Here is a 71289-nt window from a genome sequence, read left to right as displayed (position 1 = left end):
AGTGCTTTCCGGGTTATAATATGCAGGCACACGGAAGCTTGGGCAAAGACTTAGGCCCCCGCAGTCAACACAAATTATGGCACGGTGGTGGTTCGGAGTGGTGTTTTTTTAATTCCAGACAAACAGCGCCTTATCGTGGCATGTATACTTGCAACATAAGTAATGTGGTGGTCTTGGTTCTGTTACTTTATAGGAATACATTTTACCTCTTAGCCGGGAGAGAACTTCTATCAGGATTGGCCCCTTGTTTTAGTTTCGCCAAAAATTGTTTTTTTTACTGTTTTGAGCCCATAGGGAAAGAAAACCGACGCGTTTAACGAAACAGGTATTTCCTGAACAAATGTGACTTTGTTTCTGGAACGGAACGAAACATCCCCTGCCAAAGTACAGCAGTATTCCCCATCCTTCCTAAATCTAGAATCTAATGCAAACATTCACGTCCATCGCATCAAAAAAAAAAAAGAAAAAAAAAAATCGTGCCAATCCACCCCGTGAATGTGGTTGGAAAGCAAAGCTGTAAACGGCACCCATAACTATTGCCCATGCGACGTGACTTAAATTCACTCACATCGCTTTAGAAATAGTAAAACCTGAGAGAAGTAAAATGCACTTACCCACACCATAAATACTTCGAAGAGATATTCTTGGTAAGGTTAAATCAATGCATGATGCATGAACGGTGTTTGGTTGAGTTGTATTGGTGTAGCACAAGAGTGGAAACTTCTTTTATAAAATTAACGTAAGCTCCAATCCGGTGTTAGACGATCTGACTTCTCCGTCTCTGCGCCGCGGACGGAGGCGACGAGATTTGCGGCAGAGGAGGACGAGGAGGAAGGAATACTTCTGTTCAGACTTCTGAACGGCCCAGAGTGCAGCACTGGGGAGTGATTCCTTCTTCTGTGGGGCCCATATACAGTCCGCGCGGCCTGTATTCTGTCCACCCGCTAAAGCTGGGTAGGTAGAGAGGGCCTGAACAGCAGCACCTCCTATTGCTCTTGTTGGGTACTTGACGGAAAGAGAGGAGAGTGATAGGGGCTAAAGTCGCACACCCCGATTACGGGGCGGAGTGTTCTTACTTATGAGCAAAATTTACATTCAGTGTCGTAGCGATTCGTATGCATTAAGTGAACACGGGTAGGCTGTGGGAAGGAGCCCGGATTGTATGAGCCGTGGTGTAGTTTGTTGTTCTCTGGAAAGGTCAGGGTAAGGCGAAGGTACGGTCTGTTTCAGAAGGCGATAATGCTGAGTTATCTCCCTGAACGTGACAAGCGGGTGACTGTCCTCGTGCAGCTCCATAGCCCGGGAGTTAAAAGCACAGGCTTGTTGGGTGGGCGTATTTGTTGCCCTCCATTGAAGCGTGAGGGGGTGTCCAGATGAGCTAAATGAAACCGTTTGGGGAGTGGTTTTTAGCACGCGCAGTGCAGGTCAGGACACCCAACCCGACTGGTAATTTCAGTAGGCTTGCTGGGAATCGGTGACTACCCTCTGAACCCCTGGTTGAGGGAGAGCCATGGTGATGGAGGCCTGTTCTGCTGCCGTCATTTCTTGGGTCCTAAGCGAGGTACACGCAAGGAGGTTGGTTCTGGAGGTAGCCACGATGATGGCGTATTGATGCCCTCGATGTTTGGAGGCGTCTGTGTAGATAACTGCATGATCCCCACCGAGGGTGGTGTTTTAGCGTCCGAGACCGTGCTTTTCGGTCACCCTCGTCGTCTGAGGGGCTCATATTTCTAAACAAAGGGAGCATCTTTAATTTTAGTCGCCAAGAGTTTGGGAGTATGTCAAGCGGAGTGACATTCTGGGTTGCCCAGCCAATCTGGTGAAGCATGCGGTTACCCACCGCAGTTATGAGTCGGACCTTCTGGTTAGAAAGATGACCTTCTATCAGCTCTTCCACGGTGCTGTGGAGCCCCGTGCTAAGCAGCTTCTGTCTGGACGCAGTCATGAGAAGACCAATTTCCTGCTCGACCGCCTTGGTTGGTTGGTTGGATCCGGAACGAGAATGGCGCGTACCCACTCTGGGGGATTGGCCAAGTCTTATTGTGATTTCACTGCTAAAGAAGCTTAGTAATTAGTTTCAAACGAAGGGAAAATAGGGTACAGTGATGCTAACAATTTAGGAACCAAAAGAAATTCAATACTACTGTACCAACAGGTATTTCAATAAACGATTAAAAATGGGTTGAAGCTATTGATTAACAAGGCAAGCGACCTGTTTCGGCAATAAATGAGTGAAGAGCGCGAAAAACATCCCCGTTGCACCGACCAAGCCCGACTGCCCCAAATGACAATAAATTAGGCACCGACAAGGCGAGACCCAGGCGCCGGAGGGGAGCCTCCAGGTAACGATTTCGGAGGGAAGAGAACCGCCGGCAAGACAACAGGAAGTGGTCAAGTGTTTCCTCCTCTTGACAGAAGCTGCAGGTGGCCGATGGCGCTATGCGTGCACGGTGCAGGTAAAAATTCAAATTAGGTGTTCGACATCGCAAGCAAGTCAGTGTGACCTCGCACAGCCGAGACTGCGCAAAGTCACACTTCCAAGAGTACCGGAGATGCTCAATGTCTGGGCAGCCAGCGATGCTGTCTGGTGGGAAGCTGTCCAGTGAACTGTACCTTCGAAACCTAGTTCCAACAACATAGGCTACCGGGGGCACAGCATCAACGAGAGGACCATTCAGTGCTACTCCTGCCAGGTAATCAGCAGTTTCGTTAAGTTCAACTCCTCTGTGCCCTGGGACCCAGACCAGCCGGATTTCCCTGACATGTACTGGTATAAGCATCGACAGCGATCGGCGAAGTGGAGAAACTGTTGGGGAAGATAAAGCGGAGCAAACCGAAAAAGAATCTGTCACAATGATCACCTGGGAATGCTCTTCGCTGAGCTTTCGAAGAGCGAGCGCGATTCCCAAAAATTCTGCCAAATATATTGACGTGAAATTCGGAAGACGAAGAGGAAATGCCCAGTCAAGCGCAGGTGAAAAGATACCTACACCAGCTTTTTTGTCTCGGACAGAAGCATCTGTGGCTATAACCACATGTGTCGGGAACTCTTCTAGGTAGTTTTCTAAAAGGCCAGATATCGTTCTCTCCGGCAAGCATTTGGCATTGGAGGGAAAAATGTTGACGAAGTCAATGTCCACACTCGCAGTGCGATATTCAAACGTAGGTACAGATAATATGTTGATATTTAAAGGGGCGAGCAAAGACTGGACGAACACTACCTGTGGACGCTTGTACATGGGCCATGATTGGGCAAAAAAGGACGCTGGGGAGTGTACAAAAACCATTTGCGATCGTGATATAGGCAATTCCATTGCACGAAGGTATGCTTCTACTGTCAACACCTTGAAACGAGATATCAGAGGAAGGATTCGAGCCTCCCAGTACAATACCCGAATGGGGACGTACCTTGGCAATCCCAAACACAATCGCAAAGCTTGCCTTTCTAATGTAATCAATGGTCGGAGCTTGTAGAACGGATAACTAGAAAAAAGGATACAGCCGAATTCCAGAATAGGGCGCACGTACATGCGATAGAGCATAAGGAGGACGTCTCTGCGCATACCCGATTTTTTATTACAATATCTCTTCAACACGGAAACCGCTCTCCCCCCTTTCACCGCAATGAAGTCAATGTGAGGACGCCAATTCAGAGTGCTCTCATACAACACTCCTAGATATTTCAGAGAGGTAACCTGCGGTATTGATTTCTGTCTGTATGTCAGATCAATCGAAATTGGGTCTTTCACTGGGAATGCCAAGAGTGCACACTTGTCGACATTTAGGGATAGGTAGAGGCCATCCAGCCATGACTCTAAGGTCGACATATAAAGCTGCAGTGACTGAAACAAGACATGTACATTGCTTGAAGAGCTAAAAAACGCCAGGTCGTCAGCATACAAGTACGACTGTACGCCCGCAATAACGGGAACCTCGCTGAGTAAGACATTAAATAAAACCGGAGAAAGAACGGATCCTTGAGGTAAGCCTCGCGTTTGATTGTAATGTGAGGAGGTAACGCCGCTCTGAGCAATAAAGAATTTGCGACCGGTTAAAAACATCCTAACCCACGAAGTAATATATTCGGGAAAACATAATCGATGCATCTTTTCTAAAAGTATGCCATGTTCCACGCAATCATAAGCTTTGGCCACATCCAATGTCACAAGCGCTGCGGCCTCTTTGGAACGACGAGCCAGATGAAGGCGGCTCTCTAGGTCTATGTGCGCCGACCATATCGAGCAGCCTGGCCTGAAGCCCACCTGTCGAGGACTCAAAATGTTAGCACTATTTAAAAACTTTTCGATTCTGGCCAATAAAACCCTCTCAACAATTTTTACAAGATTAGACGTTAAGCTTATCGGCCTAATGTTATCCAATGAAAGACCTAACCCAGGTTTTTTAGGCAAGGGAACAACTTTCGACAGACGCCAATCGAGAGGCACCCAGGAAGCGCGCAGAGAGTGGTTCACAATATGCAGGAGGTCTTCAGGCGACTCCGTAAACACCATCTTTATCATTGGGACAGTAATACCATCTGGGCCTGGTGCTGCATCGGATACACGCTGTAACACATCGTATAACTCTCCCTTCGTAACCTCTTCAAAGTTAAGAGGAGCCGGGCCCAGGACAGGGGGGCCATGAGCCGGTGGGGCCAGTACCGGGTAGCGGGAAGTGAAACGAGCCTGCAGTCCTACAGCCAACTGATCAAGAAGAATTTTTAAGGCTGTTGGCGTGTGCATGAAGGAATCAAGGTTTGGTGAGCTGTGGCCGTTTTTTCTAATCCGCAAGAACGAGAAGAGCGCACGCCTATTACTAGTTTTCGAGAGGAAAGAGAAGCGGCTTGTGTTATATATCTCTTTTGCCCGTGCAACAGTACGTTTGAACACAGCGCGAAAATACTTAAAATTGCTCCAATTTTCGGGACACTGGTTATACTGTAACTTTTTCCACGCTGCTTGTCTTCGACGGAAATCCCTCGTACATTCCTCATTCCACCAAGGACTGCTTGGCTTCCCTTTAACCGTAGAAATCGTAAATTTAGATCGAGTGGCCGAGTCCTGAATTACTGATATAAGCTCCTTGGCACGAGCGTCAATTTCTTGAGTTGGTAACGAAGGTAATGCTGAACGCATTAGATTTTCATACCGATTCATATTCACAAAGGAGTGCTTCGTACGGGTAACGTGTTTCCTTGCGCGAATATCAAAAACCACGGGGATGTGGTCACTAGATGTAGCACAGTCTGCCGTAGACCACGCAGCAACAAGACCCGGCTTCGCAAAAGTCAAGTCCAATACCGACTTACTCTGGCCGCGCAGGCATGTAGCCGCTTTTGAGTTCTCACAGGAGAGAGAGTGGTCGCTAATCCACCCCCATAAACGCCTCCCGCAAGCATCGGTGCGATATCCCCAGTCCACATGATGAGAATTGAAATCCCCTGCTAATATGACATGATTTTTACAAGCCGCCAAAGCTGCATCCAGTGAACCAGTCGATGTCACCCCATATGGAAAGTATGCATTTACAAGGGAGAATGAAACATTTCCTGGTAATTCAAAGTCAACTGCAAGAATTTCACTCTCAGATGAGAGAGAAACAAATGACATGTGTGCACTATGGCAGAATTTTTGCGATACTAAAATCAATAACCCTCCACCTCTACCTTGCCTGTCCAAACGAAACGAGCGGAAATTTGGAATAAAAAATGATTTCTGGGGAGAAAGCCAAGTTTCTTGAAGTAGGATAACGTCAGGGTGGTATTGAGACACAAGCCAATTAAGATCAGGAGAAGCAGAGAAAACAGAGCGGCAATTCCATTGGAGTACTCGTATACTTGTCATTGATTGCCAAGCTGCGCCGATGATATAGCCTGTTGTAGTATGTCGTGCGGCTGATTGGGAGACTGCACGGAACTTTTTGGATTTTTGGTATTCTTTGGTTTGGAATCTTTGCTTACCTCCCCATCAGTGGGGGAGAGCCTGCGCTTTTGGGCCAGTGGGGAGGACTGGCCTACCTCCATCTCATCCGAGTCCTCAAAACAGGCGGACGACATTTCTTGGGACACAGGAAATTGTCCTAGATCAGTGAATGCTGCATTATCATCAGAAGTGGATGGCATGTTTACAAGAGGAGTAGGCGGGGAGACCCGAGTGCCGCCCGGCAGCGATGCCGACCGCCTTTCTAATCATTATAAAAAGCATCTTTATGTCTTCCTTGTCGAGAAGAAGACAGGGGGTTGACGTAAGAGACTTTGGAAAGGTCAAAAGCTTCAATTAATGGAAAGGTACCGGCTTCCTTTAGGCCTCGCTTCTTGGTTGCAACTCGCCTGATCGAGGCGCTGCAAGGAGACGTCACTCGTCGTGTTAGCCTCGAGATGTAGGCCCAGGATTTTGATACTGGGGCTTGGAGTGATGGCCTGGCCATCAAGGAGTATCTGAATGTATTCCCTGATTTGGCTAGAGTGCGGACGACAAGGAGCTGTGATTTTTTTAAAAACGTGAACACTGGAGGCCACAGGCTTTATTTAGCTCATTGGCGTACTAGATGCGATGCATTGGTGTGAGCTTCCTTTAATTTTTGTAACTCTTAGCACATGAGCAAGGTGCGCACAGGGCTGCTAGACGGGCGTGAGTGGTCGCGTGACGCTTTCACGTGACATTCAGCGAGAACGCAGGGGGTAAACCCGTAGATGTGCTTGGTGAGTACACCACCTGTGTTCCCCGTCTTCGCGTGGGTTCGTAGCTAAATCGGTAAGACAACGGGCTGTCGCTTTGTCGGTCTATTAGTTCCAAGTTCGATTCCCGGTGGTGCCAGTTAATTCTTTTATTTGTTCGCTGGAGTTTTCTGGTGGCACCAACGGTCGCGAAAGAACCCTTGGGGGGTAGAGGTAAAAAGCTTTGCTTTAAAAACGCATTGCAGCTGTTTACAAAGTATCTAACGTAGTGTAGTATATTCTCTGTCATCAAGCACAGCCACCTCGGCTGTCGCTTCCGTATGTTATCAAGCATCCCGGCATGGCATTATTCTGCTTAGGAAATCGGCATGATAATGTATGCCTCGTTTGGCGTTCGTGCATACTTTTTGAACACGAAAATTGTACAAATAAGTGCTATCAACCACAACAGCAACACGTATCATTCACAAGGAAACACGGCGAAAAGAGCATGGCTGAGGCGGCCGATCCGGCAGGAAGTCCAGGTATGACGTTTTTCAGCCGGTTTTCGCCCACGCTCTTCGGTCTTCCGGCATCGCGCGGCGAGATGGGGGCGCGGCATCGCGCCACTTTTGCTTGCGCATTGCGCCGTTTCTATTGCATGTATTGCGAAAATATTTCGTACACGGGAACTATTCAATGTGTACTTGCTGCTAGTCAACTTTTCTTTTAATTCTAAAACCGCTTCACCTTCCCTTTAAAGATATTTTGACAAAAAACTATCATCATCATCACTCCTGAAGGTGCCACTTGCGAAGCTCGCGTAAATATATTGTCCACAGAGTTAGACCTAAGCATCTTTGGTTGCGTGCGGCAGCCATTCGTTCTTGAGGTTTTAGATGGCATGGAAAGCAAAAAAAATATTGTTAGCATATATATATATATATATCTTACCCTACCCCCTTACCCGCCGTAGTGGCTGCAGTGAGTAAAGCGTTGTGCTTCTGAACCCAAGGACGCGGGTTCGATTCCCAGCCGCGGTGGCCGCTTTTCTGATGGAGGCCAAAAGAAAAAACGCCCTTGTGTTCGAGATTTCGGCGCACATTAAAGACCCACAGGTGGTTTCAAATTAATCCGTAGCCCTCATCGCCTGTGGAGCATTGGCGGGTTAAACATCATAATCAATCAATCAAAACCCCACACCCTCCAAATCGCCTAATAGATTACGTTTTCTTAGCTCTTTATTCAGTAAGACCACAGTGAGCACGCATAAGAAAAAAAAACGTTTCTGATTTTTGGACTAATTTCGGTGTTTAGGTTCTGGATGACTCGCTTGGGAACATTCGCCTTCACTCAGTGTTTCAATATTTTTAAAACACTTGCTCTCGCCGCCACCATGGCTACAAGTATTTAGTGTAGTTCCAACGTCGCGTACAAAATATTTGCATTTACTGCTGAGGGTCACTATACATCCAGGCATAAACTTTTTACCTGCTTCACCATCTGTTCTTATTGTCCCTTCTTTTCTGCCTTGTAGCCCAAACCCCGGAGGGAATTCTGGAGTTACGCCAAGACTTGCGAAAAGGATCTGCCACCCGATTCCGTTACAGAATAAAGGATGCAGCTTTACTCCAGAATGAGACCAGTACTGTTCGATTTGATCATAAATTGCTATTAAATTTTATATGTACTAAGCACCACCCTCATAGCCTGATGGACGTGACCATGCTGAAATTTCACCTTCGCAGAACATGCCCAAAATCAAATGTTATTGTGTCCAACCAACTGCAGCTAAATTTCGCATGAAGGCCACCCGGGCTCACCACATTTTTCCAGCTCTGGGCAATCTGGGCAATCGCTTATCCAGGGTTGTCGTTCTGCCAGCTTTGTAGAATACCGGTCCATTTGGGTGCGATAACAATTTAAAGGGACCCTGCAACACTTTTTTAACTTTTTTTGAAACCTTAAATGCTTGCAGAACGTTGTCACCCAGCAGACCCAGTGCTTAGATTAGGGGGTCGCAAAGTACCTCAGCCAAAAATTACTGCTCTATGCCCATCACATAACTTGTAAACTCGCTCAAAAGATTTTTCTCTCTTTCCCCGTCTTGACGTTCTCCGACGGCCCGAATTACGTCACTGAGGCCATGTAGCGGCTGTTGGCCGGTTTTCATTCAGTTGCAGCAATGAACGCTTTTCGATAGCAAGTTTAATAATAAAGCCACAAAAACAAAACAGAAACGGAAGGCGTGTCTGGTGTGACGAGCAAATCACGCAGGGTCGCTCCGTACTGGCGATGACGGTAGCTTTCGCAGTGCTTCCAGACGCGAAGGGAAGAGTAAAAACGCTTATCAAAAGTGTTGCACGGTCCCTTTGATATTCCTGTCGGAAGATGAACTGCTGTATAGTGAATGTAATGTCACAACGGGAAGAAGCGGTTGCTTGCTCAAGCATATTCTCAAGCTGAACGATTCCGCTTGGCCAACGTAAACATATGCCATGGCGGTCGCCTTTCACAACGGCTCCGCGTTGGCTGAAGCAGCGAGCGCTTAAAGCAGTGTGAAGTAATCTATTCTCGTCGGCTAGGACAGAACGAGCGCTCGAGGCGGCGTCACATCAGCGTGTCACGTGAACTGAGTTACACCACACTCACGGGACTCCTCTGCGGGTGTCACTTCTTGCTCAACATTGAGATGAGGATAGCCTTTTGTGATTGAACGGCATTTACAAGCACGGCTGTCTGATATCAAGTTGGCCAGCCGGAAAGCGTTTTTGCAAGAGATAACGTAGTGCCACTCAGAACGTCGTTACATCGCTGCGGTAACTTATCTTTTGCAGAAAACTCTTGTCTTGTCGGGATTTAGCGAGGCGACAGCTTTGTAGCCGCCCTCGGGTGCTTTGGGGCGACTCGCGTTTGTCGTTGTTTTTCCTTGTCTGAGTTACCCTCTGCTATGACCCCTGCGTAGTACTATGGAGCACACTAGGTTGCCTTAGAGTGCCCCGACTGACGCTGGGAATTCATTTCGAGACTGTTTCGTGCGCCTACAGCGTTCCTTCGCTAATACCTCGAAAGCATGTTTGCAGTTGCGAATCTAACGGAACTGTTACAAGCCCCCGGCATCCTGGCACGCTAATACGCCGGCGTGTTTGGAAGAAGGCATGCTGCGACGAAGGCACGGGTGGGTGGGAATGCTCGCGAAAGCGATATCCCCTCGTATTTGCGGCTGTCGCCACAAAAAGACGGGAAGTTGCTATTCTCTCGCGTTTCTATTATTGAGAATCAGCCTTGTACGTCACTAGTATCCTCTCAATTGATTCGTCTTCAATTTGTACCGACTGCTCGCAAGCCACAATGCTGCTCTCCACAAGAGAAAATAATGTCCCATCACTTCGTTTATATACACTGCTGCCTCCCTCATCCTCTTGAAGAGACGACGATATTGATGCGCACACCCCACCCACAACACGCAGCGACGGGCCCTGCGGCTCAAGACATGCATATCTATGAAAGCAGGGCGGCGAATCAAAACTGAATACAAAACAGAAACTTTTTCCCCGAACGGAGCCTGAATCTGGACCCATATGATGGCGAAGCTTTCTTGGCTTGTCCGTGCGGTTTTCCGGCGGCGGCTGCTGCGGCAGCCTGGCAGGGCACCCGCTCGCTTTTATCTGACGCCGGATAACGCTGGGCTCCGCGTATCGGGCCCGCGGGGCCGGGAAACGTGAGGCAGCCGAAAGCCTTGGGAAGCCCCAGCCCTTGTGTGTATCGCGTGCTCTTCGCTACAGAGCGCGATCCGTCTAAACAGCGTGCTGGCTATAGGAGCGTCTTTGCTGTGCTCAGTGGCTACGGCGTTTGCTGCTGAGCCAAAGGACGCGGGCGTGGCACCGGCCGCAGTGGTTGATTTTCTGATGGATGCAAAAAGCAAAAACGCCGGTATGTAGAGATTTCGGCGCACGTTAAAGATCCCCGGGTGGTCAAAATTATTCCGGAGCCTTCCATTACGGCGCGCCTCATAGCCCAGGTGTGGCTCGGCGCAGTAAACCCCACAACCAATCAATCGATTGTTCTCTGACCAAGTCATGGCACAGCGAAGTTGTGGAAAAGAAAATTCATTATAAACCACACATCAGGGTGCAGCGGCTAGTGGTAACAGCGCTGCCCTAAAAACAGAAAATTGCTGAATCAGTTTCTAATTTACGCGGAAATTCTACAAACTACAAAACAATTCCCTGGGGGGGGAGGGGGACAAGCTACTACAAATTCACAGGAAGGTGTTAGTTGTTATTCATAGAAAGTTGTTAGTGGAAGTTAATTGTAGCAAAAATGCTTTTATGCATGCCGGCGCTTATATCAAACTGGAATCATAGCCTGCGGCTTCGGACGTTAACACGTGAATAAATTATGGGGCGGCATAACATGCACACGGCAAGCTGCATAAACGCCACACTGAGTGATTAGCTAGTCTATTACTGCGGTTTTTATTTCACGACATGGAGTTAGCAACGCATTCTTGCATTGCTGCCCAACAGCGATTTAAAGTGTAACCGCATGTTTTGAATATCCAGTGACGTGTTAGGAAATGCTGAGGCCAGGGGCCGAGGCTTAGGGCTGCGTATCTATCTGGCATCGTGCCGTTACGCGGTTAGACACTTGTGGCAATGTTTGATAAGGAGGCTGGGAGTGTTCTTGAGGAGTCCGACGCGTGTTTTTTTTTTGTTTTGGGGCGCTTTTTTATCTTACAGAAGCCTTTCTTTGCACTATATGCCTGTTTCCAGAAATGATACGGATTTCGCTTCAAGCTATTTTGAAGGGGCGACATGACGCAATCTGGGGGGAGGGACACAAATTGCTTTATTCTGGAGCGGTGTCAGAACACGGATTTTCTTGTCCCAGAAGAACCAAAAACAAGTGGCTATCGTGCGAACTTGTGAGTCATGCACCGTGGTAACGCAGAATATCACTTTTGACCAGAAGTACCGCCAACTATCTATGAAAATTAAGCTGTCGAGGAACGCCGTAATGTAAGAACACATCATGGAAGAGAAAGTTGGCGACGTCAGTTGCACAACTAATGGGAAGGGCGCTCGTGATGGCATAACGGGTAGCTTAGGCTATCTTCAGACTACCAACGAAAAAGCCATATCATGATCTACAGACATAAAAAAACGGTATGTCACGCAGTTAGCTTAGCTGAGACGAGAAATGACGCCATTCTTTAAAGGGCCCCTGAAAGGCGTTTTGAGCACACTAAATGAAGTAGCGCAATCGTTAGATTGGGTCGTCAAGGTCATCTGGGCCAAGTATTACTCTTTTACGCGCAGCGGAAAGCGCACACTTTTGTTGCAAAGTTTGTCGCTTTTTTCTCACCCTTTCCTTCGTGTTTTTGGACGCGGCCATCTTCACATGTCTACATCATCGATTCCCAGATGTTCGTCATGAGCTAGACATCCTGCTATTGGGCGGCTTTTTCACGCACTTCCGGCAAAGAGATGAGTCGTCTGCTCAGCGTCGGCTCGCCGGCTGATTTGCCAGCGGAGTGTCGGAGTGCTTGGACATTTTACGACAAACGAAACAAGTGTAAACAAACGCTTAACCGTTCGTATTGAATCCAACACGGTCATAACACGACATGGATATTCTCTTACCTGAGTACGTTTCATAAAGAAAGCGTTGAAGCCCCGTGGCACTTCTTTCGTGCAATCGCAGAGAACGCCCTGAGCCGAATGCCCGGGTTTGACGGATACATTTTATTAAAGACCATAGTCTTTCTTGGGCTACTTAAACCCAGAAATTTTGGTCTGTCTGTATGTCTGTATGTCTGTCCGTCTGTCTGTCTGTGACTCGATTTAGCCACCCGGCCAAAGCAAAAGTATGCCTGCGCAATAGTCTTATATAGTCACAGCTAAATCTACCCGTCTTGGACCCGCCGCGGTGGCTCAGTGGCTAAGGTGTTGCGCTGCTGAGCACGAGGTCGCAGGTTCGATTCCCGGCCGCGGCGGCCGCTTTTCTGATGGAGGCGAAAAGCAAAAACGCCCGTGTGTACGAGATTTCGGCGCACGTTAAAGATCCCCAGGTGGTCAAAATTAATCCGGAGCCCTCCACTACGGCGCGCCTCATCGCCTGCGTTGCGTCGGCGCGTTAAACGCTACAATCAATCAAATCAATACCCGTCTTGGTCCGGTATAATGTTCATACTTGTCAACATTGTTGAAGAAGAACAAGACATTACGGAAATATGAGACAACAAATCAATACAGAAGTGATATTTGCAGTGTTCCTTTATAAAAATTCAAACATGCTTGACTTTTGCGAAATTAAATACTTCATCAACTTCAGAAAAAGAATTCACTCCGCCGTCGCCTGCTGTCGCCCGCGCCACTATAGCTTCTGGCGCCATTTTAAGAAATCAACCGGCAACAGTTACGAAAGGTTCCACTAGATAGTTTCCACGTTCTGCTTGCAACGCACGTGGAGTAGGGAAACGCGGTTCTATAAACGTTGAAGTAGGGCGCCTCGATTAACGCGCGTCTTCGCTGTACGGCAGCGTTCGTATCGAGACACCCGGTTTGGAGCAGTAGAACGCGCAAAATTTAAAATGATTTAAGCAAACATTTGGCGTCTTTACCTTGGGAGGAGCGCGACGCAAGAGGAACAACATGAGAGGTGAGCGGTAAAGCGAAGGGAGGCATTTACTTCGCAAAAGCCGATAAAGACTATAGTCTTTTGACGTCATTTGCAACGAAAGGAGCACATACGCGGCCAATTTTTTCCACTTCAAAACAATCCAGAGATGCGTTTCGAACGAACACAACGTCACAACATGCGTTGCAAGTCTGAACCGCGATTGACAGACGATGGGTTGCCTCCTCCTGTCAGTCGTAAATTCGGCACTCACCTCGCGCGCGGTTGCGAGGAAGAACAGCAAGTCACTTAACTCTGGCGCGCAAGCCGAGATGGCTTTTAGCCACGCACACTGCACATACGCCATGCGAGGTTGAGTCGTACGCCGCTTGAGAAAGATAATCCAGACCATGGGAAGCACTATCCACCCGCAGAAGCACAACGTCGCATTTCATCGCGAAACAAAGGCGTCCACAACACACACACCATCGCCTCCTGTAATGCCAAACGCATCTCACACTTCCCAATGGGAGTGAGTGGTACGCCTGCAGTGCCCACATGTCGCGAGGTGGGGCCCCGAGCTGAACCGGGATCACGCAACCGTAACTGACTTCTGGGGCGGTTTGTGCCTTGTTGCCAAGGCAACCGATGTTTGAGATTGTCAAAGAAATGGCGCTCGCTCGAGCGCTAGAAAGCTCAGAGCCGCGCCGGAGCATGTTTTGCCAACGTTGCCGCTCTCCACCACGCGTCGCCCCAAGCTGAACTGGTCACATGATTGAAGCGTTTTGTGCCCGGGTTCTGTATCGGTTTAAAATGTCTTTTTCACATGCCGCCGGCAGGACTTACCACCACCGCAAAATAATACCCGGCACCAGCGGGGCCACATCTGATAGGGCGCTTTTTGGATAAACAGTGCGCGGTGCATGAGGGGCATGAGGAACCGAGCGCACGATCGTCCCCGAGCGGCTGCGAGTTCGCCACCGATTAAAAGTCACGTGCTGCCCTGCAGCAACGCACACCGCGAAAGGGCACGGCCAGGCCGCCGCACAAATTCAGCCAGATTTTTCGTTCGCTTTTCCAGCCTTGAGCGGAGTGAGGGATTCAAGGTGTCAACAAAGCTTGCCCGTAGCAGACGGCAGTATGAGCAGCGCGATAGCGGAAGTACGTCACCGCCGAGGAGCGCAGCCAGCGCAGCATCACGGGAGGGAAGGCCGCGCGCCGTCAACAGCGGAGAGTAAGTTGAAAGGAGGAGGAAACGCGGCGCGACGATAATGCGCGGTTTTTGATTTACGATTTCTCAGCTAATACTCATCGCTTTAACAAAATTCTTGCGGGAGGAGATTGCTAATACATTGTCTTATTTGGTTACATGTACATCCATGCATCGGCGGAAGGTATTTCAGGACCCCTTTAAAGTTATTACGACAGTTTCGGCAACAGTCTGAACCCAGCCTTAATCAGCTGATACGCAGCGAACTTGTTCCGTCGTGGACACAGGTTCCGCGAGTTTACGTGTCACCGCACCGGTCGGTAAAGGCCCGACCAGAATAAGCGCCACTGAACGAGATCGTAAGCACGTGCTAGTACAAGGTGGCCAGCGATGGGCACGTGATGCAGCCGGTCAAGTACCGATCGTCGAAGACGTTCAGTTCAATCACGGCGAGAAGCAAAGCAAGACCTGGGGCGGTAAAATTTGGGTGCTTCAGTATTCCATCGCGATGCGTGTAGGTGTGCAGAGCAGGATGGGGCGAGGGGTGTCAAGGTTGTCTATGCAAGTTCGTAAGGAGGCGTCACGGCGTTGTTCGTCACCTTTGTAAAGCAGGCCGGAAATGGCCAGGGCACATCCGCTTTAACCGTCATTGAGGGGTTAAGGTTTTCATACGAGGTGACGAAACAAGCAATCTGTTTCGTAGTGCAGGCGACCAGACTTGTGGGTGACGGTGAAGCAGTAATCCTGGTAAGCTGAAAGCCTAGCGTCAAAGCCGATCTACGGGTTCTTCTAATGACAAGAGCCAGCACCGGGCATTGTGGTTTTTAATGACTGTGAACAGTCTATCGTACATGTAGAAGCGAAATTGTCTTACTACTCATACCAGTTCAATCTGTCAAAGCGATATCTTTCAAAGTCGCGTGATTGGTTACATCTTGCCGTGTAGATGTCACACCATGAGCCAGAGAATCGAATTGAGGTTAAAGTTGCATTAGCTGGCTAGTATTTCAACAGGCAGCAATATGTTTGCGTGGCAATGATTGGTCTTTGTCTCTCTTGTCATTCCGACAAATAATATGTATTAGCAGTTTTTCACAGCTCCTGAAAATACTCCGTCGTTACTTACACTCATTGAAAATATTTGCACGGCTGTAATATGAAACTGTCAGCAGTGATACAAAGCAAAGAAATTGAAGGAAAACGAGTGGTGCCATTGTTCATACTCTGTGGGGATCGCGACTTTCACGCGAACCCCTTTTCTGGCTAGCTTCCCGTTGCGGCCGGCGTGCACACGCGCCTCGCTCACGCGACGGGAACCATACGGGAGGGCGCCAGCGACCGGACGGTTTGTTTTCGCCCTGGTGGAAGCGTTGACCCTTTTCCCCTCTGCCTTACCCGAGAACCAGGGGTCTATTCGTTTCGCCTGCACCGCGTGAACCAGTTCAGGCGGTGCCGCACTTCGCCGTTCGTTTCAGCGGTGCAGCTCGCGGCACCTGAACCGCGCCGTTCGATTCACCGGTGGTGCAGACGGGTGCAAGACGGGTTCATGGCTTTGCCTGCACTCCCTGCCGAGGAGGTGCAGAAGCAGACGACAAAAGTGCAGGTCTGGTTCCGCCGATGGCGGAACCCGCTTTGCACCGCTGTGAACTGGTTCAAGAGGTGCAGGCTGAATCGAATAGACCCCAGTTCTTCCTCGATACTAGCGCCACCGTAAGGCGAAGTCTGGTGGGACGTAGCATGACGAGGGGACGCGCTCTTGTCTTGTGGATCCGGTAGCGCGCGGACGTTTCGGCGCGCTTGTCCTGACCTGGGGAACGCGCCACAATGGGACGCGTCCGGACGAGCTGGGAGACCGCAACCGCGTTCGCACTCCGCAGCGCTCCGCTGCTCCGGTATGCCATCGGTGAGTCGAACCATCTCGATCTCTAGCGTTGTTTAATGCCTCGCATCCCAATGTTACCGTTATGGCCTACGATTAGTCTGTATGCAGTGTATTTGATTCGCACTTTGCAATAAATGCTGCCATTGATGTTTTGCCCTCGCCGCCTCCTGCCTTTGTCTGTCTCCGCAAACAACGGATCCGTCCGCAGCCGGCGCTCGCACGGCATGTTTGCTGAGCGCGATGGCTGCGGGGTGAGAAATAACTAGTGTGTGAAATGTAGAATCCCACATCTGGCGCCCCAACGTGAGGCCTTGTTTGCGGAGACGAGCAGGAGGCACGGCAGCATCCTTTATTCTGGCGTCGGACGATCCGAGCACAGACAACAGACTTCAGGCCTAACTGATTGGAGCGAGTTATTAGCAGAGGCGAACTTTCCTGAGAGTGAGGCGAATGATTTATTGCTGCAGCGTTTTTAATTTGTTAAGCGCCGAGTTTGCAGCAATCGTGTATATGGCAGGACATCGGTGCCAATTAACACGTGGTCTCCGAATTTTTGTCGGGACGTTGTTGTTTATGGAAACGAGGGTTTCCGAGTTTGCATCCACGCGAGGCCGGGAGCCCACGCCGTTGTGTCAGCCCGAAGTGAGTGTGTACGGAAGCTGCAATTTGGGTCCGAGTTTTTCTTTTTGTTTTGTCGACTCCGGGAGTCGAGGCTCTGGGAGCCGTGTGGCTGGGCCACGTGTGCCGCAAAAGGCTAGCTGGTATTGCAGCCTGGCATGGGCGCTCCGATACCGCGGAATGCGGTAGGCGCCGCTCGCTCATAAGCTGCTTGTGTTGCAGCGAGCGTGTAGGACCCTAAAAAGCAGATGTCTCCTCACGGCTGCACGTACGGGCACGTTCAGGGTTTCTTTCGTTTGGTCTGTTTTATTTTGTTGTGTTTTTGGATGCGGGTGGTTTGCCGAAGTGAGTGACCCGAAGGCTTTCACAGCCGGTCCTCCCGGAGAAGGCACGACCTTGGGAACAATGCGAGGGCGCATGGAGCGCTCCCCCTTTTTTGTTGATCGCCTCGCGCGAGAGAAAGGAATCTCTCCCGCCTCAGGAAAGACTTGCTTTGACCCCTGGCTGCTTGAAAAACTGCTTTCCGCAGCATAGTTGTTTTTGTTGTCGCGCCACGCGGGCGACGGGACTGAAGGGGGGCCTCATCCCTCTTCCACTGACGGGGAGAATTACGCGAGGCAAACTTTGCGCCCGCTGATTGTAACGTCGCAGGAGGCCTCTTGTTCGGCTCGAGAGACCAAGCTCTGTTCACGTAAACTAAGCGCCAGTGTGTTGAAACGTATTTCAGCATTTTTACGCAAGCGGTGTTCATGTGTGTGAACATAGGGCTGTCGTTGGGAGCAAATACTGTTTCCGCGTTCATGTGTATGAATGAAGTGTTACTGATGCGAGCAAATACTGCTTTCGCATTTAGTGGTTAAGCATCGCGCCGGGCGGTCGATGCGACCGTGTGTGTTCTTTGTGCCCTGTACCGTATAGGGTTAGAACAGGTTCTAGCTCTGTGGACATTTCCAGAGCGGTTGCATTGCTGAGAAACTTAGCAGCTGAACCATCGGATTGTGTCACGTTATCGATGCAATCGAGTTCGTATTTTCTCTACCCTGCACGCTGCAGGGTTAGGACAATTTGGCGTGCTTTGTTGACGCTAACAAGCTGGTAATGGACCTTTTTCCAGTAGCGATCTGCGCATGCGCGGGCTGCCGGTCCGCCATTCTTGGCAGGCGCCTCGGGCAAAATAAACAAAAGCGCGCCCCTCGGTTTTCTGCTTAGGGAGCGGCTATAATCTGCACGTTTTCTTTTTTTTTCTCTCTCCCTCTCTTTGGACTCCTCGTGGTGGGTTCGTACGTGCATACAATAATGGCTTTCTAAGAAAAGGGGCGAAGACGCTTGAGACTGACCACGCTGCCAGCACATGGCTGCCAGTGAGGGGGTTACGAAAATGGAAAAAAAAAAGGAGGGGGGGGGGGCGCATCGAACACGGCAGATTAGTCACGAGAACTTTCGCCTGCTACCGTGACATTCATGTGAAAGGTGCGGGTGACGGGTCAGTGCGGGAGGGGCAGCAGGACCAGGATATTTTGTGTACGAGTTCTCCGAAAGCCAACCTTTCTTGAGGGTGTGCCTTACTGCCATTTTTAGTTCGCCGTGGCGGCCGCTAGAGGGACCGGTACTGGAAAAAGGTCCATTATGCCGAAGCCTTGGCAGTTGTGATATTCGACATCGAACCACATGATCGATGGGATCAAAGGGCTACTGCAGCCTGTTTTTTCCTGCCCTATACATTGTAGGGTTTGGACTATTTATTGGGCTTTGTTGACATTAACAGAGCGATGGCAATGCTGACAACTCGGCAGTTGTCGTTAGGATCGCGCCACAAAGGCGGTGCGATCGGAGAGCTATTTTTTCTGCCGTACACTGAAGGTGCGGGGAGTTTCTCTGTGCAGCTAAGCCACCCCGGCTTGGACCACATGACGGAGCGTGTTTATGCTGCTGTCTACTGTTCCGGGCGAGCTGCCGAGCCTGCTGAAGGGGTGCGGTGCGGCATGCCGTCACCAGCCTGGCTGAGAGAGTCGGCAGTCTGGTCGCTCGCCGGCCACGGGCCATCACGGATGTGCCGCCACTTGAGCAACGCTTGCTTGGGTTGGCTGGTGCGATTCTTCCCGGAGCTACCCGCCTGCAGACATCAGCGGGCGACGACCGGGCCTGCTGGTACACTACCAGCGGTGGCATTGGACGAGTGGAAGCCGGCGTAGGCAACACGATGCAGTGACTAACGATTTAATCGACGAACGAACTTTTCGTCGCCTCTAGTCCTGTAGTCAGCTCTCACCGGCGTACGCAAGGAATTTAGGAGGGAGGGATGTGGGGATCGCGACTTTCACGCGAACCCCTTTTCTGGCTAGCTTCCCGTTGCGGCCGGCGTGCACACGCGCCTCGCTCACGCGACGGGAACCATACGGGAGGGCGCCAGCGACCGGACGGTTTGTTTTCGCCCTGTTGGAAGCGTTGACCCTTTTCCCCTCTGCCTTACCCGAGAACCAGTTCTTCCTCGATACTAGCGCCACCGTAAAGGCACATTCCCACTGGCGATGCGCCTCGTCGCGCGACGAAAAGCGACGTCGCAAAGCGACGAGCCGGCCGTCGCTTTTCGGCGTTTTGCGACGGCGGAGCCGATCGCTCTCGGTCCGAATCCCCTCGTCGCGCGACGGCCCCGCAAAACCGGTGAGCCAATCATGGCCGCGGAGTAGGCTGACGTAGCCGGAAATGGAACGTTTCTTTACATCCGGTATGCAAACGCTGCGGGCGGGCGAGGACGAGCCGCCGCCGCCACCACCGCTGGCTCGGCCAGGCGCTTGGCCCGCTATCGCTGTACCCGCCGGGTCGGGCCGGCAAGCAACTTCCCGTGTGCATCGGTTCTTTGGTCAGTGGCTTCAGCGTGCGCGTGCACTAATCAACGAATAGCGTGGAACTCATCAGTGGGGAGAAGCGTGTATGGATTGTAAATAGAGCTAGGTGGACAGCGAGACGGTAGGTTGACTTGCAGCCTCTTCGTCTATCGGCGACTGGTAAACACGCGCAGAGTTCGGAGGCGTCAGAACGTTGCGCATGTGAAAAGAAGCGACATTTGTGGGCCGTGATGCGGGTGTTGTAGCGTGAAAGCAAGCGTGTGCATTTCTTCGTGCAATAATATGTTGAAAAGAGCCTTCGTGAGTTTGTTATTTCCTGCTCCTCCCGCAACCCGCAAATGCTTTCGGCATTGCTCCAGGTTAGTAGCATGTGTTTTAGTTTGATTTCTACCTGCTTTTGTCGCGTATTCTTTGACTTCGAATGGTTGACGCACCAACGAGGTCGTATGTACAAGTCGGGAAGCAGCTGCGCTGAACGCAGTCGCATCCTCGCTCATCGCAAGTGCGAACACCACCTCAACGCCTCATCGCGCGACGCGCGCCGTCGCGCGGCGAGACAAATCGCCAGTGGGAATGTGCCTTAAGGCGAAGTCTGGTGGGACGTAGCATGACGAGGGGACGCGCTCTTGTCTTGTGGATCCGGTAGCGCGCGGACGTTTCGGCGCGCTTGTCCTGACCTGGGGAACGCGCCACAATGGGACGCGTCCGGACGAGCTGGGAGACCGCAACCGCGTTCGCACTCCGCAGCGCTCCGCTGCTCCGGTATGCCATCGGTGAGTCGAACCATCTCGATCTCTAGCGTTGTTTAATGCCTCGCATCCCAATGTTACCGTTATGGCCTACGATTAGTCTGTATGCAGTGTATTTGATTCGCACTTTGCAATAAATGCTGCCATTGATGTTTTGCCCTCGCCGCCTCCTGCCTTTGTCTGTCTCCGCAAACAACGGATCCGTCCGCAGCCGGCGCTCGCACGGCATGTTTGCTGAGCGCGATGGCTGCGGGGTGGGAAATAACTAGTGTGTGAAATGTAGAATCCCACAACTCAGAAAATTTATTTGACCTGCATATGAAAAGAATGCAGGGATATTGAAGCATCCTGGTTCCCCGTGGCGCACGCGTCGATCGGCCGAAGTTTTTCGATTCCGTACTGCAAACAAGAATAAAACGTAAGAATTAATCAACAAGCTTGTCACAATTTTATTAAGAAGGAGAAGACCAATTAAACGTTTCAAGAAAAAGACTGTTGGAAAAATGTATACATAGGCAGAATTTGCAAACTAATGCAGCGCCTGAGATCGCCTCAACAGGAGATGTTCCTCGGCTGCCTAAAATAAAGCCCAAGTGCAAAATATAGTTAAAGAGCACTTCTGTTAAACTGTATGTGGATATAAAAATATATCACGGGATCAAACGCTGGCGACCTGTGTTCACATCTCTACAAAGGGGTTTTGCATCTATTGGTCGGAAATAGAGCATATTGTAGAATATACGCCGGCTATAAAATGTTGGTAGACCACATAAGTTTCAAGGCCAAGAAAAGTTTTTAAATAATGTAGCATTTACAGCAGGGCTGGTTCACTCGGTTGGCTTCGAACTTTGGGCAAACGGGGATTACATTGTAAAATTGAAACACTTCCACAAGGGGTGTCATGGGCAAAGCACAGCTTATTTGCATTTTATTCTGGAATTCTTTAAGACACGTAACCCAGGAAGTCTAATCACAGATTGAGGTGTACACCTGATGGGTACTATATTTTTTAGATCCCCGTTATCTTCATCAGCCTTTATGATATATCCAGTTTTTCGTAAGTTCTAATCCCATTTGCGCTGCGGAATGGTAGCTCATTTTAAAATTTCATAATTATGTCATTATGTCTCGGTCCTCTTCTCTACTCTCATTCTTTTCACGGCAATGACATCCTATATTGTTTCATGCTGAACTTTTCGGCTGCGTGAAAAATATGAATTATAGTCTTGAAAGTTCATTTATCTGTCCATGGCAAGTGCTTTATAGATGGCCCATCATACAAAGAGTAACCTACCCACGACCGCGGAAAGCCAGACAGGTTTCGTTTTGATCGACGTGGTATTTGCATGCCGGCTACCACAGACCGAACGGTCTGGCGCCGAAAGCTCTGGGCCCGAGGTAACCCGACCTCGGGGCTAGAAGGGCTGGCCTGGGAGCGAGCAGGGCCGGCCCGACTACTCCAACAGGCACACCAACCATCCCAATAGCTGCGACCGGGCCGACTCCTGCAACTGGCATTGCTGCACTTGGCGTTCCCACGAGGGCAGCAGCGGCAGAGCAGCGAAGCGACAGGCTTCGAAGGAAGGTCACCTCAGCACGCTGCATGACGTTGTGATTATCAATACAAGGATTATTTGTCACCTTCATGTCACTTATCTCGCGGAGACCATAGCGTAGATCATCATCATCATCACCAGACTTTGCGCACTGGACGGCAAAGGCCTATCCCATTAATCTCCAATTACCCCGGTCCTGTGCTAACTGCAGCCAATTTATCCCCGCAAAGTTCTGGATCTCATCTGCCCATCTCACTTTCTGCCGCCCCCTGCCACGCTTTCCTTCTCTAGGGAACCACTCTGTTACCCTTAAGTTATCTTGCCTTCGCATTACATGCCCTGCCCACGCCATTTCTTAATTTCTACTAGTATGTCCATAACACGTGTTTGTTTCCTGACCCACTCCTCTCTCGTCTTGTTCCTTAATGTTACACCTATCATCTTCCGCTCCATTGCCCGCTGAGTCGTTATCAATTTAAGTTGAACCCTCTTGGTGAGCCTCCAAGTTTCTGCCCCGTAGGTGAGTTCCGGTAAGATACAGCTGTCACACACTTTCTTTTTCAGGGATATTGGTAGGCTACCATTCATTATCTGAGACTGTCTGCCGTATGCACTCCACCCCATTCTTATCCTTCTAATTATCTCTGCCTTATGGTTGAGATCCGGAGTCACAACTTGACCTAAGTAGATATATTCCCTTACCACTTCCTCTGCCTCACCACCTATCTCAAACCGCTGTGCTGTCCCGAGGTTATCGATAATTACTTTGGTTTTCTGCATATTAATTTTCAGACCCACGGTTCTACTCTGCTTGTCCAGTGTGGAAAGTATGCTGTGCAATTCGTCCCCCGAGTTACTTAGCAGGGCAACGTCATCACCAAGTATGAGGTTACTGAGGTATTCTACATTAATCCTTATTCCCACCTTTTCCCAATCCAACGTTCTGAATACTTGATTGATTGATTGTAGGGTTTAACACACCGACGCAACGCAGGCTATGAGGCGCGCCGTAGTGGAGGGCTGTGGATTAATTTTGATCACCTGGGGATCTTTAACGCGCGCCGAAACCTCGATCACGCGGGCATTTTTGCTTTTGGCCTCCATCAGAAAAGCGGCCGCCGCGGCCGGGAATCGAACCCGCGACCTTGTGCTCAGGAGTGCAACGCCTTAGCCACTGAGCCACCGCGGCGGGTTGTTCTAAATACTTCTTGTAAACATGCTGTGAATAACATTGGAGAGATTGGCATAGCATACAGAACTCATAAACTGTTTGGATGAGCTTGGGTAAGGCCTGTTGCGCGGGACATAGGGCGCTGCAAATCCAACAGTGTAGCCTAGTGTCACTAGATAAGGTATCCGAGTACCGCCACTGAGGCACGCAAGTCAGCAACGGTGGCCATTTTCGTGTATCAATATTGCGAAATTGCCACTTCTACGGACTCGCCGCTAACTTTGATCGGGTCATTTGTAAACAACGTTGCCGAAGACCCAGCAAAACGACATCTTCATACTCAATTCTGCCGCTGAAATGCTTCTACACGCGTTATCTTTGATTCGCGTTCAGAACAACGTCAGTTGCGCGCAGCTGCATAGCAGGGAGGGCTCCGTGAGGGAGCACAAGTTAAGTATACCACAGTTGACTGACTATAAACGCATAAACAACAAAATGGCGGCGCCCATGAACCGTTGCAGTGTAAACAAATGTCAGTTGATGCGAACTGGCCCATAATCATGGCGGCGGCACGGAACAATATGAGAAAAGAGTGTCGACGCTCTAACATTATCTAGTGACACTAGTTTATCTACGCTATGCGCAAACTTCTCAACCGGCTACCGCCCAGCGTCTAGCGGACTGCACCACGATCCTCGGCCTAAATGACCTGAAAGACGGTGTCACATCGCAAGACCAGGTAAAAAAAAAAAAAAAAAGAAAATGGCGATATGGATACCTTCCTCTTTTTTTCTCTCTTTTTTTTTTGCATGGTACGATTAGTCGCCTTCAAGATCTTATACCTTCAAGATATTTATTTCTCAGTTTATCGTCTTTGTGACTTCAAAAAAAAAAAACGGCAAAAATTTTGTCGCCATTTCGGGCTGATGGCTTTATCACGGACGCTCTACAACTAATGCGTTGGTGGCTTGGCTTTTGATAAAGTTCGCTCGTATAGTCTAGGGCAGGGTGCTGATGTTCACGTCCTTTGAATGGGACCAAGACAGCGGTGATGAGCGCTCGATGTACCTACCGAGCCAGTGACACCTCGAACTACCAGGATACATGAAATGTTGCTGCTGCTCGCGAAGCAAACTTCAGCGCAGGTGGACTATACCAACGCCGCATGTATAAACATTGCCTAACGCGTGAGCGAAAAATGTCCAAACAGCCACTCTCCTGTTGCTCTCTCCTACCCTTTCCCGCTTCGTAGCCTTCCCGCATGCTTTCATGTCCGCCAGCCAGCGCCTCTTCTCAGAAACTATGCAAAATAGTTGACAGTTTTTCTATCATTACCCAGGCGGCGCTCTAACGCCTTCTTGTTTTTTACCATGCCTGTTTATCTTGGTCTGTCGCTGATAAAACCAATAAAACCGCCTTTGCCACGGCGGACTCAAAACCATTTGTACTGCCGCAGGCTGATGCCAGCTTTGCGCGCTTACCTACTTGGATCCCGTACCCGAAAGTTAGTGAGTGGGGAATCCCCCCTCTGTCCCCTCCGCATTTCGTCCTCGTTTTGTTGACGCTGCACGCACTCCGCATCGGTACGCAGTTTCAAATTGAGGACTTTACTGTAGAAGCGCCCGGATGGCGTGGGTGGATCATCAACTGCTTATTCTTTTGTTGGCTATAATCTCCCGAAATTTACAAGCACACGATATTTTCTTGAGAGTAACGGTAGAAGTGAGCGCTTGAAAAAAAAAAAAATGGGCACGAATTTCGTTCTTCACTAAATGGTTCACTGAGAAAATTATCAGAAAAAATAATGGCTGTACCATCCAAAAATGTCGTTTTTCTGTTTGCTATTTGCCTACCCGACAATTAATACGTTCTTACACTATTTCAGTTCGTCCTCCGTCAGTCATCTTTCGAAAAATTCAGAAGGTATCATGCGAGTGAGACGTTGAACTAAATCCGCAGTGCGCCCCAGAACTAGCGCCCCGTCACGGCTAAGATGTGGGCGAAACGGCTCTTGAAAGCCAAAAATCAAGCTGACAGATACACGTCGTAGAAGTGGGTTCTGCGTTCGCGACTGGCGAGCAGTGACTTAAGGCGGGACGTCCGCCGGCTCGCGCCACATAGCGGATGAGTGCCTGAACTAAGCGTCCCTACCGTTCCCATTGGAAAGCGGCCGGCGCATTAGGCAATGTTTATACCGGCGGCCTTGACTATACTAAATAAATTTCACCACAAGTAGGTTCACTGAATTCCAACAAGAAGTGACATACACGCGGCTGGCGGAAGGTTCGGCGATAATATCATCAATTAGAGCAGTTAAACTAGGTTCGCCCCGGCCGCATTGCCTGTTCTTGGGTCAATAACGTTAGAAATAAAGACAGCCTGATGTTAAAAAGAAAACATGCAATAAAATCGCTAGCAAAAAGCAGTGAAACGATAAAGTTACTCAATAGAAGCAATGTGACAAGTTGTATGTTTTCCGTTTTGCCTGCATTTGATTAAATCGAACCAGTGAATATATACGTACCGTAAACAACGCGAGCAAGGCACGGTCCTGCAAGTGAAGGGAAAAAGGTAAGACCATCAATTTTCACTTTTACCCTGAAAGAATGAAAAATAGGTTTTGAGACATCGAGGCGCGCCCTAGTGGAGGGCTCCGGATTAATTTTGACTATCTGGGGTCCTTTAACGTGCGCCGAAATCTCATACACACGGGCGTTTGTGCTTTTCGGCTCCATTGGAAAAGCAGCTGCCGCAGCCGGGGATCGAACTCGCATCCTTGGGCTCAGCAGCACCAGGCCTTAGCCACTGAGCCACCGCGGCGGGTCCTTGAGCTTTACATCGAGAAATATTCTTAAAGACACTCAATATAGCTTTATTAGAGAAATAGACGGGGATAATAAATAATTTCGCATTAAAAAGGATGAGTTCACTAAAGAACAGCAGAAGTAGAGGAGGAAGAGCTGGCGGAATACTTTTAATGCGTGAGCGTCACTCACGCTTTTCTTGGCTTGGTGGGAAACGCGGTTTCTCCAGATAGGCGTAAACAAACAGCGCGGCCTCAACAAGCCAGCAAAATTTCGCCTAGCGGGAAATGCAAGAAGGTCGTATGGTCGTCCTGTTTTGATATAAGGCAACTTATACTGCGCCTGCGGAAAGTCTTCCCAGCACTGCGTTTGTGAAGGAGACTTAAAAGCCGCTCGGTGGGAAACTTTATTCCTGTAGAGCTGGTTTTCCCACATTATCCTTTTAAGGAAGCCTACTCCAAAATAGAAATTTAGTTCCACTTGTTTCACGGCATTATACACTCTGCAACGAAACTTGCAGCTCAAAACTCAGCGCAAGTATACTCAGCGGCATGACTTAGCGGCATAACTCAGCGATGTGACATAGTAACTCTTTCTGACATGGTAAGAGAAAGCATAGGTGCCCTCATCGCGTTTCACCTTATAATAGCAGTTAGAATGCTAGCTGTAAAATGCATTTAGCCGTACTCAACCACCTTTAAAATTTTCGTGCTCCCTCGCGTGCATGCGTCGACACATTTACGGAATATATTCGAACAATCAGATCCACTCGTGAGGGCACGGGGTCGAATCTAGCACAAACCTTTTGCACGCAGGATATATAACCACTCTGCCACCGTTTTTTTTTGCTGTTTAGAATTAAATTTCAAGGTTCTGTACAAAATTTTAGTGCGGTCAACTAGGAGAAAGAATAATTCACCATGGTTTGCATGCATCATCATTATCATGATGATGATGATCATCATCATCATCACCAACACCACCACCACCACCACAACCACCAGCCTATCTCCGCCCACTGCAGGACAAAGGCCTCTCCCATTAGTCTCCAGTTCCCCCGGTCCTGTGCTAACTGCGACCAATTTATCCCGCAAACTTCTTAAACTCATATGCTCATCTAACTTTCTGCCACCCTCTGTCACGCTTGCCTTCTGTAGGGATCCACTCGGTTACCGTTAATGCATAACTTGTCTCAACTACAGCCACGGACGGCAAGAATACAGATCGTTCGCACACAAATTTATAAGGTCGTTTAGCGTAAAAAAAAATTTGAAACATACCTACTTACATCACGTACGCATGCGAAGGATGGGCCAGCGGAAATATGTTTAGATTGGGCATATTGAGAGGTCACTTGGGGGAAACTATGCCACGCACCGAGACATCGGCATACAGGCGTGCGGGATGAGCTAGGAGTGATTAAAGGCTCCTCATACCAGCTGTAGAAATGGCTGCCTGTTTGTCCGCTCGCTCGCTTGCTTGCTTGCTTCTTCAATTGGCTCATTCGGGTATTTGTGCCCTCCACGAGTTTCTCGCAGAAAGGGAAACTGCTATGCTTTTCATGCCATGTCAGTGCCTTTATCGACGATATGAGGCCATGGTTCACTTCTCATCAAAATTTTTCGTACTTTCCGTCTGCCTCACGGGTAAGGTGGCATTATTTAAATTTTTTTGGGCGAAAATGCACATTTGTAATAAGCCGTTCATTGTAGGTTAGAAAAATGTTCGACTGTTAATACTCCCTCATTCTGCTGCCACAAAAGACAAATATTCACCCATCTTAGTAAGCTACGAGATTTCTTCCAAAAGCTTCGTGGGTGGCAGGTAGGAACATGGCACAGTGCATCAATTCCCGCCTGCATCTTGTGTTCTTGTTACTAAGATGTATACGATGCTCGTGGTATAGACAGAGGAAGGAAGAAGCGGGATGCGTTTTCTTCTAAGGTGCTCATCGGCATTGAAGTTTTTAAATGCAAAGCATTTCTTAGCCTCGCCTCTTCCTGCGTCGGACGGCGTCCACAGCTCCGCGTCCGCAGCAGGTGCGCCTCTCCTCCTTCCCTCCTCTCTCTCAACAGCAGCTGGCGCGCGCATGCGTCGTAGTCAGCCCGTTCGCTCCGTCGCGGTCTCGGCGTAACAGGTGCGTGATAGCAGCGCGGTGGGGCGTGGAAGGGCGCGCGCTGCTTGCGCATGCGCGCTCTCCCCCCCCTCCCCCCGTACTGCTCTCCCTCTACTGCGCGAGCTGCAAATATAAAGCGGCTAGCGGTCGCTCGTGCTTCAGTCACTGCGTTGCTCCTTCCTTCCTTGGTTGACGCTCGCTCCACCCTAACGCGACTTTACTCTCCTCTCTCTACCCCAAACCAACACCAACGCAACTACGACCCAACTACCCACCCTAACGCGACTTTACGCGGCGTTAACGACCCCCAATGCTCTGCATTTACTCGTGTTCCCCTCGCGGGAAGGCGCGGAAATTTTTTAATGCGCAAGCATTATATCCCTCATGTCCACAGAGTGGATGCTACCGAAATAGCTTGGAGATCTAGAGGAAAGCGCACGGGGGTGTAATGTAGGTACAGGATGAGAACGGGTGCACCCTCGCCGCCGCGGACAACGTAGATTTTGGGGAAGCGGAGGAGGGAAGGGAAGAATACACGTTCTTGTAATGCTAAAAAATAAAACGATTCCTCGGTGATTGATTGTGGGGGTTTAACGCGCCGACGCAACGCAGGCGATGAGGCGCGCCGTAGTGGAGGGCTCCGGATTAATTTTGACCACCTGGGGATCTTTAACGTGCGCCGAAATCTCGTACACACGGGCGTTTTTGCTTTTCGCCTCCATCAGAAAAGCAGCCGCCGCGGCCGGGAATCGAACCCGCGACCTCGTGCTCAGCAGCGCAACGCCTTAGCCACTGAGCCACCGCGGCGGGTAAAACGATTCCTCGGGTGCACTTCAGTTTTCATACGCAGTGTCCGTGGAGCTATAACGATTTTGAATTCACCGTACATAACGGAAGTTCTTGAAACGAAATTGCGTGAAGGACTGGTTGTGTCCGAAAAAAAAAAAATCACAGAGAGAAGACGGACGAAAGTGTGGACGATAAGTGGTGCGTATTTGGCCATATAGTTTAACCTCGTTTGGTCATATCACCGAACAATATTGTGGCTTTAAATTATTTACCCGTAAGCGCGGACAGCCCCTTTATCCTGCTCACCGTACTGACGAAGGAGCACAGTTTCTGGACGGCGCATAGGTCGTCCGTGCAGCCCAGTGCAGCGACGGCTTCATCCAGGCGGGTATTGAACTGGGAGAAAGCAAGCACAGTGAACACGTGACGCTCGGAACAGACAATGTTGATCGCAAGCACAATCGGGCCTCAAATTACAGGACCGGAAGAAGTGCGAGGAACACATACGTTACATTCCGTTTAACTCGAATTCTGCGGCCACAGCGTTTTTTTACACGTCCGTTTTCCCTCGGGAACAACATTCTTTTACACGCGAAAAAAGGCATTTTGGGCATTCTTCGGGCCCTCCTCCACTGGCCGGACACGGGCCGTGCTGCCTGATTTCTTCGGGTCCTGGGCCCCCCGCGCGACTTCTGAACCGAGGAACGCACGCTTTTGCACGCCAGTACCGTGTCACTTCGAAATTACGGCCGTCGTTTTAGAGAATTCGGCCTCATGGTGATGCCCTACCCTCTTCACGGCTGACTTCACCGGCGTAACTTCAATGGAATGCTCCGACATCAGTAGTTGACACGGAGAGGGAACCTTGTGTAAAGGGCATTGCTTAGTTAGCGTTCCCGGTCTGTCGCTGCTCAGTTACGTCAAGGGTAGTTATTCATGGGTGACCTCGTGCAAGCATACCTGCGCAATTTATACACAGGCATTCCTTCATTATATACCGTCTAAGGACATCATTTAGTGCGCTTTTGCCGCCTATAGCCGGCGGTGGTTTGAGTTTAAATTGTTTATTCCCGTCGCTTACCTCTCCAGCCTGGTCCCTCACGCAGGCGGCTTGTTCTCTGACCTGATCTTCGGTAGCAACTGCGGAGAAACAAGAAAACATTCCGAATATCAGGGAGCGAAATGGAAGCAGGATTCTCTCAGAAGGAAGATATTTGAGGGAACTGCCCGCACGGCCGCTGGTGAGCCTCTTACGTTGACTCTTGCGCATCCGTCTCTGGAGTGACTGAAGAGACTCAGTATCATCGAAACACCAAATTTTGTAACCAGAACGAGGAGCCTGCCGCTATTGTCCCGCACCTATGTGGCATTTTGTTTGCACTAACCAACAACGTAATTACTGTTTCTTCTGTTACAGGGGCGCTGTATTTGAGTAACTTTTCAGTGGTGTCTGGTTCCCAAGGCTGCAGTGCATGGGTTTGGCATTGAATATATTACGGAAAGCAAAAGTAGCCCTAAACAACGAAACTGAATGATGCGCTCTCGTCACACAAGCATTCCATTTATTGATTGATTGATTGATTGATTGTGGGGTTTAACGCCCCGACGCTACACAGGCGATGGGGCACGCCATCTGGTGGAGGGCTCCGGAATAATTTTAACCACCTGGGGATCTTTAACGTGCGCCGAAATCTCAAACACACGGGCGTTGGTTTTCGTTTTTCCCCTCCATCAGAAAAGTGGCCGTCGCGGACAGGAATCGAACCGCGTCCTCGTGCTCAGCAGCGTAACACCATAGCCACTGAGCCACGGGCTGCGGGTTACTGAAGCATTCACTCCTCCACCACGCCATCTCTGCGTAAGGCTGCTGTTGTTGTTGATAACCATTTATCAGGAGCAACAATAACAGCATTAAGCTGAGATGGTTTTAGATGATTTTGTGGGAAATATCAGCACAGCATTCGGTTTAGTTTTTCAGGACTACTTTTGCTAACCGTATACTCAATGTCAAACGTACCGCGGCCTTGAGAACGGGACAGCCGCTGAAGGCTGGCATTTGTTTTTCATTGTGTATGTTTCCCCAGCTTAACTAAGCTATTGCGGAATCTTGAATAACAAACTTTCATAGTATGAATGCCACTTCAATACGTTTGACCCAAAATCGGACTTGTCTCTTCTTTATCATAGGCTTACAATCACTCCTCTGGCACTTACAGGCTTGTGCGCCCATTGGGATTTCAGACTATGTAAAGGATGTGGAGCACTCGGCCCGACATGTAATCATCAGCATAATCTGCGGAGTCATGTGTATTTGTTGAAAGGCAGGTTTTCCGATCATCCAATGCACCGGGGAACTTTTTAAACGCTCCCGCTGCGGCCACGCCACTAATAGGCGCGGCGCTGAGTGTTGCGCTGGAGTTCTGGCTTAGGTACTTAAGGGTCGCTCTCTAGGCTCGTTCCGGTAGGGCTACGCAAAACCGGACCACCCGCCACTTGCACGCAGCATGAGCTGGGGCTGGACATCCGCCATCCCCGACCTTTCCGCAAGGACCTCTTTGTTTGGAGGGTTGTATGGTACCGGAATGCTTCATTGGTACTTCTTTGAACCAAATCTTAGGCGTACGCACGCTAGTTGAAGCATTGCCCCAAGGCGGAACTTGTACAACTGTTAGGACTATATACCCCGAGGGTTTGATTATGCTTATAACGAAACGTACGACCCCACGGACAAGTTAGAGAGGCCATGATGGAGACAAAATACAAGTTGTATTAATTCTAAAAATTGCCTTGTTGAAATAACGTTGATACCACATTTAACGCAAGCTTCACTAAAATAGGCTACATGATAATGAATGAGGGAATAGACACGCTACTCACCAGCTAATTTCTCGTACTAGCATTATGAGACATTATGATTTGCTTGTGCGATTGGCTCAGGCCGACAGGATTATAAGCTTGCAGATCGAGCTGTTTGCGGTTGAAATTTCGTGGAGATTTCTTTTATAGGGGTAAGAATGGTGGGGTACACCACAGATGTTCGAAACGAACATATAAGCATACATGCACCACATACGGAACTGTCGTCGGCCTATCCTGCGCGCGGGGCGTCAGACTCAAATCCCACAACACCGGCCAACTTGCACAAGAGACGCTGTCACTTACGTAACCCTGTTTATCGAATCACATTCATTCAACCCTATGCAATGCAACAAAATACACCACATACAAGTATGATCAGAAGAAAATTAACCGCAGGGTCGGCAGTATAAATTATAGTTCCTTTATATAGCAGGAACTCTGGTCTAAAAGCATTTTCTGCGCCAGCTAGGAATGCCGACAGTAACCAAGCGCGTTTTGCGTGGACATTCGTCAGCCCCTGCTCTGATTCCTATCGGATCACAGCGTTTGGGTGCTACATGGAGTAAAGATACTAATTAGTCGTTTTAAGTACCTCCTCTCGCATATCATTGCTAACGTCACGAAACCTGCCATAGGGCGGGAGAGTCGAAATATTGGCCACAACTGTTAAATTTATCAGTGAATGAAGCATCGTTTGCTGCCCGGCATGCTCTGAGGGTACTATAATACAAAAACTATTTTGATTTAGAAAAAGTTGAATGTGGTCTTCACGGCCCCTTTAAGGTGTCTGTTGTAAACAAATACTGATGTTAAGAACGATTCTCTGAGATTGAGTTCTTTTGCCACCCGCCAACATTCCACCCCGGGTACCAGGTGCATCCAGGTTACTCCGGCAACGCTCTTTGCGTCATGAAAAACAATTGAAAGTTAAATAGGATACACGCCGGCGTTTCACACCCTCTGGCAATGGCAGTGCAGAGTATCATTACTTGTGCTTGAGAGAACGCCCACGCAGCACCTGACATCACAAGGCAGTGCCATAGAATTTGCTGCGTGAAATTATTGAGGAGCCACGAAATCAACAACATGTGAATTTTGGTACGTGGGGCGCGAAAAAATCGCGGGGCCCCAATGGTGCGAGCATGCTAGAGAGTAAAAAAAATAGATAATTGGAAATGTTTTGGTAAGGTGCACGAAGCACTAGGGCGCTGCTTGTCTGAGTATACAGAGTCTGCATGCATGGTCGTCGACAAATGCTACACAGTACAGTGACATTCCAACTTTCATAGTATATGTAAGCTAAGCTACCTTATAAGTGCACGCTAAAAACGTAAGTGAGCATGATCTCCTGCAGCTTGAAATTGACGCTCTCGGTAGATCACAGCTCCTCTGTGCCCGTGTGCTCGTGCTATTAGCTTACCACAAGAGCGTGAACTCGTAACTGTACCAGGAATCATCGTGTAGTTCTCAGAGTTGATCAATGAGACACAAAGAGCCCGATGGATCGCGATAGGAGTAAAATTTTTGCCAGCCTAGTACAAAAAAGTTTGTATGCCGAAAAATTCCGGGGCCATATTCTTGAGGGCATATCGAGTCATGGATGGCTCGTGAGTGCAATGCAAGCATTTACAGGAGCGCAGGGGCGTACTGAGAGGCTCATAACCTGCTGCAATGCGAGAGCTCTGCATGAGCAGGCAGGAAAACTCACAGCAGGCGGCTGCCTGGCGTGCCGATGCGAAAGCGACCGAGCTGCCGAGGAGGGCGCAGACGAGTAGAAGCTTCATGGTCACGGTGAGATGGGGTGCTTTGGTCGACGTTCTTTGCTGCTGAAAGCCGTCGAGCTGTTTGTTGTGACGTGCCTTGCCAGCCAGCCTTATATACCCCACTGCGGTTACGAGCGTCGGATCCAAACCCTCCCGGATCTGATAATAAGCAGCGAGGAGGAGAGAGCGCGACGGCACTTTCGGTGCGGTCTGTATGGTTCTTACTGCCTGCTTATGGCCTGCAAACATTTACGCACCCGCGTATCTTTATGGGCTGTACAGTTACGGGACGCCGCCTTCACGGCTTCCGGACAAACGCGCTACTCCGGTGCTCACATGTGCGTCCGACAGTATACAGCCGGGGAAGGAATTCGCTGCTTTATGCCGTTCGCGTCCTCCTTTGTCTCGCACTCCCACTTCTTGCTAGAAAAAGCAGACCTCAAGTTACAGCGCAAATCAACGTGCTCAAGATTGTTCGAAACAAATCAGGCATAAAACTCGTGACGTAAGCCGTGTGCTGTAGGTGTGGCGCGCATTGATTTATCGGATGCGCCGCTTTGCTACACGTACCAGTGTCGTGAGCTTTTGTGTGAAGTACCTCCTTTTCACCCTTCGCCCACCTTCCCCTCACGCTGTGGTATTCTGGCGTGAGTACCCGATTTCCTCGCTCGCCTATTATGGTGTCCGGTCCGGCTCTATGGGGGGTTACTGCGCGATTGCGTTATGGCGATGTTGTCTTGTTGCCGCTATATTGCTTGGGCTCGCAAGTTCACTGGCACCGGAATAGAAGAGCAGTAATGGAGGATCCGGGATTTAAAGTATGATAGTTAGTTTGTGTGGTAGTAGGTTGATTCATCCATGCCAAGTTCCCACAAGACGACCGCTGGTGCACTAGCAGTATGCTTGCAAATCTGGGAAAAATATATGATGTTTCTCGTTTGTTCTAAGAAACGTGAGTGAATAAAACCAAGAATAAAAACCTATATGTATAATATTTTATTATTTTTGAAATAAATCTCTAATAAATGAATCCACTTAATTTTTCAAAATAGTGTTCTGTGTGTTTCGCAGCGCCACAAAAGCTAAGCGCTTGCTAGAAGGATCAGTGTTGTATGACCGGAATACATTTTTGTTTTGAGAACGAGGGGTAATTACAAAAATATTAGCCTCGAAATAATATGCCATAAGCAAAAGAAGTATAAAAGACACCACAAAGTCAATTGCACTAAATTTAAGCGACCTGCAATTTGTACTTAACGAGCGGTTGTCAAATATTCAAAATATTCAAAAGCTCAATTTCGATATTCAAAATCTCCGGCGTTTCTTTCGCCACGTGTACTATGTATGAGGAGAGGATAGTTCTATGACGGGGGACAACTCGTCATCCTCTTCCCACTGGGGTGGGCGGCAAAGTTGAGAACATGTGCGGGTTTGCGATAGACCGATCTCCGTGTTGTGTGTTCCGGTCAATTGCTGTGAGAGGGGAGGTAACTCTGATTTCTTTTTCGTTATTTTTTCGCTTGCTGACGTGATAAACCTGGCTTCCCTGGGCATATGAGAGATGTTTGTTTCCATCTACTCTACTATGGTTTACCGTTCTTGGGATTAACCGACAAACCACAGCATGCACCCAACATTGCGGATGCTGTCAATGCAATTCCAACTCAGAAACACGTAGTACAGCGGCAGCTGGGGTAATCTATTGAGAAGGGTACGGCCCCCGTTTTTTTTTTTTTTTTGCCGTGTTCTGTCGACGCGCACGTATATCTCTGGTATAACGGCGCATGTGAGGTTTAGCAACACATGCTAAATTACACGTTAATACAAAATGCACGCTAATACAAGCGGCTTAGCAATACATGGTAACTCTCACCTCGGAACCTATGTTTCCTTGGTTCAATCCTTAAAACAGATAGTTTTTATTCTCCAAATCTGTGCTCAAAGTCTTGACGCAAGCATCTACACAAATCAGTACGTGGACCACGTAATGTTAAACGCGCTTCATGCCGGAATTTTGATGTCGGCCTGCCGTAATTTCTGTTATTCCTCTGACAATACATACAGGATGCGCAACCCAGGGCGTGATACGAACTTCATGTGTTTTTTTTGAGAAACAGCCATCTATCAAGTGAAACCCCTTTAGGGAGCGAAACTGCATGAAGCCACACCACACGGGTAACTTTAACCATAGGTACGCCTAACTGCGTCACCTATCATAACCGCAGTCAACGTTACCTGCATTTCTAAGCGGTCCCACACGAATATGCGTTACCGTATCATTTTGTAACTGTGCTAGTAGTAGTATACACGTTTATTGTCCCCAAGTGGGTGAGGGAGCGGGTGGATAATGTGCGATGGTCTTGAGGTAATCGTCCCCGGTGGTAGAAGCCCCTAGTCTGGGGTTCCACGGCCTGCCGCAGCATGAACGGCCAGGGCCCCCAGGCCTCGCTGGTTCTCGAGGCACGTGCTGGTCAGCAGGACCTCCACAGTGCTGGCACCGGGGCCTCCGGGGATTCCTTAAGGCGCTTACACTCTCATTCCATCTGGTGCAGGGTGTTGGGCGTTCCCCTGCAAAAGTATGGCTAATTTCAATAGGATGTTTCACGGTTTATTTTCTTTTCCGTGCTTTGTGCCAGCAAGCGGAGAACATGTCAAAAAGGCTGTACCTGCTCAGCCGCTTATAATGGCCTTGGCCATTTGTTGGACATGCGTAGATTCCCTCATCTGCTATTAAAACCTAAGTCCTAACACTTTATGTATTCTTTCACAGTTAAATATGGTTTTCGGCGAAAAAAATGTGTAAATGCTATTGCAAAATTTTACGACTCAATAATGCCGCATCCGCGCTGCAGTGCTGAGACAACCAAATCTCCGCCATTTCTTTTGCGGCTCCAAACCGAGCGAACCCGAATCGCACTAATGGGGGTCAGATACGCAACCACTGTGTGTAGAGAGAGAGAGAGAGAGAGAGAGAGAGAGAGAGAGAGAGAGAGAAAAACATCTTTATTTGCCCTTCTATAAAGGCTTCTGCGTTGCGGGGGGAAGGAGCTGCTGTTACCAGTCGCCCCCAAGATCTGCCTCAATGTGTTGGAGGAGGGCCTCCCAGTGCTCCTCTTCTGTCAGTCGTAATGAGGAGGTGGTCAATTGTCGGAGTGAGGGCGGTCTGGCCGGTAAAAAAGTCATTAGTTTTGCTCGCACTAGACACAGGGCCACAGAGCCCCATAGTTTTTGTGGCCGGACGTAGACGCTGGCAAAAGTGATGTCCGTTGTCCCCATGCGTACCATCACGACTCGGTAACTCGGGCCAGATAAGTAGAAGCGTTGTTGAGGGCGGCACGCACATAGGCGGCTTCCCGCAACATTCCCGGTGGCTGACGGGCCTCGTGGCACGGTGTGCTGCTGCTCGACCTCAGGCGGGGGCCAGCAGGCGCAGGGTGTTGCCATAGACGTACACCTCCTGCAGCGCCAGTACGTCGAAGGGCTCCCGCAGAAGGTGCTCAACCAGCTCCGCGCTGCGGCTACTCAGGCCGTTGCAGTTCCACTGCAGGATGCGTGGCCGCTGACCTTTCCCACAGGTCCTGCTTGCCATGTGAAGGTGGGTGGGGGCTCAGGAGGGCCAGGGCGTCCGTGGCCGCCATCCATGCAGGGTCATCGGCGGGCAGTTAGCCCACCAAACTGTGCGTCAGCGGGACGGGCACCACCTTCTCTGGGCCGGGGGCTGCAAGCGGAACGACTGGGGCTGCTGGGCAGTGTGGCGCCTGGCTGCTTTCCTCTGGGCTGCAGACCTTGGCTGCTGTCAGCCCTGGGGGTCAGGCTGATGCGTCTGTGGGCAGTAACGGGACTGATTCTGGATGCTGCGCCGCTTGACCATGTCGGCCTAGCTGGGCTGGGCTGCTCGAACTGAGGCCTCGACCTCAGCGCGTGGCACTGGCTGCAGGGCCTGGTTCATGGCCGTGGCCACTCAGCGCTCGTGCTGCCATAATGGACAACGGGGGTACTGTGGCGGCCACTACAGTTGTAGCAACGGCCAGCAGCTGCAGTGCACTGCTGCAGGCAGTGGGCCGCCTGGCTGCTTTGCGCTGAGCTGTGCACCGGGGCTGCTGTCGCCCCCCTGGCGAAACGCGCACACCTCGTGGTGCCCTTGCAACCAGCCGTCGCATGGTCGAGTCCCCACATTGGCCGCAAGGGTAGGCCTGGGGCGGCAGGCTCCCACGGGGAGTAGCAGCTTGTAGACAGCCACGAGAGTGGACTGGACAGGTCCTGAGAACTGTACCACCACCACCCCACCACGCTACCGGGACACTCCAATAATTAGCATTAACTCCACACCGGAGTTATATAATTACTTTAAATCAGAGTATAAACTCCTCATCAGTATTACCTCCATATCGGTGTTAGTACTGGCTAATATTCGACCAATATGAGTCGGGGTTTCCCGCCGAAGATCAGGCCGCCACTCGTGCCACGTTCAACGGGTCGGTAGGCGCGTTCGGTATGCCGCATATTTTCTCTGTTCCCAGCACAGAGGAGAGAAACGCAGTGGTCTCAGCATCGGTGATAACACCATTTAACCCAGTGTTCTTCCTTACTTGGGCGACGCCGGCGACAGCGGACCACTCACGATAAACTGCCTTTCTCGATACTGCAAGGAAGGCGGAACGGCCAGCGGGGTGCAACAGGCCGGTTCCAACTGCAAGATGGTGAATCGTCGCCTGGAAACAAGTTTCCGCGTTTTGCGGCGGTGTGACTTGAAGATCTTTTGTGTGCACTGGCCCAGTGTAGACTGGACACTGTACTGGCCTAAATGTACACGATAGAACGTGCAAAAGCTGCCGCGCGTGTTTGCCGTCTTTATTTGGGGGTACACTTGGGAGCGGACCAGTGGCACGAACCTGTTTCGACGCATCCTCGCCGGGGCGTCATGAGTGACACTGTGTGCTTACACGTGAAGGTTTGTCCCCACTTTTGCCACTCTATGAAAAAACCCACAGGACCAGCGTCACCATTCTCTCGTTATTACAACTAGACAACCTCATTTTTGCAAATTTCAAAACCTACGCTATCACCAACTTATTTGATGGGGCCAATGTTACGGGGGATGGCAGGAAGCTTCACGGCCGCGCGCCTGCACAAGATCCGATTCGCATGATTTTTTTACATCAATGAACAATGGAGAGCACTGTCGACTAGGTGTAATTTTTTTCGTGCGGCGAAGGGAAGCAGGGTCGTTCCATGCCAAACGTCCCAGTAGTAAAATCGACCATGGGCCCTATTCTCGACTGCACAAATTGCCGGCATTTCGCCCATGTTTTTTTGCGTAAGCACGACGTAAGCAATCAGTGACGTGATGCACGTATAGCTATGACGACATACAGTGTAATTTGACGAGTCACTCATAAAGATCGCTACCAAGGTATCAAATATTGTGCAAGAAAGATATAAAAACACTTGGCATGTACTATAAAAATTAAGACGGTAGCTCAGGCTGACAAGAAAAACATATTTCTGGAGGTCAAATTTGGCGCCAACACCACAAGGCGATCGAGTAACGTTGATCCAAAAGCGAGCGAAAGGCGGCAGTCGAGTTAAAGAACATCCCACAATTTTTTTACCGTATCTATTTATTTCTTTCAATCGCTTTTATTAACATAGCTGGGCTCTCTGCTTCAATGCAAGCTTTGTTGCGTTATCACCTTCCCTGCCGCCACCGCCGCCACGCCATCGTCTGCTGCTATGTTACAAGTTCATGGCGTGATCACAGAAAAGACGGCCGCGACCATCGCTTCTATGACACATAAGAGCAGCGAAGCGCTACGCCTGATAACCGCAGAGCGCACCGATGTGGCCGATTCACTCATTCGTCAAGCTCGACTGCAGTCAGCGCTGTAAGGAACTAAATAGTAACTTTTCTTTGTTATTTTTCTCTTGAGTTCGATCATGTGACCCAACAGCTTACTAGGACGAGTATGGACAAATGCGATGCATTGGGTTCTCTTTGTCACGGAGAGGCTTTTACTGCCCTCTTATGTTGCGGTTACGCCAAACAAGTAATTTTTATTTCATTGTCAAACATAAAAGCAAAATACGCATGTTATTTGTATGTTCCATGATCGCTGACTTGGAAGAAGTTGAAACTATAATTTGTTTCGCTAGGAACATGCTTTAAACAGCGCGCATGCGAAACTGCGCCTGCTGCGAATTGCCGCACATTTCGCGGCGCCGTAAGGCTGGCCAATGTTTTGCCCTATTTTGCTTGTATTTTGCGACAAAAACAGCCGCCATTTTCAAGCTGTTACGTAGCATTACGTTACTTTTATGCAGGCTGAAGTTGCCAATGCATGACGTAATCGTTCCCGCCAACTGTTTAAATTACGTCACGCCTTCTCAGCCAATCACAGAGGGGGTGTGTATTACAAACAGTATGGTTGTTGAATAGTAAAGACAGGCTTACGTTGTCATGTCCGCTGCATTTAGTCTGGTTTTTCATTGCCGGCCAAGAATTATGCGCCTTTAGTAACGAGAAATAAGGGAAACTTTAGAACTGCTGTCCGTCAACGACATGAAACGTCAAAATGACGACAGCACACACAACCGCTTTGTCAACCGGAAGCACGTGACCAAAATTGAAAGCCAATCAGAAAAGACTTCCGGAAAATTGCCTGAATTGCCGGCAATTTGTGCAGTCGAGAATAGGGCCCCATCACGGATTTGCTCAGTAAAAATTGTGGGTCATCCTCGCATGGCCCACAATGCTCCCTGAAAGTGTTTTCGTCCAAAACAAAATTTGTTTTTTTTTTTCTAGCGGCCCTTTTACCTCCAGGGTTTAAATAAAACTTACGTCTGTGAAAAAATTCGTTAAAGAGTAACTTCTTTTAATAATGGCCGCCATTTTTTGTGGAAATCATGTCGAGGCCCTGGGCTACTCTATGCCACATTTTTAAAATATGTTTCCTTTTCTTTGCTGTGATTACGCCATTCAGAAAATACACGATGCCGAACATTTTCAAACATTTTTAGCCAATACGAGCACATTCTCTCAGCCAATGAACCACTTGTACCTGTATCTCAGCAGTGTGGAAAATTGGTAAACCTTTTATTTTCACTGAAAAAAGGTGAAATGTGCGAGAAAACGCTTGTCAAACTTGGAAAAATCTCCTTTCTGGCCCATATTCAGCTTGAAATTGCGCATTGTTGTGCTCGTAGTAAAAATATCAAATACAAGCCATTCACTAGTAGAAATGATCGAAGTTTATTTCAGGAAGTTTAATCATAACAGTTTTTGTTTTAGGAGAGAAAAAAAATTATATTTTTACAGCGACACAACTTCACCCCATTCTTCCACAGTGCGTCTTCTCTGCACCGCATGCACCTGCCTGCATGAAAGAGGCGCGAGCCAGCGGGTTTGCGCTACAAGAATACCTTTCGCCGCAATGGTATTTGTAGCGTCAGTACAGGAAAGAGGAATAATTCGCGTGTTAGTGGGAAAAGTACAACGTGGAGCTAGCGGTGGTGCGCCCATTCCATGAGTACGGGTAACTCAACGGCTGGACATCAGATGTGCATTTAAAGCATCGGGTTATGCAATTCCCGCTAACGCATACCAGTAAATTCGTTTAACTCGATGACTCCGCCGCTGTTTATTTCGTAATTTTGGCATACTTAAAAGATACCACGTATAACACACCCTGCTTCTATAAATGCACGTCCATGTCCAGCCAGCCGTTGAGTTACACGTACTCATGGAATGGGCGCACCACCGCTAGCTCCACGTTGTACCTTTCCCGCTAACACGCGAATTATTCCTCTTTCCTGTACTGACGCTACAAATACCATTGCGGCGAAAGGTATTCTTGTAGCGCAAACCAGCTGGCTCGCCCTTTTTTTATGCAGGCAGGTGCATGCCGTGCAGAGAAGACGCTCTGTGGAACAGCGGGGTGAAGTAGTGTCGCTGTACAAATAAATTTTTTTCTCTGCTAAAACAAAAACTGTTCTGATTAAACTTTCTTTAATAAACTGCGATCATTTGTGCTAGTGAGTAGTGGCTTGTATTTGATATTTTTACTACGAGCGCAACAATGCGCAATTTCAAGGTAAATACGGGTCAGAAAGGAGATTTTTTCAAGTTTGACAAACGTTTTCTCGCACATTTCACCTTTTTTCACTGTAAATATTACCAACCAATTCAGAAAATTACCAACCAATTACCAATTACCAAGAATTACCAACCAATTACCAACCAACTCAGTGTAAATATTACCAACTTTTACCAATTTTCCACAATGCTGAGATACAGGTACAAATGCTTCATTGGCTGAGAGAATGTGCTCGTATTGGCTAAAAATGTTTGAAAATGCTCGTCATCGTGTATTTTCTGAATCGCATAATCACAGCAACGAAAAGGAAAAAATATTTTAAAAATGCGGCATAGAGCAGCCCAGGGCCTCAAAATGATGCTAACAAAAAATGGTGGCCATTGTAAGAGAATTTACTTTTTCATGAATTTTTTCACAGACGTAAGTTTGCTCTAAACCCTGGACGTAAAAGGGCCGCTGGAAAAAGAACAAAATTTTTTTGGACAAAAACACTTTCAGGGAGCATTGTGGGCAATGCGAGGATGACCCACAATTTTTACTGAGCAAATCTGTGATGGTCGATTTTACGGCTGGGACATTTGGCATGGAATGACCCAGCAGTTTTAATAATTTTCCAGACGGCAGAAGGGTGGCCGAAAGGGAATTTCACCTGGGTAGCCGGAAAGAGGAAATACGCACGAAAGTTTCCCAGCGGGGGCGTAGCCCTTTCCGAACTCCGAACAAGCTGGTTGGGGGCACAAGAGCCGGTGCCCCCTATAGTAGTTGCCGCCTATTATTTATACAAGGCCTGCCCGGGACTGCATCAAATAAGACTACGGCACCTTCGTGCAACCGGTCTTCATCCTGGCTGCCCTCCAGGCCTGCCGCGCTGGGTAATGGACCGTTTCATCTACAACTCTTGTACTTTATACACGAAGTCAACCTGTTCGTGTATCTGTGAACTCGTGTATTGTTATGCCAGGAAGCAAACTTTCGCATTAGGACAAATGTCAGAATGAAAGTCGACTACTCATTCTACGGGCTTCTCCGTAGAAGTGTTGATTTCATAAGTGGCGTCGAAGAATCATCATCATCATCGTCGTCGTCGTCGCCGTCATGATCATCATCATCACCAGCCTATCTACGCCCACTGCAGGGCAAAGGCCTCTCTCATTAATCTCCAATTATTCCGGTCCTGTGCTAACTGCGACCAATTTATACCCGCAGATTTCTTGATCTCATCTGTCCATCTAACTTTCTGCCGCCCCCTGCCACGCTTGCCTTCTCTAAGTATCCACTCTGTTACCCTTAATGACGAACGGTTATCTTGCCTTCGCATTACATGTCCTGCCCACGTCCATTTCTTTTTAATTTCTACTAATATGTCCTTAAAGGGCTGGTGAAGAGCTTTTCAAAAAAAAAATTGTTGGAGGTGTAGCGTACCGCGGGGTCGCAGCGCAGCGCAAGAGAGAAAGTACCAGCGTGGCAGGCTTTCCGAATCGAACTGCCCGTGCCGTGCTGGCGCACCCAGCATGCGCCGCTCGTTTCTTTATTCTCGTCTTTCATAGCCGGCGCCAAGGCACCGGCTAAGAGCGCCAACAAGAGGGCGCTACTTTTGTAATGCTTGGGCCCAGGATTGTCGTGAAAGTCACGAGTCAGTGGCCAGTGCGTGCGCAAGTAAACGTTGCTTTATGCATGACACGAAAGAAGCAGAAGTTAGGGCACAAAAGCAAGCACGCGAAACGAAAGATATCAGCGTTAAAAAAGGCAAGAGGCTAACGGAAATGTCCGCAATAAAGAAAGCAAACGTCCTACGGGGTTTTGTGGCAGCACCTCGAGGTGTTGATGTCCCGATGCGTGCGGAGTCGACGAGGACGTCACGGCGAGGCTTGCTCGATGACCAGTTCTAGGCCCCGTCGTAACCAGGCGCGGGACGTCGGGCAGGCATCGTCGACCTTTCCGATGAGTCACGGCTCGAGGGCGTAGCAGCGGGTGTGAGCGGAGGGTTCCACCTCCAGGTGAATCCGGACCCGCGCTCTCTCGCCCAGCACGTCACCAGCTCCAGGCACGGCCAGCCCACGGGTTGTCGGGATCAGCGGCGGACGGCTCTCGGGAACAGCAGCGGTTGCGCTCCGGGTCTTCCCCGAAACGATCACAGGGCCGCGCTCTCATGCCCAGCGCGTCACAGGCGTCCCCTGATCACCGGCCTGGTTCGATTTTTCTGCACACACTCCTTACAGCTGCGCGCTCGGTCTCCTCTTCCTCTTCGTCCACGGACACTTCATCACAATGACCCCGGATCTAAGAAAGTTGTTGGGGAGCAACAACTATTCTCAGAGTTAAACAGGCAGGGTGGAGTTGGAAGAAGTTCGCAGTACCGGTGGAAAAGTTCTTCCGCACAGTCCACAAGAGCACAGTCAGTCCTACCGGTGCACTTCACCGCACAGCACACGCACGAAGGGTATAGAAAAATCCATTAAACAAATGTAGAACCACAATTACGCGTTAAAAACCACTGAATAGCACACACTATATACAAAAGAGAGGGGGACAGGCGAGGATTGAACTCCACTCGTGTAGTCAGCCCCCGGATTGTCGATGCCCTTGTATTCGCCAGAGGTTTCGTGCGGGCGACCCTCCGACTGGCTATCGATGACTCTGCTGCAGCCGATCGCTTCATCACCGCGCCGACGGTGTCGCTTGCGGTCGGGTCGCTGGCCTTGAGACGATGAAGCATTGGGTTCTGCTGGGATGGTCTTGCCTTCTCCTTTGACTGCTCTGCGGAAGTTCGGTTTTCGGGCCGCATTTACGTCTTTCAGGGTCGTCGACCGGTAGCCGGGCAAGCTTTTATGAACCGGTGGCGACTGAGTGAATGCTCTGTTTAACGCGGGTTGGCATCCTGGTCGTTGATCCCTCGACTTACCGCTAAGTGCCGCGTTGCACATGCGCGATGGCGTTTCGCTCTCGAACGCTTCTGGGTCTGGAAAGTCTTTGTCTTGGGTACAGCAAGTTGGCATGCCTCCTGCTAGTGCCCAAGATCCTGTCTTTCTTTTCTGTACATTATGCCGACAGGTCCCGCACGTTCTGACAAAATGTCGCACGTCTCGACGCAGGTCTGGCCAGAAATACTCCTGCAAAACGCGATCGGTCGTCCTTCGTACACCTTGGTGCCCCGCCATGGTGCTCTCATGGGCCACTCGAAGGATCGGCTCCCGCAGCTTCTTGGGAACAACGACTTGTTTAAACGCTCTGCCCGTGGAAAGCTTGTAATGACGGTACAAGACGTCATTTGATTTGACGAAAGAATACTTCTGTCCTTTTCTGGAAACGAAATCCTTTCCTAACTTGCGGAAACAACGTCGGAGAGTTGGGTCCCCTTGTTGTTCCCTGGCCAGCGTTTCGGATACCTTTAAAGGTGAAGCCTTCGCTGAACTTGACTTGGCGACAGCAGACACCAACACGTCTGAGTGTATCTCTGTGGCATTTGTGGTGAGGTCTGCGTTCGGAGTATCGCTGTTTTTGGGCTGCCAGTCGGGATCTGGCATGTGGGGTTCCCTCACACCAGGAATATTTCCGAGCACGATATCATAGATCAGTTGATCCACGCAAGCGGCGATAACCTCTCCCACAAGGTACGGGTACCCCAGCATCCCACCCCAGCATCCGAGCCACGCAGCGCCTCATTACACAGCGGTTCGTCTGGCCGAGCATCAACACTGATGTCCGCCAGTGGGCCCGTTCGTGCCTCGCTTGTCAGACAGCCAAGATGACCCGCCACACGAAGACCCCAACGCAGCATTTTTTGCCACCTAGCTGTCGCTTTGACCAAGTTCATCTCGATTTGGTCGGACCATTTCCTCCCTCCCGTGACTGCCTGTACATTTTCACAATGATTGACCGCTTCACCCGTTGGCCCGTAGCCGTACCAATTCCGGATATCATGGCAGAAACGGTCGCAAAAGCCTTCGTTTCGACATGGGTTTGCCGTTTCGGCTGCCCCGGCATTGTCACCACGGATCGAGGCAGGCAGTTTGAATGTACTCTGTTCACTTCCCTCAGCCGCTTGCTTGGCACTAAACACTGCCGCACCACGGCATACCTTCCCTGTGCCAACGGCATCGTTGAGCGGCTCCATCGCCAGCTAAAAAGTGCTCTCACTGCGCGCTTGGATAGAGAGCACTGGGTTGATCACCTTCCTTTGGTGCTTCTTGGCCTGCGTGCCGTCCTTCGTCGCGAACTCGGCTGTTCAACTGCTGAACTTGTCTACGGCGCACCCCTGCGGCTTCCTGGCGATTTGTTCGTCCCTACGGCCTCCTCGCCCCAGACGCTTGAGTACCTCCAAGGCTTGCAGGACTGCATGCAGCACCTGCGACCGGTCCCACCTCGGTCTTCTGACCACCGCATTTTTGTGCATCCCGACCTGGCGTCTTCGACACACGTTTTCCTCAGGCGGGACGCTGTAAAGGCGCCTCTTACCCCCTCCTACGATGGGCCGTACCGTGTCCTTAAAAAGACCCAGAAGTCCGCCACCATCCTCTTGAATGGCCGCGAAGAAGTCGTCTCGTTGGACCGCCTCAAACCGGCCTACCTCGAGACGCCACCCAACGAACTCCGCGCAGACATCGCAGGCCTAAACACTCCACTGCTCGCCCCCAAAACCAACGCCCGCCTGCCTCGCCGTCGCGTCACGTTCGACATTCCGTCTGGGCGGGGTAAGGTCCCTGTGGCGGGGGGCCCTGTAGCGCCCTCTGGTTGGCGCTCTTAGCCGGTGCCTTGGCGCCGGCTATGAAAGACGAGAATATAGAAACGAGCGGCGCGTGCTGGGTGCGCCAGCACGGCACGGGCAGTTCGATTCGGAAAGCCTGCCACGCTGGTACTTTCTCTCTTGCGCTGCGCTGCGACTCCGCGGTACGCTACAGAGGCATTACTTCATGGTTTTCTTGACGCTGAATTCAAAAAACATGTTTATTTTTTGTGTAAATACACACAAACCATCTTTTTCATGTCAATAAACGACCCCTGCACGGGTGCGCGGGCAGAGACGTGGCTGCCTTTCGCGATTGGCCAGCGGAAGATGACGTCATATTGAGAAATGCCGGCGCTGCGGTGACTGCTCGGCCTGAAGAGCTCGTTATGTTCTCGTTCAGGTACGGGCCAGAAAGTTCTCTGTACAATGGATGACTCACACAATCTTTCCTTAGAATAGGAGAGCCTGAGGGAAGTATAAACGCAACAAGTTGCTCACGGCGAGCTTTAGAAAGGGGTTTCCCCCCAGCGGTTCATGGCGGACTTCTATTTCTCGGATGCAGGGAAGTTCTGCAGATATTGGTTCGCTGCTTCCCCTACCAGCGTTAGTCACAATTCCTAGCACAATTTTTCAACACATCATCATCCTCTTTCTCGCATGTGCAACTTAGTTTTTACATTCGGATAGGCGGTAAGGCGGTAACAAGCTCTTGGCAGCGGCTTGCGATGCGCGCAGGCTGCAGCTAGCGATGCGGCCGCCGCCGGTAGCTCCGTCGCGCGGAGGTGCTGGTGCCGGGTCGCCGCGCGGTCGGTGAGTGGAACGTGGCATTGCTGTACATACGAAGTTTTAGAGTATACGGAAACCTAAAGTTGGTGTCCCCCCAAAAGATACAGGAACCCGAAGGCAGCACACTGGTCCGCTACGAGCTTTAGAAGAACGCCTTCCCCAACAGCTCCAGCCGGCTTAGGTTGCACGGATCGCCTCGGATGTTGGGAACTTTAGGCTTAGCACCGAGGTAGATATTTGGTCGCTGCCATCTGTTCAAATTGAGAGGGACTATCCTTAACACAGTTTTTAACAACACTGTCATCCCCTTTCTCGCAAGCGGAACTTTATTTTCACGTTGATAGTCATTCTAGCGATCGGTGCTGTGTTCATTCTTGCGCGCAGGTAGCGCCATCCATCGACGTCTCGCCAGATCTCGTGCTTGGGCAGGTGAATTTGCTGTTGTCGACGGGCCTCCGCGACCGGTCGGCGCTTCGCATCGCGATACAAATTCGATCACCTTTTTCAAAATCACAACGGATGACAATACCTAGCACAATTTTTCACTACACTATCATCCACTCTCTTGCACGTCTACCTTGCTTTCGCGACTGCCTTGATTCTGGACAGCAGTGGCAGAGCGGTTGCTGCCGCGGCATGCGGGGTTCGAGCCGCATCGTGGGCCGTACGCGTGCATGCAGTGTGCGGAGCGCTTCCGCACACAGAAAAAGCTTCATGCTTTCCAGCTTGCTTGATTTCTTCTTAAAATCTACCTGCTTAGCTATGCTTTCATCACAGCCAACAATGTTGATCGGGAAAACGAGCCAGAAGTTCGGGAAACCGAGAAATTTTGCGGTCCCCCAAATTTTCTAATCCCCTAATAATAATGGATCAGGAACTTGGCGCACCTCCGTGTTTGTTTGAGCCAGTCGCTTCGCGTATGAAGCACACAGCACCCGACGACATGGCCGGGCCCACTACTCGTGAAGGCAGTGTAGTAGGCACGGGCGCTCGGGTAGGAAATCGCTGGTATCTAGTAGTCGCTGTAGGGAATCTCTCAAAACACAGTATCAATATGAGTAAACACACACACCATCGCCTCCTGTAATGCCAAACGCCTCTCGCACTTCCCAATGGGAGTGAGTGGTACGCCTGCAGTGCCCACATGTCGCGATGTGGGGCCCCGAGCTGAACCGGGATCACGGAACCGTAACTGACTTTTAGAGCGGTTTGTGCCTTGTTGCCAAGGCAACCGTTGCTTGAGATTGTCAAAGAAATGGCGCTCGCTCCAGCGCTAGAAAGCTCAGAGCCGCAGCGGAGCATGTTTTGCCAACGTTGCCGCTCTCCACCACGCGTCGTCCCAAGCGGAACTGGTCAAATGATTGAAGCGTTTTGTGCACGGGTTCGTATCGGTTTAAAATGTCTTTTTCACATGCCGCCGGCAAGAATTACCACCGCCGCAAAACAAAACCCGGCACCAGCGGGGCCACATCTGGTACGGCACTTTTGCGCGGTGCATCAAAGAGAACGAGCGCACGATCCTCCCCGTGCGGCTGCGAGTTCGCCGCCGATAAAAACATCCCCCTCGCGAGGGGCACGATCAAATGCAGAGCATTTCCGTGGGGGGCGCGCCTGCAAGTCGTATGGATTACGTATTGGTTGTTGTTGTAATTGTTGTCTTCCAGCGTAGACATTGTCGATGAAGTCGCTGGTGAAACGTGAAACGTGCCGTGAACCCCCTGCCGCGGCTATGACGCAACGTGGAGCGGCTATGACGCAACGTGGCGCGGCTATGACGCAACACAATCCAACACAATCCACTTTAATCTAATCCAAATCCAAGCCAAGCCAATCCAATCCAATCGAATCCAATCCAATGCCCCTCGCGAGAGAGTGTTATAGCGCCAAAATCGCGCCACCACACGAACGCGTGATGTTGACGTCACGATCACGCCACAGATTTTAGCGACAGGAGCACGCGCGAACGACATATGTGGTTTAAGCGCGAACCGACCGCGGCGAGAGAGCGCGATGGGAGCGCCCCCACCTGTTCTTGCGCGCGAACCGACTGTTGATCAGCGCGAACCCAATGCGGCGAGAGAGGGTGTTGCGCACGTCCCCACCTGTTGTGCGCCCGAACCGAACGCGGCGAGAGAGGGCGTTGCGAGCGGAGAGAAGGCGAGGAGGACGCGGGGAGAAGTTCGCACCTGTGGCCGACGGTTGAATGAGTCAAGGATATAAGGCGTGTTCGTAACCTTCCATTCTGTGTCGGCTTTTGTGGTGCAGTGGGTAGAGTACCATGTACCTTGCGTTCCGCCCTTGGTTCGAAACCTGGCGCCGGTAACTATTATTGTTTTATATAGTGTAGGGGGAGCGATGCGGACTACGGACGCCAACGCGGGTGACATTGTGAGTTACTGAAATGCTCTGCATTTAAAATCGACGCAGGAGCAACTCCGCACAATGACGATTAATAAAGTGCAGATTACACACGTCCACTTAATTCGGAACTTTGCCCAGAAAACTGGGACACAACGAAGCGGCGGCGCACGCCGCTGGCCGTATTCCGAATATGACGTACTTCCGGTTGCTGCCTCCGGGTTTGTCGCTCTTCCAGCGATTCGGGAGGGAGCAGGGGGCGGGGTCAACTTTATCGACAAATACCGCTGTCCCCAAGCTAAAAATGCCGAAAAAAAGTTTGCAAACATAAACTGACCAATTGTAAATAGTTTGTATTTCGCGCGTTCGTTTTTCGCACTGCCTTGATAGTAGTTCGCGTCGCATCTGACAGATGGCGCCACCAGTCCATGGCGCGCGCGCCGCTCGTGGGACCTTGTTCTCGGCGGTTGTACTCGGTCTTTGCAAGAGGTAGCGTCAACATCCCCCTCGCGAGGGGCACGATCAAATGCAGAGCATTTCCGGGGGCGCACGACGTTAAGTAGTTTGCGTTACGTTAATGTTGTTGCACTTGTGGCAACTGCTGACGAGAGAGCGCTCGTCAGCAGTGATTTGAATGAGTCAAGGATATAAGGCGTGTCCGTAGCCTTCCATTCTGTGTCGGCTTTGTGGCGCAGTGGGTAGAGCGTTGCGTACATTGCGTCCCGCCCGCAGGGTCAAGGGATCGAAACCTGGCGACTGATTGTAATTTTAAATGCAGAGCATTTTCACGATGTCACCCGCGTTGGCGTCCGTAGTCCGCATCGCTCCCCCTACACTATATAAAAAAATAATACTTACCGGCGCCAGGTTTCGAACTAACGACTCTGCGGGCGTTCGGAACGCAAGGTACATGGTACTCTACCCACAGCACCCCAAAGCCGACACAGAATGGAAGGTTACGAACACGCCTTATATCCTTGACTCATTCAACCGTCGGCCACAGGTGCGCCCTCTCCCCCGCGTCCTCCTCGCCTTCTCTCCGCTCGCAACACCCTCTGTTGCCGCGTTCGGTTCGGGCGCACAACAGGTGGGGACGTGCGCAACACCCTCTCTGATCAACAGTCGGTTCGCGCGCAAGAACAGGTGGGGGCGCTCGCATCGCGCTCTCTCGCCGCGGTCGGTTCGCGCTTAAACCACATGGTTCGCGCGTGCTCCGGTCGCTAACATCTGTGGCGTGATCGTGACGTCAACATCACGCGTTCGTGTGGTGGCGCGATTTTGGCGCTATAACACTCTCTCGCGAGGGGCATTGGATTGGCTTGGATTTGCTTGTCTTGGCCTGGCTTGGCTTGGCTTGGATTGGTTTGGATTGGATTAAAGTGGATTGTGCTGGATTGTGTTGCGTCATAGCCGCGCCACGTTGCGTCATAGCCGCTCCACGTTGCGTCATAGCCGCGGCAGGGGGTTCACGGCACGTTTCACGTTTCACCAGCGACTTCATCGACAATGTCTACGCTGGAAGACAACAATTACAACAACAACCAATACGTAATCCATACGACTTGGAGGCGCGCCCCCCGCGGAAATGCTCTGCATTTGATCGTGCCCCTCGCGAGGGGGATGTTTTTTCTTTTTTTTTTATAGTAGGGACAACGACGGTGCGGGCTACGGACGCCAACGCGGGTGACATCGTGAGTTGCTGAAATGCTCTGCATTTAAAAGTGGAATTTTAGCCGGTTTTAAAAGCGCTTCAGTAGCCCTTTAACACGTGTTTGTTCCCTGACCCACTCCGCTCTCTTCTTGTCCCTGAATGTTACCCCTATCATCTTCCGTTCCATTGCTCTCTGAGTCGTGCTCAATTTAAGTTGAACCCTCTTAGTGAGCCTCCAAGTTTCTGCCCCGTATGTGAGTACCGGTAAGATGCAGCTGTCATACACTTTCTTCTTCAGGGACAATGGTAGGCTGCCATTCATTATCTGCGAATGTCTGCCGTATGCACTCCACCCCATTCTTATCCTTGTAATTATCTCTGCCTCATGTTTGGGATCCGGCCCACAACTTGGCACAAGTAGATCATACCGCTTGTATAACGAAAAAGACTTTTACCTCCTTTGGATATTTTCTAGCTAATGTATATCCTTTTGTTGGGGTAGGGGGACCCTACACAACGTTTTCCCTGGCGCGGGCGGGTGCAGAGGACGAAAACTCGGCCTTCGCAGCCTGTGTGTGACGTTTAATGAAAAAGTTACCGCACACCAATGCAGGAGAAAGGTAGAAGTAGTTGCTATTGCCATTAGGGTAGTTACTGGTGCCTTTGAATTTTCGACGTAGACTATGCCCGGGGTGATGCATAAGTGAATTCATTGCACAGCAGTATTCTTTTTGGAGTCATCCATGGTTCCAAAACACAACACGTGTTCCGGTTTTGCTTCAAAAATCTCGCACATGTTGCTTGGAACGCACGGAACGCATATTCCGTGCGTTCCAAGCAAGAACCAAAGTATGGGAATTCAACCGACCGAAATCCAACCATTAGTAAACACTAAAATACCCACTATGTCGTTTCCTTTTTTCTCCTTTAAACGTGTGGTCTTTGACAGATAAAGTAAATGACATGGCAACACTACTTGAAACGTTTGGCGTAACTTTTACCGCGATACTATTAACAGAGACGTCGTATACTTCAGCATCTGAAGTGTATACTGTCCAAATGGCTATCGGTATTTCTTCCGCAATAGACAGGGCAAACGTGCTGGTGCCGTTTATTGGCATGCATGCTTGCATATACAAACGTACCGAGAGACTTCCAGTCTACCATAAATGGACGTGGTCTAAGTAATCTAATAAAAATCTTTACCCGAGTTACGATTGGTATAGTTCTCCACTTGATGTGTTCATTCACTAACATCCCGAACAACTTACAGCCGGTGTTGTGCATACAGATATTAGTGATCAGCTTAGCTGCTCACCGAACAATAATGCCCTTAATATGTCATGCCAACAAATTATGTGCAGAATATATTACCCCAGCAGATCTATAAATTCAGGAACAGCCTTTCGAAAAAATACATATGTAGAGTCGATAGCGATATGAAAGGCATCGCGGAATACCATGACTTTACCCCTCCACTTGATGTGTTTATTCACTAGTATCCCGAACAACTTACTTACAGCCGATGTTGTGCATACAGATATTAGTGATCAGCTGAACTGCTCACCGAAAAAAATAATGCCCTTAATATGTCATGACAACAAATTAGCAAATCTATAAATTCAGAAACAGTCTTTCGAAAAAATACATAAGTAGAGTCGATAACGATATGAAAGGCATCGTGGAATATCACGACTTTTTCACTCACGGCAAGTAATTTGGTAACGTGATGGCAGTAGCTACTTGAAACCGCTATGCATATTAAAAATAACGCAAAAATATTATTGATTCGTACCCGTGGAAGCCGAACAGAATATTTGACTATCGTAGTCGCCTGCCTATAAACAATACACGAAAGCTTATCGGTATTACGCTGTTTTCGCACACGCACGCACGCACGCACACACACACACACACACACACACAACGGATACCTAGAGCGTTAGAAACAACTTAACAACTTAAAAGGCAATAAAAGCATATTTTCCGCAGCGGTATCGCGCGAAAATGAGGTAACAGCGAAAACAGAATTCAGCACGCTGGCATTCACTCTGCCCGAGATGACAGAACCCTTCTCGGCATTCGCCTTTCAAGCAAACTACCACTAAAGCTGCGTGCAAAGGCAATCGTGGGTGTTAAACAACGTACGTTAAACAACTTTGTACTTGTAGGATCGAGTCAAAATACATAGACCATATATTCAAGTTTTCTATCCCGAAGACGCGACAACGAAGGCTGATTTACAACTCATAGCGCAGGTAGCGTCGGCCAGACGAGCCTCGCTTCAACCTTAGGCTAACGGCGCCGCCTCGCGGCGTGTGTCGGAGTTAGCAAAATTACACCGCTCCCCTTGCTTTCGCGCCGAATGGGACGGCCGGAGCAACGGCGCGCCGCCGGCAGCAAATCGCGGAGGCCACGCCTCGAAGAAACCGGTTCCCAGACCCACCGACAGGGGGCGTAGTTGCCTGACAAAGGGGAGGGGGGGGGGGTGTTCCTCTCCCTTTCGCTAGGGGAGGGAGAGGCGAGGGAGCCTCTCACCGCTAACGGTTAGCTGCGATTCCTTTGCGCGAACCGTAGAATTTGCGCGGCGATGGCGCTTCCGTTCTCGGGAGAGCGTTCGTTCACGACGAAAGGGAACCAGAGCTCCACTGTTTCAGCACATTACAGACTGGAAGGAAATGGGTTTAAATTTGTATAGGCCGCGAGCTCTGCCTGTAGGCGCGCAACTGAAACCATTTTGGCGGCCCGTTTTGAAAGTAGCCGTGGGTCACTGCCACCCACTCCACGCTTTCGCTGCTGCTATAGTGCAAGCTGACGGCTGCAATTTCCAGTTTGCACGTATCGGAGACAGATATGTATGTGGGGCAGTGGCAGTTATTGCAGATAATGTTGGTTTTATGCAGGTGAAACTGTTTCTGATACGTCCTGCGGACGTATCAAACACAGTTTTACCTTCACTGGGATGATGGGCACGGGATGACACTGTGATGTACTACATCGGTTTGGTGCCGTTACATAATAATATAACGCAGCACTCACACCACACAGCACGAAGGTTACGCTTGCCAATGTCCTACCCGCGCGTATATATCACTACCGTGGACAAGCCAATGGGACATGAATTTCACGAAAATTCAACAAAAACAATAGGTTAGATATGGCGAAGTGATATACAGTGGACTCGCTATAATTCAAACTCGAAGTGACCCAAGGATTTTGTTTGAATTATCAGACGCTCTCATATATATGACTCCTTGAAAGGTGACAGCACATATTATGATTAAATATTGATTTTAATCATATTTGTTAATTTCTAAGAGTTTGTCAACCCTAACTGCACAGAATAAACAGAAAGCACAGCGCAAGGTCCACAAGCCGAATGCTGTGCGCGTCAATTTCGTACCCGCCATGTCGTTTTAAATGCGAATGCATTTATTAGCCGGGGGTTGTCTTGCTCCGTTGGCCGGCGTGCGCCTGCATTCCTCCAGCACGAGCGCACGTGAGCGCGCGCCTCGTAGTTCTGCCTTCGTCGTCATCGTCGTCGTAAATGCGAATGCATTTCTTAGTCGGGGGTTGTCGTGCTCCGTCGGCGTGCGCCCGCAGGTGTTATCTCTCCGCGCTCCTCCTGGCCCCTAGCAACAGCTGTGGCGCGCCTAGCAACCGGAGCAGGTGGTAGCTCGGGCGGGAGTAGCGGAGGCCAACGGGAGAGGAGGAGCGCGCTCGGGCGTGTGAGGGCGCTCGCATCGCGGAGCTCGGGCGGAGTAGCGGAGAGTGAGTGGAGAGGAGGAGCGCGCTCGGGCGTGTGAGGGCGCTCGCATCGCGGAGCTCGGCGGGAGAGAGAGCTCGCGCGCGGGGCGGGCGTGTTGCGCGGGTCTCTCTCTCCTCTCCGCGTACCCTCTCTCCGCTCGCTGCGCTCGGAAAATGTATATAAATGCAGTGGAGCGCACGCCTCTCTCCGTTACTGCTTGCCGCAGCGCACTCATCGGTGCACCCAATGCATTCGCATTTCCGCACGATCCCCTTCGGGGAGGTGGGGGGAGTTTTTTTCTTTTTATTTTTTGCTGACACGCGAATGCATGGTTTGTGTGTTTGTTACTAGCAACGCCCTTTTCCTTGAAGGCTTGAGGCGCCTGCTTTTCATTTTTCGACGGTTATGATTATAAAAGAACGCAATTTTTGAAATAATTTCGGGAACGTAGTTGATATTCTCCAATATGAACACGCAAAAAGTATGAATTAACCAAATGACAGAGGTTAATTAAGCGGCTTTTAAATACATTGAAAGGATAGCGCGCCAACCAAAAATTTTAATTTTGTTTGAATTAACCGAAAGTAAAAATTATCAGAGTTTGAACTATCGCCAGTCTACTGTAGTAACGTAATTGACTGGCCTAGTTGGTATTCCATTCAGCGCAAAAATAGACAGGGACTACAAAAGACGCGCTCGGGTGTTGTGTCTTTTGTAGTCTCTGTCTATTTTTGCCCTGAACTGTACATAATACGAAATGATACTCAGGGGTGACTACGCCTTAGAAGATTGAACGCTGAGTTGGCGGGTCGTCAGACAAACGGCCACCAACATTCGTCGTCTGCTACTGGGTCTCCGCAAATAGTTCCATCGGCGTGCCCATTGGATGATATTGGAAGCCGTGTCTGTGGCTAACAGCTTCTTGCAAACACGCAAGCTTCTTGTAAGCTTCTTACCAGAGCTTCTTGCAAATGGCTCTCCATGCAATTCCATATAATATGGAGAGCCTGCATAACCTATAAGGAGATAAAATCAGGGAACCTCAGCGGAAACCACTTTAAACAACACTTTTCGTCATCTGTGTTCTTCCTAAACTATACATCCAAACATGCGGCCCCCTTGTGATGAGCTGTTCATTAAAGTCGAAAAAAAAGGAAGTAAACACACGGCTTCTGTCGGCCATTCCGAAAACGTTGATTCCATGGTTTCGTTTACCATCCGTACTCAATGGTAATTGGGCATCTCTGCGTAATACTAGTGCCTTTCGCGCTCAGTTCCAGGTGCCTCTGAAGAGTCCTCCCTGGCTTTATTTGAGACGAATTTCATTAGCATTTTCGAGGCTGCACTATATTTTATATAACCCAAGCAAGCTCTTCGGTCTCTTTACGACTCGCAGATCCCTTATTATTGCGAGGTTTTAGTTACTTTTATTGCGTCTGGCTCTAACGTTTCCGTGCACGCATATTTGACGATGCAGAGCCTTGCACTGTACGCCTAAAATTTTCACGTGGCGCATGTACACATAAAAGAAACGGTGGCTGTCAGGTGTTGTGGAATCAAATGCACGAAACGCAATTTTCTGCGACGCGTACGTTCTAAATGACACGAAAGACGTGATGGCTAGACAGATGCGGGTTGCAAGGAGAAACCGACCTGCCCTGTAACGATATCAGGTCCAAACGAGGCGACAATAGGCCTCCTGCGCTGGAGTTTTGGCGACATGCAGCGCCCGTAGTGGCCCACGCCTCTGGGTAGTACAAAAGCAGACGACCCTTGCCGCCCTCCATGCGTTTTCAATTACAAGGCAGAGTGAAACTTGGTTGTACTTAGTTTAATCGCTTTGTGGCGCGTTTAATGACTGCATACTGTATGAAACAGCCATTAAAGTAGTTGTAGAGACTAAACAAAATAATATCCGCTCAAACAAGCCGATTTTTCGGCTTTCTTTTGAGCGAGCTATCGCGGTCGTCTCGGCGTGGGACAGTATCGCCAGGTCGGGTGGTCTACCTTCCTGACGGCGATTACCGTTCTTTCTTCTTGCGTGCGGTCGACAAAGGAAAGTTCACGAGTAGCATAACCACGGAACGCTGCTCATCCTATAGCCTGATGTAACTGCAAAAGGGTGCTTCAGCGGAGCATGCAAGTGAACCCAAGAATTCGCAGCCGACTCAGCTGACACTGCTGGCCTGGCACCGTCATGAAAACGAGTGGAAATTTTGTTTCGTATTTTCTCAAACTAAATGATCCTTTATGTTTCGTAAATCGTTCGTAAATCGTGCGGCGTAACGCCGCACGATTTACGAACGGCAGGGTACATGAATACTAGCGAGGTGAGTCATTGCGTCAAATAAACAAATTAAGCGCTATTAAAGGACGCAAAACAATCACCAAATCGCACGCCGGCTGCCTGCAGAAATGTGTACTTCTATATGTGCATAACATAACATAACACAGCCGCATACACGGCGCGCGGCCCCGAATATTTACATGCGATCATCACTGACTCTGTTGGTTATCTTCGTCGCTAACAATCGGAACGCCGACACGCCAGTTTTCTCCTCAAATGGAGTTAGACAGCGAGACAAGAACAGAAAATTGGTCGCTTCCAGTTGAATTGTCCCCCATCTTCACACTTCGCCAGATTATTGCCAAATATTATTGGCGATTCGCTGAATTTTTTCGCTTTGCATTCAAAGCTCCCCCCCCCCACCCCCGCTCCCCCTCCCAACCGATTTGCCGTCCAGCCCTCCGCCGTGTCAGCTGCATGCAACTCGGCCCTATACTTCAAAACGTTGCTGACCCTTATTCTAGCTTATTAAGTGCGAACTGAGAATATAAGATGCAATAGCGTAATTAAGTAAAGTGAGCGCAAACAAGGAAAGCGAGCGGCCTCTTAGTTCGCCAGACCACTTTGTTTTACGGCAACTAATTTCAGAATCGCAAAACAGATTTCAGGCTTCTGACGCTCGCTGAATTGTGTCACTGAGACACGCAACAAAACGGCAAGCTAACGCTCCACCACGTATTCGTAACGGCGACGCAGCGCACGCATAGCGCGCAGGTACGCAAAGAGCGGCGCACCGCAGCAGGCGAGCCAGCGGACCGCCGGACTCGCTGGCTTTTAAAGCGCCATCATTGCCGATTGAGTCACTCTTCTTTATTGATCGGCTGTTGTTGAAAAGTCCTTGAGTAGTAAGTAGTTTAAACTAGAAGTTTCACTTCAAATTTCACTTCATAGTACCATCGATCGGCGAACCTGCGAGTGGCCGAGCGCTGTAAACGTATTTAGCGCTGCAAAGCTTTTCCCGTAATGCCAAGTTGATCACCAGAAGATATCGGACTCGTCGGGGATGGGCTGGTGACCATGTAGCAAAACAATCGGGAGCATCGAGCTCATTTTGCATCTGTCAACACGGGATCCTATGGGACCCGCGCAGCTTTGTGCTACCTAGAAGTACTGCCCGGAAGCCGCTTGCGCAGCGGCCCCTGGGCAGCGCAGGAGGCCTATACAACTCATTTGGGCCCGACGTGGAACGAGGTGGCAGTGGCAATATGCTGCTGTCGTAGCTGACGACCGTAAGTGCGCGCGGCTAGGAAGAGCACAGAACCGGGTCCCGGATAGCTGTGTTGGCGCTCGAGCACTCTACCAAGCCTCAATCATTTTTGACGTGCCCTGAACATACTATTCGGTTACACAGTTGACCATAACAAATTCTGGTGCGGAAAGGCAAAAAGAGGCGAGAGAGAGAGAGCTAAACACCTATGAACCCGTCAGGCATGCAGCGCTCCTCCCGCATACCCCGCGAAAATGCAGAAGGTAGCGCAGCAGTCGCGAAGCTCAGAGTCTCTAGAGGCGAAAAGCCAGAGCGCAAGCGTGTCGACATTACAGCATACACTTCACAATCCACTGCCTTTAGAATGCTCCAAACGGGTACATTCCCCTCGAGAAGCGTATTTAGCCACTTCGCACACGACATCCAACCGCACTGCACAAAATGTAGTAGCACCACATGCTCGTTAAACCACATGCTCTGGCAATGCCCTGCGTTACCGCGCGGTGACTTTATAACAGAAGAAGGGTGGGAAGAAGCCCTACAAAGTGAAGAGTACATGACTCAACTCCGGGCTGTCCAGATTGCTGGAGAGAGAGCGGAGGAACAAGGACTTCCGCCCCCTGCGCAAGTGGGGCCCGCATCCGCAGGACGCAGTCACTAAGGCTGCCACGGATTTTCTGCAACTCAATAAAGTTCTCTGTCTGTCTGTCTGTCTGTCTGTCTGTCTGTCTGTCTGTCTGTCTGTCCTATTAAATCCATTAGTAAGATATGGCCAGTACAAGCAGCTGACATTATATAGACGAATCATGTATCCCCTCGTTCGCGTCCTTTCTTCAATCCATACATTTTCATCGCAACTTCGCACGCCCAAAGAGGTAACAACAGTACTAAAAAGTTCACTAAAAAACTCACAATTTATTGTTTCTTCAACCAAAAAAGACGGAGTCAGTCCTTGGTGGAATCAAGACTGCGCCAGGGATTATCGTCGTAGAAAGGCGTCATGGAAGAAATTCATTCACCATCAAAGCCCTGATAACTGGGTGAATTTCAAATATTACTCCGCCATTTTCCGCCGAACTATATCTGTTGCGAAGGAGGAGTTTCATAAAAGTCGCTTTTCCGCGCTTTCAGAAAAAAAAAAAAAAAAAAAAAAACCGGCGTGCGTTGTTTGCATTCCTGCGCAACCGTAAAAGTACTGGTAATCCAAGTACAGTTGTTTCAGTTGTAGAGAAGCCGGAGGAAACTTTAGATTACCTCGAACAGATCTCTAGGGAATTACAAAAAAGGTTTACTGCAACCCTTCCTTCTATTATACTTGAAATAGACCCAGGTTCAGACTTTTCGGCGGTAACGATGGAAGAGATGGCTGATGTCATCATGCGTCTCCCGAACTCCTCTCCAGGGCCCGATGGTATCTCTACCGCCTGTATAAAGCTCCTCTTTCAGGAGTCACCTGAGGATCTGTTAAATATTGTCAATACTTCTTTAGAAAAATCATGGATCCCCGCAGATTGCAAAATTGCGAAAATTGTTACTCTGCTAAAAAACCCTAGTCTAGGAACTATCCCCGACAACATTCGTCCAATCGATCTGACTAGCAACTTGGTCAAGTTGGTGGAGAGAATTTTACATGGCCGTTTACTCCGCTTCCTCTCTAAAGAAAATATCCTTAGTCCCCATCAAATCGGCTTCCGCCCAGGCTGCTCTATTTGGTCAGCTCACGTTGACTTGGAGAGCAGAATACAATTTTCCCGCCGATGTAAGCAGGTTTGCGCGCTGGTCACACTGGACGTGGCCAAAGCATATGACAGCGTGGAGTATAGCATCCTGATTACCAAACTCAAGGATTGTGGTCTTTTCCCAAATACATCATTTCCTGGATACAACAATTTTTAATTGGTCGTCAATATTTTTGTTCCCAAAATGGTTTTAATTCATCGACTCGACAGCAAACAAGGGCTGTTCCGCAAGGATCGGTTCTTTCTCCTATCCTTTTTAATATATTGCTGAGTTCTATTCCAATCAATCAGGCAGTTTGCTCTTACGTATATGCTGATGACATAGCCTTCTTTTCTGCTGCGCCGAATATTCACGATCTATATGAACAATTACAGCCATATCTGGTTTCTATCGAGAGGTGGATTACAGGTTTGAATTTGTCCATTAACGTCGCTAAATGCGCGGTCCTCGTGTTTCCATTATCCACTCCTGTTAACCTTTGTTTGAGTTATCGCGAGAAGAACATTCCTCAGGTGACTGCTCTGAAGTACTTGGGTATTATCTATGACAGTACGCTTGATTGGCGCCCGCACATAAACCACATTTCGACAAAAGGGGAAAGAGCTCTAGCATTGTTGCGTAGAGTTAGCAACAGAAAAATTGGCATGCGGAGGGACACCCTACTCTTTATATACGGTGGTTATGTAAGACCCATTTTAGAATTTGGGTGTGTCCTATTTTCGGGTGCACCAACGTACAAACTCCGTCCTCTTATTCTTTTGGAGCGACGAGCACTGAGATTATGCCTCGGCCTGCCGCGATATGTCGCAAACAACATTCTGTATTTAGAAGCCCGCTCGTCGTGTCTAGAGTCTCGATTTAAACTTTTAACAGTGCAGACTATGATGGGAATTTTCGAGTCTCCTTTGAGCAAACCTTTGTCATTGATGGTGGCTCAGCCAGCATTGTTTTTTACTATCCATGGCCTCGATACAATCGTCCTCAATGTGTGTATGCCCAGAGTTTGCTTTCACCGCTCAACATCAGTCTTCCGGAAATTATTCCGATGTTACCTGAAGTCGTACCTGCTCCTCTGTCCCTCAGTAACGTATTCCCCCATAACGCCGAACTGCTATCCACACGGATACTAATGGGTTTGCTGGATGAGCATCTGGGGAACTTGCGCTCACATGTGGTAGTGGCAACGGGTGCATCGCAACATGCGGAGAGGGCGGGCGTGGAAATTTTCAGCCCACAACTTAATTGGTCATTTTCTTGTCGTTTACCTGATTTCACTCCTATATTCAGCTGAGTTTTTTGCAATAGTTATGGCCTTAAAAAAATTTCCTCCACAATATTTCAATGTTGCTATTATTTCTGATTCCCTGTCGGTTTGTACCGCGCTAACATCACCAAAAAATGCATTACTTATCCGTACCTTCACGCCTTGTGCCTCCCAATTTAAGCGACATCCGGCTCATCTGGGTCCCAGGGCACAGGGGCCTATGGCTCAATGAAACAGCTGACTCTTTGGCCGGTTCAGCTTTAGATGGCCCTACGGTGGACCTCAGCCCTACCCCATTTCTCCTGGCGCGAGCAAGGTTCCGCAGATATCTACGACTAGGGATGACACAGGAAGGTGCTATCACAGGCTTGGATGACTATGCCCATCTTGCTCACACTTGGAATGCGAGATTTTGCGAGTCCCGCCAGTGTGAGGTCACTTTAACCAGTATCAGATGCAGAATACCGCAGCTTAATTTTTATTTGCATCGCGGTGGTCTCACCTCCTCCGGTCTTTGTTCTGCTTGCGGTGAAATTGAAACAATTGAACACTTTTTCCTGTACTGCCGCGGTTTTTCTTTCATTCGGAAACGGTATCTAGCCGCACCAATTCAACGTATTGGCCTTCCTCTGTCGATGCCGTTGCTTCTTTCGTTCGGGGCCACATCCCTGGGGTTTTGCCATAGAGGGATTATTGCGGCCATTCACGCGTACATATCAGAGACCAGACGCATGTCCTGCTAACTCGGTCAAAATTTTTTAGCCTTTTCTTCCAAAAATTACATCATTCACTGATTCATTCCTTAGACTTATTCTATAATTCGGTAACCGTCTCCCCAATTCCCACAGGCTGATTATATAGGGCCATGAGGTGGGCGTTTTAGCCCCGAAAGCCACTCCGTTTCTTGGACAATCCCCCGCGTGGGTATGTGCCACTAGAAAAGGATCAACAACAACAACAACAACAACAACAACAACAATACAGAGATTCGTCTTCGCCACAGTGCAGGAAATTGACCAACGCATAAAGCCAACTATGAAATTTCGGAGACTCAGAATGTCGAGCATACGGTTTGATTCCCAAGTTTCGCTCGCGATGTGGCACCCCATCGTGCACGAATGACGTTCGGTAATGCGCGGTGTGACAGCGCAGATCACATCCTTGCGTCAAATAATGTGCACGCAGCTCACATTCGTCGAATTTACTTTGTTGATGTCATAGATTGGTCAATCGTGTTCATCGTGATGCAGCTGGACCACGGCTTTGCTTTCAAGTGTAGATGGTAGGGCATCGCTGCATGGCCAAATGTGAACGCAGTGCTGTGGTACGGCCTGAGCGCGGCACTGCACTTGAGTTTAGAGAGCGGTAGAAAAGTTCACCCCGCTTTCCCCGAGCACCGCCTAGCACCCAGTTAAGTAGCTGATAGACCAGAAGGGTCGCACCACGGTCGAAATACTAAGCACTACGCCAGCTAGTTTGTTTGGCCATGTGCCGCCACGAGGAATAGGTCCCCTCCGACTCCGTATACCGTGTGTCAGTCGTTTCACTCTCCCCTAGGAAACTTCAGCTGCACTAAAAAAAGATCGAACCTTGGTACTCTTGCACCATTGCTGAACTTGTTTCACCAGTACGGCCAGACGGCGTTCATTTTTAGGCTATCTAATACCCCCTCACACAAATAATGGGTCGAAATTTGGCGCTAAATGTCGTTGTGGTATTTATTGCACCATGCACCACTCCGTCCCGCAAGGCGGTGTACTGAAATCGGTAGAGGGAGCGGACAGTGAAAGTCGCCTCAGGCGTGATGAGGATGGCACTCAGTGTATGCCTTTCGTACAGCGGTACCTTCTTCCTCCTGAAAAAAAAAATGCAAAAGAGAACGATATTGGCTTGAGAGTGGTACGCCTTCGTGGAAGCACAGATTTGTGTTCGATATCATCATCTTGTAGCTCAGCAATCTTGTGAGCAGTGACATCCCTGTTTGGAATAACTACTTCGGCCTTAGATCCAGTTTTCTTCAAAACTACAATTTACAAAAGCTTGAGGCACCTCCTTGTTCTCTAGGGTTGTAGCGGGTACTATAAGAAAATGTCTCTATAGCTTCCAAGCCGTTCCTATTCAGCTGACAAATTTCGCACGGGTGAAAAAAATGTCGTTAGAACATCTCGGTCAATAAATTTGGTTTTACTGCGCTACGCTATTACCTGAAAAGGGAGCCTCTAGACTTGCATTTTTTTCCCTCACAGATAAGTTTGCTCTGTGCAGGACCTCTGCAACTAAGGCATTGACGCTTAGGTTCGCTTAATTATTGTACTGTTAAAGCTGCGACAAGCACGAAGTCTTATGACCCTGCATAAAGAATAGTTATGTCTCAGTTGTCGATTGATAAAACAGCGCCAAGTCACCATGAGAGAAAAAGAGGAAAGAGAGAATGGCACTCGCCTTAATCTTTATTCCGTCCGCTCTCGCGTCTTAGCGCTGCCTTTTTCTTACCACTTGTGAACGGGAAATGAGCCATTTTAACTGAATCTCATGTATTTTATAGGTGAACAGATTTTTATGCACTCCAACAACTTCTAAAGGAAAGTATCAGCCACGCCTCATTATTACCCACAAACTATACATCCACTGCCTTTATCATTTGCGCACTGTTACTCACACCAAGGCGCCGTTTAGGGATTGCAGTGAGGGCGCTCATTCACCCGAGAAACAAGTGGGCGTAATAATAGTTGCTTCTGCGGGGTTGCAGTTGTTCCTCTTTATCTTTACACCTTATCTTTTCCCTCTAAGTCACGCGCAAAAATACGTAAGCTTATGGGAGCCCAAAAATACGTCGCCCTAAAATTTGCGAAATTATTTACTACCAAGGGCGGCTCTTTTGTCCTTACGTGGCTCCCAAAAATGCAGTCGTCACTGCGTCAAGTACTCCTGCGAAGATAAGGTGACGAATTTTTGCCGCAAACGTTTGTCCTGTGCTGCGTCTCTTTCATTACCTGGTCGATCAATAGAAACTAAAGAAGAAAACGATGCTGCCTAGTGATTATTCATGGCGGCCACTCTCGGCTCCGGGGGGTACCGAAGTTGTAAAACATTAACGGAAAATTACCCCAAGGGGATACAGCTTACAGCGACACCTAGCTTTTGACGCATGGCTGAATAATGATTATCCAAGGAAGATACCACTATGATGCAACTTTAAAACGTGGGGAAAATATTTAGCACGGGTGTGTTCTCCGCATGCATATGCATACAGGGGTCTGGGGCTCGCTACTTTCGAATGTGGAATTTTGTGAGGTATATGGGGGATCAACGCCCAGTATTTTTCGGCCAATGCCATGTGTGGATCATGTGTCACGTGTGCTTATAAATGACTCGAAAATAACAAGGACCATGCTTTTTTTAGATGCGGAGCATATCTCAGCAGACTTCAAAAGGTTTTTTTACTAGTATAGCGGCCTGACCATTTGAACGCCTGAGCGGTAGAAAGGGCTCTTAGAACGGCCACGCCAGTGAGCCACCCCGGCAGTGGCATATTGAGGCGTCTGTAGCAAAACAAAACCATATTGAGGCGTCTGTAGGTACCTCGAGGTCCCCACTAGCGTACATTGTCGATGCGCCCAGAAAATGGCAGTAAGATTAAAACAGCTGGATGTGTACCGCTTAAACTGAACTACGTGCATTGATGGCTGGGGTTGGCGCTCCGACAATAGTTTGCTTTGAAAGAATAACCAAAGAAAACAAAAACACTTACCGATAACAGTTTCTTCATTACTTCACCCTGAAAAATACGATACCGAAAGAATCAATTTATGAAATACACCCTACATATAAGACAATAAAAATGGTAATACTCTCAAGAGAAATAATAAATTATGGTTAAATGGGGTAATATCTTGTGACCCGTACGCATGCACATCACTCTATTCCGTGTTAAAAAATGAGGGTTATTGCTATACAATCTGTAAAATTTACTATATTGCGAGCCATTTCTTAACCAGAATAAAGAGAATGGGGAACATATCAGGGAAGGCAGCCGTTTTATATCGGAGCACGATATTTCTCGCGGCTTGTTACAAATATTAAAATAGGGGGGCATATGCAAGAACGAAACACGTAAATGTGCGAAAATCAAAGAGATTCTTGGCATTCGCTTCCCCCCAGCATTCAAGTGTTTCAGGAGAATCTTTCATTGCACTGATTCGGCTGTGCACATTGCTTTCGAATGTGTTCCTTGTACCCACGGGCAAAACAGAGGAAGTCTGTAACCGGAAGACTGAGGTTAAATCGTCAGACTACGCGTCCACACACAGAGTCGTGTATCAATGCGCAATAATCAGCCTGATGTAAGAGCGCACGCCAGACATTTCGAAGGAATCCTCACGGATAATTAAAGGCGAAGTAAATAAGAAGCACATGAAATGGGGGAAAAAAAATGCAACAGTGTCTCTAGGGAACCTGGTGTTGTGAATAAGCAAGTACTTCCACACTTTCGAGTATAGCCATGAAGTGAGGTTCTGGGCACAGGGGGAGGGTGGCGACCTATGTATTCCTGTATGTATTGTCACAGCTCTTTCCTTCAGTGACATCTGAAGCAAGGACGTTCAAACAGCGTCCATGGGCTCTTTGAACGTCCTTCCAAAGTACCGAAGTAGCGAATACCACCTTGGTAGCTTCACTCCTCCTAGCATCAACAAATTACAAGCGCCCGGACATATTCTGCACACATGACTGCATTGGTACCAACAAGAAAAAAAGATACAGTTAGCTTCGTTAAACACACTGTCGGCTATACTTACAAAGTCCACGCCGGCTTCACACTGCTTCTTAATCAGTTCGGCGATGTTGTCTCCCTGCTTGTGCACGAGGTCCAATGCCTTTTCCTTGTGCTGTAAAATAGGTGATGTTTCACAGCTCATACCACTTCAGTGTCATCTATGGCCATTGTTTAATACAGTGGAAAAAGGGGGGGGGTGCACGGAGGTGAAGAGGCCTCGTGGAATGCGCCCGAAGTAGCGCACGAAAGGCGCGGGTGATTCTACACATTTGTACGGCTGAGATGGGCATCGGTTAGAACTGGGACGCTGTCTTTCCCTGTCTATCGCTGCTCCCGTTTTATTCATGCTGTTGCTTGGTACAAAGTGACATGGGCAGGGTGTCGCAACAGCCCAACCAAGTTTCAACTTGTACAGCACAAGACAAGCCGGAATATTTTGCGTCCTTTCTCGCGATGGACTTGTTTTCTTTTTTTGCGGAACCAACCAACAAGACCCGTTCACATTTCAAACAGATGAGTCAAATTATCTGCTGGAAAAGGTGTCAAGATCTGGTTGATGAACCTTTAGTATACTAGGCAAGATAATTTCTTTCTAAACACGTTTCGCACACGCAAGCAACCAGGAGAACCAGCATGTGCACAGCCCCAAGTGTTTTTTAAAATAAAATCACCGGCTGACAGCAAACAACACCACCGCGTTCCATAAATGCGGGAAAGAAAATACACGATAACAAAAATAAGGGACAACAATTAAACTGACCTTGAGGAGACATATGATCAGCTGCAATTGATTCGAATGCAGAGCTCCCCAAAAGGAGGCTAAAGATTTTTAAAGGATCAACTCGCAACTAACCGTAGTGCGAATTTGAATAGGCACGAGTTATAGTCACCTACGATTATTTCCTTAGTGAAACAGTGTATGAAACGCTTGCAAAACATTTTAATAATGGAGTTCTCTAATGTCGGGCTTTTCTTTACCTCAGCTGGAATGTGGTCAGCCATACACTTCAGCATCGTTGTGATCTGCTCGTGGCTCAACTCTGCAAAATATAATGAAATGCAGCAAGTAGATAGAACAATGTTGCACTGCAACGACGTAACGGAACATTTACGTCTTCAGTACACAGCATGTAGAACATAGTTCACGAAAATCTGATATCAGCAATTAGCCATACTAGTGCGCACTCGAGGTTTTTTGCGGAACCTCGTCATACCTAATTGCAACCGATGCGCTATAATGTCTATACACAATCTCCAAAGCACGTGAAACCCGGCGGGGTGGAGCCCAACACGATGATGTGGTTTCGACTCCGCCAACGGCGGCTGTTGTTTTCCTGGTACAGCCGAACGGCAGAAACTTCCGGGTGCGCGATGTTCGAGCGTTAGGTAAGTACCCTTTGGTTCACTTTATTGATTCATGACTTCCCCTGAAAAGTTAGGTATACGGTAAAACATTGCTTTGCTGAATTGGGGCGTCAGACGTATTGCATTTCCGCCGAAAAGTAAAAAAAAAAGCACAAATCTGTGCGGTGAAACACACACGCTGACCTGAAACGCAAAACAGCCCAAAGTCACCTGGGCACTTCTTAGGCGTTGTGAATGCGAAAGAATGAATGCCAAGTATAAAGTTCTCAACCTTTAAGCTCGAGGCGAAAGCATGGAGTCTCAACGCCATGCCTCCGCCTCGAGTTCTCGAAGGGCTGTGACCTCGCGCTAGAGGCGCATTGCTTTGCAATACACCGTCGCGCTTTCCAATGGCTTCGATCTATCTCCTACGCGTTCGGTCCGTGTTCATTACTGTCGGCGTGTAATGGGATAATTGACACCGATGGAGAATTTCGCTGCTGGCCTGTTCGCTTGCTTGGGTGCGTTCTTCCACTCCCGTCATCCACGGTGCGCTTCATGGTTGGCGTGGACGGCCACCTCTCGCTGCTGCCGAGGTTAAGCTCGCGCTATGGAATGCTCGTGCTATGGAATGCTCCGCCAACGCCAACGCTGACACCTACGTCGGATTTTTCGCTCAGTGGCCCTTCAATGCTTTGGTTATAAATAAAAAAACAAAAAAGTGGTGGCTTCCTGCAGTGCAAATGAAGAGGAAATATTCGGTATATGAGTCGCGGCTTCGTTACGATGTCTATTTATTTTGCTGAACTGTACCGTGGTGCACTCTACAAAAACTTCGGGCGTAAGGCCATTTCCTTTTGTCTGTCGCGCAGCATTTTCTGCCTAGATACGTACACACTTGTGCATTCCCGCACAAAGTAGCACGGGCAGACGTGATTGGAGTTCCTTAATGATTTGTAAGGAAAATTCACAATTACACGAACTGTAACGTAATTTAAAGAAAATTTTGCAAACTACTCGTCTTTTTGTGATAGTAGTATAAAACTGGCGCTGTCATGTTCCTTGAGACAGCGGACAGCTGTTCACCGTTTCCCCATCCTTTGCGAATGTAGAGTTTCTTATAAGAGGCGATACGAGTTTTCGGCGTACGTTTAAGAATATTTGGTGGCTGAAAATTAATTTTAACCGTCCGCTACGGCATACCTCATCCCCAAACCGTGATTTTGTACCTCGATCAACACCAATTTAAGCTTGTTTGCATCAGCGGTGAGAAACTGCTCGCTGCCACGGGGCGGTGTGCGTGGCGGGTATTTGAAAGGAAAACAAGGGAAGTTGCAGAAAACGTTCATCCCCTGTTACTGCTCTCGCGGAAGTCTCATTCATCGACAACGGCCGGTAGGCTATCATCAATTCTGGGAAATCGTCCGCAAATTCTCGCGCTTTTAAGGCGGTTTCCTCCCGGGTTTAGCCTGGTGCCAACCGGAGACTTTCTTTAGGTGTTTGAATTTCAGGAAATTCACGCTCACTTTCGGAAACGAACAACATCACGTCTTCCAAATATTTTTCTTTTGGGAAACAGGATAGGCTAGTAAGCGCATTTTGGTTGAGCACTGATTGCCGTTTACCGATGAAAGCGAAAACAGGGGTCGATCAAGAGTGAGCCAATTTTCTAGCCAGAACATTTTTTTCCTCAAAAAAGTGGTATACCGGTTTGTCGATACCTTTTTTAAGCACAACTTTCATTTTTTTATACTGGGATTCTTGATGAAACGCGCGCAACACTATCACACAGGCAATCGATGCGAGGCTAGTGCAGTCGGCGTTTCACTTAATAACGCTAGCCGCTTCCAAGTGCAGCACTCCTTAAGCGTAAAGTAAGCATAACAAAGAGTACACATTACGCGAATACACGACATTACGAGCGGTTAATTAAAGGGCGTGACAAGCATGTAACTCAGAAGGCATGCGCAGGAAGAGGAGGATGAGGAATAAACTTTATTGCAGTATGCAATTTAGGGGCGGGTGGTGACCACTGGGAGCATCCCAGCGGTGAAAGGCATGCACAGAATGTTAGTTTGAAACCAAAATTATGTTCGTGCGTTCCTAAAAGGGTCTGAATCCTCTACCAGAAAAAGATTATAGTCTTTGTCGACATTTGCCAAGCAAATGCCTCCCTTTTCTTTCCCACTCACCTCTCATGCTGTTACTCTTCCGTCGTGCTCCTCCCAAGGTAAACACACTAAAGGTTTGCTCAAGTCAATTTAAATTTACCGCGTTCTACTGCTACAGGCCGGGTGCCTCGATGCCAGCGCTGCTGTACGGCGGAGACGCGCGTGAATTGAGTTGCTTACTACAACGTTGATAGAACCACGTTGCCCTTCTCCATGTCTGTTCCAAGCGGAACGTGGCACCTATCTAGTGGAACGCTTCAATGCTGTTGCCGTTTGATATCTTAAATTCCGCCATGACCTATAGGAGTGCTGGCAACAGAAGGCGACGACTTTCTGCAAGTGATGTAGTATTGCATTTGCTATCTCAAAAACCTAGCATTTATAAATTTTTAATAAAGGAACACCGTAGATATCACTGATGTATTGATTTTTCGCCTCATATTTGCGTAATGTCTTGTTCTTGTTCAACAGTGTTGACAAGTATGGGCGTTAACAGCGGACTTAGACGTTCAGATTTGGATGCAGGTATATGACTATTGCGCAGAGTTTGTTTCACTTTGGCCGGGTGGCTGAATCGAGTCACAGACAGACAGACACGCAGACATACAGACAGACCAAAATTTCTAGGTTTAAGTAGCCCAAGAAAGAATATCGTCTTTAAAAAGCACGAGGAAACAACGCTTACCGCAAATTTCGTGTCCGCCCTGGACGTACATGGCGGCGGCCAGAATGAGTCCGCACAGCAGAAGTACCTTCATTGCGGGCGACGTTAAGTGAGGCAAACTCGTCGACAAGGGCTAAACGTTCAGCAACGAGATTTCCGGCAATGCGTGCTCGATGGACGCCGCGCCTTCACTTTTATACACCTGCACGCACACCCTTACAGCTGGCCTTGAACATGACGAGAAACATCGTAAGCACCTCTTCGGCATATGCTCGGCGACATTTTTGATTGTTTTTCTCCCACACTAATCATCTCGGTGCTCGCTCATTTGGCTTCTTCTCAAAGCGCAACGATGAGCACTATAGGCAGAAAACACGGAAGAATCAGATACGAAGAGTTAAAACAGGAAGGTTTGTGTTTTTTCTTCTCTCGTCAACTATTGTACAGCTGGCGGTGAGTCACACTCAGGAGACAGGAAAATATTTTTTTTTCGTTACCATGTACGCAGGCAGCGTTCGGTTTGGTTGGACAGTTGGCTTTTCCCTCCCGGGTTCGCCCATCTCAAGAATAGTTTCTCGTATATATGTATCTCGCAACCTATTTCACCCTCTTACGTCCTAGTCGCGCAGTTTATGCAACCAGGTATCACTTACACGCCAGCACACCAAGCACGAGCAAAAAAAGAAGACATTATTTCCTATTCAAATTACATACATAAAGGCTGCAACAACTGCGCGCTTATGTCGTGTGCCGAGCTATCTACGTCTGAAACACATG

The 71289-nt window shown here is 49.1% G+C and overlaps 3 protein-coding genes across 4 annotated transcripts in view; 1 reads left to right on the top strand and 2 right to left on the bottom strand.

The window, feature by feature from the left end:
* Positions 1-8352, top strand: part of LOC144175036 (antimicrobial peptide microplusin-like) — an 18141-nt gene extending 9789 nt beyond the window's left edge. Inside the window, exon 5 of the mRNA XM_077704071.1 lies at positions 8193-8352. Coding sequence (XP_077560197.1) covers positions 8193-8270 — 78 coding nt within the window. The 3' untranslated portion in view covers positions 8271-8352. The remainder of the gene's footprint in view (positions 1-8192) is intronic.
* A 12489-nt stretch (positions 8353-20841) lies between these two features.
* Positions 20842-33710, bottom strand: LOC144175029 (antimicrobial peptide microplusin-like). 2 transcript variants are annotated; one of them, XR_013323586.1, is made up of 6 exons: positions 33585-33710; positions 30099-30157; positions 29324-29413; positions 25833-25859; positions 21876-22180; positions 20842-20980 (listed from the first exon to the last, which is right to left on the bottom strand). XR_013323586.1 is itself a non-coding variant. In XM_077704060.1 (5 exons), the coding sequence occupies exons 1-5, from the start codon at positions 33658-33660 to the stop codon at positions 21935-21937; spliced, it is 498 nt and encodes a 165-aa protein (XP_077560186.1). In that variant the 5' UTR covers positions 33661-33710; the 3' UTR covers positions 21060-21934. The 2 variants fall into 2 exon arrangements, 1 of the variants encoding a protein (XP_077560186.1); XM_077704060.1 differs by lacking the exon at positions 20842-20980 and having other exon boundaries at positions 21060-22180.
* A 29541-nt stretch (positions 33711-63251) lies between these two features.
* Positions 63252-70676, bottom strand: LOC144175022 (uncharacterized). The gene is made up of 5 exons (XM_077704041.1): positions 70534-70676; positions 67312-67373; positions 66356-66445; positions 65311-65337; positions 63252-63414 (listed from the first exon to the last, which is right to left on the bottom strand). The coding sequence occupies exons 1-5, from the start codon at positions 70604-70606 to the stop codon at positions 63355-63357; spliced, it is 312 nt and encodes a 103-aa protein (XP_077560167.1). The 5' UTR covers positions 70607-70676; the 3' UTR covers positions 63252-63354.
* Between the last annotated feature and the right edge of the window lie 613 nt (positions 70677-71289).

The sequence above is a fragment of the Haemaphysalis longicornis genome, unplaced genomic scaffold (assembly GCF_048455015.1).
Source record: "Haemaphysalis longicornis isolate Haplotype H1 unplaced genomic scaffold, Haemaphysalis longicornis Haplotype H1 scaffold_1, whole genome shotgun sequence".
NCBI classification, from domain to species: domain Eukaryota; kingdom Metazoa; phylum Arthropoda; class Arachnida; order Ixodida; family Ixodidae; genus Haemaphysalis; species Haemaphysalis longicornis.
Note: the sequence above shows the minus strand (reverse complement) of the source record. Positions and strands in the feature narration are given on the sequence as shown.

Coding starts and splice junctions, on each gene's coding strand:
- LOC144175029 (XM_077704060.1), bottom strand. CDS start 33,660: ATGAAGCTTCTACTCGTCTGCGCCCTCCTCGGCAGCTCGGTCGCTTTC. Junction 29,414..30,098: donor TGAGGGACCAGGCTGGAGAG/GTAAGCGACGGG, acceptor GCTTTCTCCCAG/TTCAATACCCGCCTGGATGA. Junction 22,181..25,832: donor CCTTGCTCGCGTTGTTTACG/GTACGTATATAT, acceptor AACGTCATGCAG/CGTGCTGAGGTGACCTTCCT.
- LOC144175022 (XM_077704041.1), bottom strand. CDS start 70,606: ATGAAGGTACTTCTGCTGTGCGGACTCATTCTGGCCGCCGCCATGTAC. Junction 66,446..67,311: donor CTGACCACATTCCAGCTGAG/GTAAAGAAAAGC, acceptor CCTATTTTACAG/CACAAGGAAAAGGCATTGGA. Junction 63,415..65,310: donor TAATGAAGAAACTGTTATCG/GTAAGTGTTTTT, acceptor TTTTTTTTTCAG/GAGGAAGAAGGTACCGCTGT.